Source organism: Oryza sativa, chromosome 11 (genome assembly GCF_034140825.1).
Source record: "Oryza sativa Japonica Group chromosome 11, ASM3414082v1".
Taxonomy (NCBI): Eukaryota; Viridiplantae; Streptophyta; class Magnoliopsida; order Poales; family Poaceae; genus Oryza; species Oryza sativa.
In genome coordinates, this window is record NC_089045.1 from 18,204,695 (window position 1) to 18,265,642 (window position 60,948).

The window sequence follows — 60,948 nt, forward strand, 5'->3', positions numbered from 1 at the left end:
GGCCGGTCAGACCGGCGGTGTGTGGCCGGTCTGACCGGCAGGTCCGAGTCCGACTCTGTTTTATCAGGTCTCGAAGTTTCCTTACTCGGGAAGGCATGTTTCGGATTTCCTTTGGTTTCTACCCCAAGTTGGACGTGGAGGAGGGCCTGTAGAGGGCAAGACCAACCCCTATATAAGGGCCATGGCCGGTTCATTGTAAAAAACCAATCTACAATCAATCAATCGAATCGTTTTTTTTATATGGCTTTTAGTTTTCTCTTAGTTTGTCCATCTTTGTCGGTTTGCACCACAAACCGTCCGCCGCCGCTGCGAGAGTGCGACATCTCTTTGTAGGTTTGTCCTGAAAACCTTCCGTTTTGCCCACGAGACGGGTAGCTATAGAAATCGGCTCCGCTAGCCGGTTTAGTTATCAAAACCCATCTAGGTTTAGCTCTTTGCTAGATCGAGGTGGTTGGCGACTCTAGGATCACCGCAAGGCTTAAGGTGCTGCGATCGTGCTTGTCAACTTGTCAAAAAAGTTGCCAACACGATTTTTGGCGACTCCGCTGGGGAGGAGATCCGTTCATCGTCAACACTTCGACTTCGCCATGACAAAGCCATCATCCAAGACGGAGGTGGAGCCATCTAATGTGATGCCGATCACATTGGATGACTTCAAAGGAGAAGATCGTAAAGCTATGGAGGAGTACATCCACGAGCTCACACGGGAGGCGTTGATGAGAGCCACTACTAGGACTCGTCAAGACGTGATCATCAAGCCCGGGCCACGTCCCAAACTCGCTCCCGACGTGGTAAGTAATGACGAGGTATCACAATCTATCCAACAACAAATTGCATCTATAATAGATTCATCTATGGCTAATTTTAAAGATAGATTAGATGTAATGTTTAAGGATAAGGTTGATGGATTTTTAAGGAGTAGGCTAGGTTCTTTTATGGATGATTATACATTAAAGGATAAAGCCTATACCACTGTTGATCAATCTCCTATAGATCCAATGGGTAGTAAAACCGACGGGACAGCGTTCACGGCCGGTCAGACCGCAACATAGCCGTCGGTCCGACCGGCCAGACGGTCGGTCAGACCGGGTATTACCCTAGCGGTCAGACCGGCTCTCAGGCCGGTCCGACCATGCATCACGACACCGGTCTGACCGGACCGGGCCCTGGGCCGGTCAGACCGGCGCAATTGTCCCAATTCAGGCTATAGATCTAATGACTAATGCTAGTTATTTGTAGCACTTTAAAACATTTGATCCTCCTGTATCTACTGCCACCACTAATCCTCAAGTTCCCCCACATATTCCTAATGCTTATAATGATTTTTCTAGGGTATATCCTCCCGATACTAGACAAGGCCAATATAATCATATTGCGCCACAAACCCAACCTATTAGGCCACCAAACCCACTACCAAATCCACAAGGGCCTAATAACATGGAGGATATGATTAGTGATATTATGAGGAATAGATTCGGGATTGAAACTAGGAATCGTGCTAGAGCTTACAAAAAGCCATATCCTGATTATTATGATAATGTGCCGTTTCCTCGAAATTATAAAGTTCCCAAATTTGCCAATTTTAGTGGTGAGGATGGTAAGACCACATGGGAGCATGTAGATCAATTTTTAGTGCAATGTGGTGAGGCTAATAGTGATACTTTTAAATTGCGCTTGTTTTCTTTATCTTTATCCGGTAATGCTTTTACATGGTTTACTTCTTTACCGGCAAATTCTATTCATACTTGGGCTCAATTAGAAGAACAATTTCATGATTATTTCTATACTGGGGAAACTGAGCTTAGGTTATGTGATTTAACATCGGTTAAGCAAAAGTATAATGAATCTGTCATTGATTATATTAAGAGATTTAGGGATGTTGGAAACCGATGTTATACTTTGAATATAACTGATAGAGATTTGGCCGGTCTTGCTTTTAATGGTTTAGTTGCTCCTCTTAGAGAAAAACTAGATGGCCAACAATTTTTTGATGTTAGTCAACTCATGCAAAGGGCTCTGGCTCAAGAAAGCCGGGTTAAGGATAATAAAAAATTTGCTAGACCATTTGACAAAAAGCCTAATGTACATGTAATTGATTACCCTGAGGCTAGTGATAGTGAGGAGGAGGGTGATCATGATATTTATGTTGCTGAATGGTCATGGACTAACAAAAATAAACCTTTTGTCTGTTCCAACCTAATGTCGACTCCTCGCAAAGATCGGCAAAGTGAGGTTAAATATAGTTTTGATGTGGCCAAGTGTGATAAGATTTTTGATTATCTTTTGCAAGAGAAACAAATTAGATTACCTAAAGGCCATGTCATACCTTCTCAAGAAGAGTTGAAACGTCGAGCATATTGTAAGTGGCATGATTCTCATTCTCACTCTACTAATGATTGCAATGTGTTTCGACGACAAGTTCAATCGGCCATAGATGAAGGACGATTGAAATTCACCGATGGTTCTAAGATGAAGCTTGATCATGATCCTTTTCCGGTGAATACAATTAATTTTAATGATAAGAAGGTGTTGATTCGGCCAGAGCAAGCCAAATCTACTAAGGGAAAGGAAGTGGTCATTGGTGAACCAAGGCCTAAGATGGTGGTGCCAAGGAAGCCGGATGTTGGCGTTTGGAAGGAGAATAGCAGTGAAGCTTCAACTTCTAAAGCCCCTAGGAAGACCAAGGTGACTTTTGATGTGCTTTTGGAGAAGTATGAGAAGCAAGGTGGTGAGAAGATTCACAACAAAGGGAAAAGACCAAGATCTCCCCCTAAGGAGCGATTTGGTCATTCACCAAGACGGTTGCATTCACCTTCATATCATCATCCACAAGACATGTCATGGAGTCCCTATCCGATGCCGCCGCCGGGTTATCTTTATCCTTACTTTATGCCATGGGGGGCAACACCTCCAATGTACAATCATATGCCTCCAATGCCATTCAACCAAGGGTGGGGAGGACCACGGAGGCCAATTCATGAGCATTTGTCTTCACCAAACAATAGCCGATTTTATGGTAAAAATCGAGCTAATGAAGAAAAGAGGTTAAGGAAAGCACACCAAGGTGGAGGAAAGGACTTCGGAGGTGATTACTATCAAAATAGGGTCTCATGATGTGCCTATACCTTCTGGAGATGGAGTTGGAAAGTCCCCAAGCAAAAAATCCGAAGGCGGTACCAGCTCCTCGCAGTCGGCCGGTCTGACCGCGGCCATGTCGCCGGTCCGACCGGGCCATCAGGCCGGTCTGACCGCCGATCTGACGGCGGTCTGACCGACGCCTCAAGACGGTCTGACCGCATGCCTCATGTCGGTCTGACCGGCGTGTCTGGCCGGTCTGACCGACAGTCTATGGCCGGTCTGACCGGGCTCCAGCGCCGGTTTGATGAAAGAGCTGCAAAGGGCGATGTGAAGGCTTCATCGTCTTCAAGCAAGGTTAATAGACGACATTATTTACCTCATGGAACAGAGCCGAATCCTAGGTGGATGCCTAAGGATTTGACGGCTACTCAAAAGAGAAGGTTGCAATGTCTTCAGGCCCAAGAACTAAGGGAGAAAAAGGCCGAAAAACAAAGAGATAAAAGGTTCAATGAGTTACGACCACCACCAGTATGGAGGCCTAAATCCATAGAGAAGGCAAAACCGATTGATGTAGAGGAGAAGGAAGAACAATCGGTTGACAAAGGTAAATCGTCTCCAAAGGAAGACATGGATATCAACATGGTGTGTATGTTGCATATGGAGTTTTGTGCTATAGATGAAGCCGAGGTTACTCAATTCTCATTAGGTCCTAAAGATGCGGTTTTTGAGAAGCCCGATGAATCAAATCGTCACATGAAGCCTCTCTATCTCAATGGCCATGTTGATGGGAAGCCGGTCTCTAGGATGCTAGTGGATGGATGTTCCGCTGTGAACTTGATGCCGTACTCGTTATTCAAAAAGTTGGGGCGCGAGGATGATGAGTTGAAGAAGACTAACATGATTCTCAATGGCTTCAACGGTGAACCAACGGAGGCGAGGGGTATCTTTTCGGCGGAGCTCACCGTGGGAAACAAGACGCTACCAACCGCTTTCTTCATCGTCGATGTGCAAGGTAACTACAATGTTATTTTGGGCCGTTGTTGGATTCATGCCAATTGTTGTGTGCCTTCTACCTTGCATCAATGTTTAATTCAATGGGACGGCGATGATGTTGAAATTGTTCAAGCGGATACATCGGCCGAGGTTGCAATGGCCGATGCTACTTTTGAGTGGCGTCATGGGAATATCCAATGCTTATCGGGGAGGGATCTTTCTAGGTATGATTTTATTAGTATCTGCGATGGCAAATTTGTACCTATCTCTGTAAAGCCGGCTAGTGTAGCACGGCTAAGACATATAAATTTGTATAATGAGTAAAGAGGCTAATTTGGAGTGGTTATAAAAAAGGGTGCAAGAATATCGGTCTACAAAGAACGATATTGGAGAAACCGTTGAAGATTTTGATGAAGTGGAGAAGCTTGGACAAGGGTTTACATCGGCCGATCCATTGGAAGAAGTAGACATAGGTGATGGAATTAAACCAAGGCCGACTTTTGTAAACAAAAACATGAGAGCCGATTATAAGGTTAAGATAATCGAGCTACTTAAAGAGTATGTTGATTGCTTTGCATGGGAGTACCATGAGATGCCGGGTCTTAGCCGTGAGCTCGTTGAGCATCGGCTTCCAATTAAACCGGGTTTTAGGCCTTATAAACAACCACCTCGTCGTTTTAATCCTTTACTATATGACCGAGTCAAAGAAGAGATTGATCGGTTGTTGAAGGCGGGGTTTATTAGGCCATGTTGTTATGTGGAGTGGGTTTTTAGCATAGTCCCGGTGGAGAAGAAAGAGAGTGGTAAGATTAGAGTTTGCATAGATTTTAGAGATTTAAATAAAGCTACTCCCAAAGATGAGTATCCTATGCCTATAGCCGACATGATGATTAATGATGCCTCGGGTCATAAGGTGATTAGCTTTTTAGATGGTAATGCCGGCTACAATCAATTCTTTATGGCGGAAGAGGATATGTACAAGACGGCTTTTAGGTGCCCGGGATTTGTTGGTTTATTTGAGTGGGTTGTCATGACTTTTGGGTTGAAGAATGCTGGTGCGACATATCAAAGGGCGATGAATTTGATCTTTCATGATTTGCTAGGTATTATCTTAGAGATCTATATTGATGATATTGTTGTCAAATCGGATGGTATGGAAGGACACATAGCTGATTTGAGGTTAGCTTTTGAGAGGATGCGCTGGTATGGTTTGAAGATGAACCCACTTAAATGTGCTTTTGGTGTGTCGGCGGGGAAGTTCTTAGGATTCATGGTGCATGAGAGAGGAGTTGAGATTGATCCTAAGAAGATAGAAAAGATTCGTGATTTCAAAGCGCCGACATGCAAGAAAGAGGTTCAAAAGTTGCTAGGTAAGATGAATTATTTGAGGAGGTTTATTTCTAACCTAGCGGGTAAAATCGATGCTTTTGTTCCTATACTTCGTTTGAAGAAAGAAGCCGATTTTACTTGGGGGGCAAAACAACAAGAGGCGTTTGAAGAGTTGAAGAGATATTTGTCTACTCCACCCGTTGTGTGAGCGCCTAAAGCCGGAAAGCCTTTTTGGTTATATATTGCCTCCGAGGACAAAGTCATTGGTACCGTTTTGACGTAAGAGGAAGATGGCAAGGAATATATCATTACATATTTGAGCCGTCGTCTTTTGGATGCCGAGACAAGGTATGTCTTCATAGAAAGGCTTTGTTTATGCTTATACTATGCTTGTACCAAATTGAGGCATTATTTGTTATCTAGTACATGCATAGTTACTTGTCAAGCCGATGTTATTAAACACATGTTGCAAAGGCCAATTCTAAGTGGGAGAATTGGCAAGTGGGCATATGCTTTGATAAAATATGATTTGCTTATGAACCATTGAAATCTATAAAAGGCCAAATTGTATGTGATTTTATAGTAGACCATCATATAGATGTTGCTTATGAGGGAGAGGTTTGCTTAGTTGAAGTTATACCTTAGAAGATTTATTTTGATGGTTCTTCTTGCAAAGAAGGTCAAGGCATAGGGGTAGTTTTGTTTTCACCTAATGGCATGTGTTATGAGGCATCGGTTCGTTTGGAATATTATTGCACAAATAATCAAGACGAATACAATGCTTTATTGTTCGGCTTACAAGTTATGGAGATGGTTGGAGCTAAATATGTGGAGGCCTTTGGTGATTCGGAATTGGTGGTGCAACAAGTCGCCGGAGTCTACAAATGCTTGGACGGATCACTAAATAGGTACCTCGATTCATGTTTAGATATTATTGCCAATTTTGATAATTTTGCTATTAGACATATTTCTAGGCGTGATAATTCTAGAGCAAATGACTTGGCACAACAAGCATCTGGTCATAATGTGAAAAAGGGATTATTTATGATATTAGAAGAGCCGGTGCTTGATTTTAAATCTTTGTGTGAAATTGGCAAAACTGGAGACCAGAGGCGGTCTGACCGGCGTTGCACGGCCGGTCTGACCGGTGACCAAGGGCGGTCTGACCGGCTGTATACTGCCGGTCTGATCGGCGACCCCGAGCGGTCCGACCGGCCCTGCGTGGCCGGTCTGACCGGTTTTGGGCAGAGCGCTGGGGGGCACGCTTCAATCGATTTGGAGGCCGAATTAATTGAGAATTCGGACATCTGTGCCCAGGATACAGAAGAGGATTGGAGAATTCCTTTGATTCAATATCTAAAAGATCCCACGCTTAAGGTTGATCGGAAAATTCGGCGGCAAGCATTCAAATATACATTGCTTAATGGAGATTTGTATCGCCGAAACATAGATGGTGTCTTGTTGAAGTGCTTAGATGAAGATCAATCTAAAGTGGCTATGGGAGAGGTGAATGAAGGAATTTGTGGAACTCATCAATCGGCCCATAAGATAAATTGGTTGCTTAGAAGAGTGGGGTTCTATTGGCCGAAGATGATTGATGATTGCTTCAAATATTATAGAGGATGCGAGGCTTGTCAACGGTTCGGCAATGTTCAATTGGCGCCCGCCGCCGTGTTGAACCCTATAATCAAACCATGGCTGTTCCGAGGATGGGCTTTGGATTTCATTGGTCAAATTTATCCTTCGTCATCAAAGGGGCATAGGTTCGTGCTAGTTGCTACGGATTACTTCACCAAGTGGGCCGAAGCCGTGCCTTTGAAGAATATGACTCATACGGAGGTAATTGACTTTATTTTGAAGCATATTATTCATAGATTTGGTATTCCACAAACATTAACTACGGACCAAGGTGCTTCTTTTATGTCTAAGGAAGTGAAGAGTTTTACCGAATCTTATGGCATTAAATTGTTGAGTTCTTCTCCTTACTACGCTCAGGCTAATGGACAAGCCGAGTCGAGTAATAAGACATTGTTAAAGCTAGTGAAAAAGAAGATTAAGGAACACCCGAAGAGGTGGCATGAGGTGCTTTCTGAAGCATTGTGGGTGCATAGGATACCTAAACATGGTGCCACTAAAGTCACTCCTTTTGAGTTGGTTTATGGTCAAGAAGCTGTTTTACCGGTGGAGGTAAATCTTGGTTCTCTTCGTTATATCAAGCAAGATGATTTGTCAAGTGAAGATTACAGGATATTGATGGGAGACAACTTTGATGAAGTCATCGACAACCGCTTGAAGGCATTGGAAGAGATAGAGAAAGAGAAGAAGAGGGTGGCCAAGGCGTACAACAAGAGGGTGAAAGCGAAATTGTTTCAAGTTGGAGACTTGATTTGGAAGACAATTTTGCCTTTTGGTACTCGATCCAAGGAGTTCAGTAAGTGATCTCCTAGTTGGGAGGGTCCTTATCGAGTGTGCGGCATTGTTCGAGGGAACACATACTTTTTGGAGACACTACAAGGAGAACGTTTTCAGCGAGCAATCAACGGGAAATACTTGAAGAAATACTTCCCGAGCGTTTGGCAAGACGCTTAGGAGGTACTATGGCCGGTAATTGGGTTATCGTCCTAAGACCAAAAACATGTTCTATGCTTTTAGATTCACGTTGTTCATCAAAAAGGCCGGGGGGCATGTGTTTACACCCAAATTTGGCACCTAGGATTAAAATAGGAAATATTGCCAAAATTTGGAAGTCTACCGGTTTCCTCCAAAGTGGGCCGGTCTGATCGCCGTGTGTTGGGCGGTCAGACCGCCGGTTGAGGGCCGGTCAGACCGGCGGTGTGTGGCCGGTCTGACCGGCAGGTCCGATTCCGACTCTGTTTCATCGGGTCTCGAAGTTTCCTGGCTCGGGAAGGCATGTTTCGGGTTTCCTTTGGTTTCTACCCCGAGTTGGACGTGGAGGAGGGCCTGTAGAGGGCAAGACCAACCCCTATATAAGGGACATGGCCAGTTCATTGTAAAAAACCAATCTATAATCAATCAATTGAATCATTTTTTTATATTGCTTTTAGTTTTCTCTTAGTTTGTCCATCTTTGTCGGTTTGCGCCGTAAACCGTCCGCCGCCGCTGTGAGAGTGTGACATCTCTTTGTAGGTTTGTCCTGAAAACCTTCCGTTTTGCCCACGAGACGGGTAGCTATCTAGAAATCGGCTCCGCTAGCCGGTTTAGTTATCAAAACCCATCTAGGTTTAGGTCTTTGCTAGATTGAGGTGGTTGGCGACTCTAGGATCACCGCAAGGCTTAAGGTGCTACGATCGTGCTTGTCAACTTGTCAAAAAAGTTGCCAACACTTATATATCTGCTCGGAGCTATGAACAGATTTACCCCATATAAATATCCTATTATCAACATTATTATGAAGATGTTATCTCTCTTCTGTTACGAAGGTACATAATTGATAATTTTAGTACTTTTCCATCACAGACAGTCCCAGAGACCATGAAGTTACCAGGAGGTTTTGCCAACTCTCGGTAAGATTTTGAACATTCCGTGTGTTTCCAAAGAAAAACTCGGGAACATCGAAAATTACCGTATTCCAAGCCGGTAGTCTCGATAACCATGGGACCCATTGTTTCCAGATTATTTGTCTTTGTACCTCTTGGTAATACTCCGTTCCGTTGCTTCCGTCCTATCTTGTACACGGTTTGTGTTGTTAAACAGATTGTAACTGAGTGTTCTTATTCATCACACGGTAATTTTGTACATCATCCCGACTGTACAAGCGTTGTCGCATGGGGAAAATCTCACCGTTAAGTGTGAGGCCACCGAGAGCGTCTTCCAGAGAGTTTGCTGTCAGCAACTTCTTTTACCAAGAGTTTTCGTGGTGTTGCCAAGTGTTTTTGGCACACGGTAGCTTCACAATCTCTAGTAGTGAGACGTGTGTTGCCACCCGTTATGAATAAGGGGTGTGTGGTAGTGTTATGTTCTGTTATCCCATTATTGTCTCTATTCTTCCTTGTTTGACGGCCTATATAATTTGTGCCATCAACATTTCCATCACATATTTGGACCTCTCTATACGATTCATACCATTGCACAACCAACAAAAATATCATGTCATTACATTTAGTTTTCAAAAAGCTCCCTATGAGAACTTATTGTACATGCATTGCTTTTACATGATAATTTTATGTATTTCCCTTTTTCCATAGTCACTTTATATGTGGTCGTTAATTGAATTTATAAAGTGATAATCTGTATCAATACATGTGAAATGCTTTTTAGGAACACAACACAACTTGCTCGCGGAATATAACATTACATGATTTGGTAAAAAGAATAATATTATGTATTCCCTTCGTCCCAAAATATAAGGGATTTTGGACAGATGGGACACTTATAGAAATCCCTAATATTTTGGAACGGAAGGAGTACATAAGTTAAACAGCTACACACTTCTTTAATTTCCAAATGTCTCGGAATGATATTTATATATTTACACATATGGCATGACATTTTGATAGTTTTAATCCTAATGTAATTGGCCCATCTCCAAGTAGGCACAAGTCCAACAAATTTTGGGTACCAACCCTTCTACATCTATTTCATTATTTGTTTCAGATAAAAAGGTTAACCCAGGGATTAATTAGAATGCATGTGGCTTTACATGTTGTCTTTTGGCTGCAACCTGATGTCTTTGCATGCGTCATCACAGTGGTAGTAGGTAGGCTGAAACATCTGTAATAGAAACTGATCACAACTCAATTAACAATGTTTTTTCCTGTGTATTCATGTCTCTGGGCTGAACACTGGTTAGGTAGTGCTCACATGCATGCTGCTATACATCGGATGCTAGTGAGTAGTGATCGATATGTCCGGCTGTTTCCATTAATGGAATATTGCAGGATTACTTCATCCTATTTCATTAAAAAACACTTGACCACTTATTACGTTGGTGTCCTCTAATCACAGCTCCACTATATATATTGCCCCTATCTCTTCCCTCTAATATAATCATGCTGCTAGCTTATGCTTATATCATTTCGTTCACACTGCGAACCGTTTAGCTGCAAACTTCTCTGCAGTTACTGTGTTATATATCTCTGATGGAAGCATCAAAGATTAGCTGCCTACAGGTAGATGAGCAGCTTGATTCAGTCCAATTTTACCTGACAAATGTTGTCGAGAGATATGTGATAGATGAGCCTCCAGAAGATGCTCAGGCAGTCTTGAAGAGGCAGCACGGTATTGACAACCTCTTAGGACATTTCAGGCAACACCTCCAGGAGAGGTCAGCTCATCATCTTGGTAAGTTACTTCCGTGTCTTCTACCTGTTTAGCTATCTCGATGTATGCAGAATACATAGCTGTGATTTAGTTTGAAAATGCTACATTTTTCATTCTTCTGAGTGCCTGTTGGTTATTTTTGTTTAGCAATTACGTAGATATATTTTGTACGTTTGTCGAGGCGACTGTTAGTTAAAAAATATATAAGTGTGCACATGGGACGAAATTGTGTGTGCATGTTGAGTACACTATGTGCTATGAGCTCCTGTATTTTTAACACGTTGGTTTGTATACTTATTAGATTTTGTGCGTCAAATAGGCGTGCTTGTGCAACCTCATGATTAGTCGCACCAAGCAAATTAAATTGTGCATGCACATCTATCTCAAATGTTCACAGATAACAATGTTTGAGGTGTTACTTAGAGTGATACCTTTTTTATTTTCTAGCTCATTTAGTTAAAAACAACTATAAAAAGTACTTTGATAAGACTGCTAAACCATTATCTTTTTTCCTCTGCGATTTCAGGTCATCCACTTAGCCAAAAATTGGATGTTGGCCCTCTCGCACAATTTCAACACTTCCACATTAACAATATTGGAGATCCTTTTGTTGAGAGCAACTATGGTATCCACTCCAGACAGTTCGAATATGCAGTGTTGGATTGGTTTGCACATTTGTGGGAGATCCCCAAGGACCAGTATTGGGGATATGTCACAAATGGTGGAAGTGAAGGGAACTATGATGGGCTCTTAGTTGGGTAATAAATACTTATATTTTCTTCTCCATGTGTGATGGTTTCATCTTTTATGTACATTTTGTTTTACATTCTTTCATTCTTAAATGGAATGAACGTACACATCTAAAGTAGCATTATAGACCTCTAAAACCCTATGGATCTTTTTCTTACTTCACTACTTGAATTATAATTAATGCTATTTTTAAAAGTTCTTTCGATATATATAAACTAATAAGCATGGCAACTAAAAACCACACATAGAATGTTGCTCGGCAATATCAAACCATCAAAAAATTCTCCTATATACACAAATGTGCACATATCTAACCATAAATCAACAAAATAATGATCTGACCATCAATACCATGGATTTAAATTATTAGAGTTTTTGTGCTCATTAAAATTTCTTGATAAACTTGTACAGGAGAGAGCTGTATCCTGAAGGAATAATCTATGCATCACAGGACTCACATTACTCTATCTTCAAGGCCGCAAAAATGTATAGAGTCCAGTGCATCAAGATTGACACCTCCTTTTCAGGAGAGATGAGATATGATCATTTCAGAACTAAACTACTCGAAAACGCTAGGAGACCTGCAATTGTGAATGTCAATATTGGTTAGCAGTTCAAGGGAACTCATGAATAGTTTATAAACGGTTCACTGTTTTATTATTGTTTTTTCCTGGGCACTTCAAAATTGATGATATCTTCTTTGCTGTACACTGTTGTAGGTACTACCGTCAAAGGGGCAATTGATGACCTTGATGAGATTATAAGCACGCTTGAAAACTGTGGATTTCGAGATAGATTTTATATCCACTGTGACGGTGCTCTAGCTGGTCTCATGCTGCCCTTTATCAAACAGGTAGGTTCAATCTGTAGACAAGTTCAATTATAAGAATGAAATTTGTCTTTAACATATGGTGAACATGTTCAGTACGATAATAAATTTATTTCAAAATTTTACAATATCGTATCATAAAGTATGTATGTGTTACCTATGTTACATGACCTTTTAAGTTCATAGGAGAAAACAATTTATATTTTTGAATCTGAAATGTTATGTTTCATATATAGGCTCCAAAGGTAACATTCATAAAGCCAATAGGAAGCATCAGCGTCTCAGGCCATAAGTTATTGGGCTGCCCAACACCATGTGGTGTGGTAATTAATAGGTTGAAAGACATTGATGTCTTAAAGTCCACAAATATTGAGTACATTGCTTCAAATGATGTCACCATATCTGGAAGCCGAAACGGTCAATCCCCAATCTTCCTATGGTATAAACTGAAAAGTATGGGATACGAGGGTATTCAGAGAGAAATTGAAGCATGCTTAAGAAATGCATGTTACCTTACAGTTCGTCTCAGAAATGTAGGTATTAGTGCATTTATGAACTCAAAAAGTATCATAGTTATATTCGAGAAGCCCAAAGATGAGATGTTCATGCAAAAGTGGCAGCTTGCATGTGCAGGAAATGTAGCTCATGTTGTGGTAATGCCACATGTGAGCTTTGAAATGCTTGGCATATTTGTTGAGGAGCTTGCAGAGAAACGGTATGCGTTGCTTCAGAATAAAGAATTCAGTGTTCCTTGTGTTGCAATGGATATAGGCCAAGAGAATTGTCTATGCAAGCTCCATGAAAACATTAGATCCAGCTTATGATCTTATCATGTTGGTTTGATTTTGTTTGAACCAGATATAAATGTACTAGTGGATTTGTCAATCCTATAATTTGGTCACCCGTACACCATCATTGAATACAATTTATTTCTTTCCAAATGGAAATTTGTGTTGAACACTAATGAAAAAGAACAATTGTCTCATCATATGCCCTAGAGGCAATTGAGAGATTACTGTTTCCAAACCTAGTCAAGTTTTCCTGAAAGAAATATTTTATCGCATGATTACATCAATAGCTGTTATTTATTATGATAAGTGAGTAGGTGAATTCACTATAATGGACATGGTCATTGGAGATACTGGAAGGTACTACGCACGTTGATGCAGGATTTTACAGAAAGTTGTGGTTAGATCAGGGAAGAGAAATTAAGATCAAATCATTGCTGAAATACCTCAAACATCTAATGATACATGTGCTTTATTATACTATATGATGCTGTAATAAACATGGGATGACTTGAGCAAAGTTAGATATGTTGTACTCCATGACAACCTGAGAAGAAAACTCAACTCAATAAATTTTATGCATTTCACTGAGCATGAACGAATAACAACTCTATCAATTAGTCTGTACGCTAAGAACAAAGATACCAAAACATCCTGGCCAAAGTATAATGATGTTCCAATTTTCTGTCAGTTCACATATATATAACTCTCAAGCTGCAAGTTGAATAAGTCTAGATTACATGAATTAGAATCACAATGTATACCGTGCACATAATCAAAGTAACAAATAGTTGATTTGACTCAAATTCCATTCTACATGACTCCGTACTCTTTTAAACAGAGCATAATGCAGAGAGAGAGAGAGATAGATGATACTTACTGTCTTAGTGTTCGCTCCGCCCCCTTCCCCCTTACCTCTTCCCAAGATTTCTCTTCAGAAAGAGCACACGATCAAGTTTGAGCATGAAAAGTTAGCACAAGAACAGACTAGATATAAACATTCAAGAACACGCTTACACACGGAGGAATAGATCAATCTAATATTCTAAAGCTGACAGGTTGTCCTGCCAGTTGATTGGTCCACTTGTTCCATTATTTTTTCAACACGTGTCGCTTCTAGACGCTCAAATCAATCGCACTCAGTTGACGCCAGCTAGGCCGCGCATACTTGTGAGCTGGGCCACGCCGGCCTGACCAGCACCTAGGCTGAAAAAAATATAAACAAGCAAAAGAGCTGCCTGCTCCTCTTGCATGGGGAAAGATCAAACGAGAGAGAAAGTTCAAAAAAAAATCAAGGAGATAAAATAAAATAAAGATGAAAAACATATCAAAGTAGAATGTAATGATAAATTACATCAGTTTACTGCTAATTAATTCTACCATGAACTCCTTTAGTTAGCTTGGACCGAAGGTCATGAGCTCCTTTTCCAATTCGCTTTTATAGTTTACTCCTTCTCAGTTCAATGAAAATTGGCAGCTTGCCAATACTTTCAACAAAAAAAAAAGAACAAGCCTATACTGTGAGGTTGGGAATTTCTTAATCCTCTAAAAACCTTACATTCTATCTCTAATATCGAATTCTATGCGGATTCGCATGCAAATAGCCACTCCACGTGGCTCCGTGCGATTCCAGCTTTCGTCCCTCTCCCAAAGCCGTCGGATCACGGATAAACGGTTAGAGATCGCTGCGGTGGACCTAGTTGTAATATGCAAAGTTTGAGGGTCATCTTAGAAACAAAACGCTCAATCCCCATCCACCGCAACACTGCCGCACATCCTCCTACTCTCTCATCTCCCACTCCTCGTCGCTAGATGGGGCGAGGATCTCAGTGGTGGCGACGAGCTACGCCGCCGCTGCCGTATTTCTCCTCGAGCGGCGGCTGCGCTCCCTTCCACCACCGCAGCCGCCGACTTCCGCTGGGGACCAAACCCTAGTCGCGCGGAGACCCGCGCTTCGTCTCTTCTGGGAGTTCCGGCGAGTCCTTGTCGATGAAGAAGGACGATGACTATGGCTCGGTCACAATCTTCCACGACGCGCGCTCGCCCGAGCACGTCTTCCAGGACTTCTGTCGCCGCTGCGCTGGCATCATCAAGGCCCTCACCACCGGTATCTCTCTCTTTCTATCTCCTCTCTCTATCAATCTATCTATGTGTTTCTGCATTTGTTGGTGTGGAGGTTCAATTCGTCGTTGTTTAGTTGTTGTGCAGACGTGGGAAAGCTCTACAAGCTGAAGTTGTGCGACCATGGTGAGTAAATAATTGTTAGAGTAGTAGCACACATATATAGTAGAACCATTATTTTTTTTTCTCATGAGCGTTAGTTACATGCTATACTTTTTTATTACGTTAAGATGACATAATTATTGTGAGAAATAATTTTAGTATGCAGAAAAAAAAAATTAGAAGTGTATACATAGACAGAAACCATGCGAATGTTGTTATTCTAGCAGCTATGCACTTTTATTATCAGTGCAATGTTTTGTTAGCTATAGGCAACTTGCTTTTGGCTGAGCAGCTTTGAATCTATTTGTCATATATGGGCTAGCAGTAACTGTGCTTATTCACATAGTGAGAACATTGAGCTCATATGCAAAGAATCTGAGATTGTCCTGTTTTTGTGGTTCCCCTAAAAAATATTACAGTAACATGTTTCTTATCCACATGATAAAAGTTAGAGCTCAAGTATATCAAATGATTGTGAAGTGAAACAATTTATATTTGTAAACGGGAAAAAATATGGACAAAATCAAATTCTTCTTCCTCCTCCTCTGCACTGCTTAAAAAGAGTGAAAGCTTAACTTTACACTGCTCTGCGACCAGGTTACACATATAAATATTCTTTTTTTTCTCGAACAGCATATACACACTCGCATGTATGTAACTTTAGTATCACAGATCAGAGGGTTACCACATAAACCAAAAAAGATATATTCATCTTTCAGTTTAACTAAAAACTTATAAAAAAACACTTCAGTATCAGGAAAGTGAGTATCTGACACAATTATCCTGATATCTGACAAACAAAAAACATTAGGTATGCAAAATCAAGTATCATAGGGATTGGGCATCAAGTCTGACTCTTTCATTTCACTATGAGTGTAATGGTATATATAGTCCTACCGTTTTACTCTTTTATTTTTCCTCTTGCTTTCTCTGTGAACATAACAATATATCAAGTTAACTTATAACTACTTTACTTATCTTTTTTTCTAGGGAAATTCGTTCATTCACTGTAAGTATCAAGGGATAAAGATTGTGCATCCGCACAATGAGCTGTATCACGGATGCTGTAATGAAATGGTTCGATGGGAACATAGCATCAACCCTGAAATCTTTATCAATGCATACGATTGCTATGTCAATATGACGTGTTAGATTTATTTTGATCCCAAAATGGACGCCAGGATTGCTGAGATGGATCCAATGGATGATAATGAGGATGGTTTCACCGAGTTGGTATGGCAGGATATGTTGATAGACAACTTCTATGAAAACGATGTGATTCTTCTTTGTGCCTGAATGTTCGTTTATGTATTTATATTTGTTGTCCTTTGTTATCAGCTTTTTAAAATGGAAGTGTACTTACCATTTTGGCAGTGTACTTACCATTTTGGAACATTTTAAAGAACACCTGATATTGGTGAGTATTTTCAAAACGAAATGAATCACCCGTTCAACCGTGTATACATATAATTTTCTGGTTTAAGACTATTTTGCAAAGAACTAATCCATTTAAGGGCGCGGCAACGCCGCGCCAAGTTTTCTAGTAGTAACTTAAGAAATTGCACATGCTTTAAAGTAGCAAGCGTGCCAATTCTGGATTTATAGTAATTTATGTTGAATTACTATGAAAATTTTGTATTACAAATTGATCATTCAATGAAAAAAGTGGTAGCTGAAAGTCATTTCCGCAAAAATCCTCCACCACTACTAAGGCTAGTTTTTCCATAATAATGAATCTAATTCAATTGATTTTTTCTTCAAATACGAAAAAAACAATTAGCTATTACAGAAAAATAGCTAATACTATTTCCCACACATTTTTATTCGTTCAAATAAAACATCTATGAGCTCTCACTGAGATAATGAAAAAACATGGATTGTGGTTCAAGGATCCGAAGAATAAAAAAGAACAACGAAATAACAAAACCAATTTATAGATTTGAATAACTAAAAAAATGACAAGTAAGTTTTCAACCCACCAAGCACCATTAAGATCAGCCTAGCTCAGGAGCTACAGCGTGGCCTCGCCGTAACATGTCAATATCTTGCATATAGCCGGTGGTGTCACACTATGACATCTGAGTTACATACCCAAGTATGGTAGGTGAACGGGTACCCCTATAAAGATGGAAAAGGTTTGTGTTTCACCACAAACAGAGAGGTTCCATACTTCCATGTAACTCATTTAATATATCAACAGTGACTCACATGAATGAAAAAAGAAAGATGCAACACATGATATATAATCCCCTTCACATTCATCACCACCTCCCTTTATCAGTAGCTGCGTGGAAGGAAGACGCTGACTATCCATGATTTAACCCATTACGGCCAATATCTACCACTTCCATTCTAATACCATTTTCATCGATTTATTCAATATTTAACTATCTAGCTAGCACAAGTTCATAAACGCAATAACAATTTTACTCACCAAGAATCCAAAAGAACCAAAACTATAATAAATCAATTCTACAAAACAAGCAGGTTATAAAATAGTGGGCGTGCCAACCGGCACGCCGATTTTCTAGTAGATTAGAAAATTGTTTGTTGATTACTTATATGTGGGGTGCAAGCCATAGACACATTATGGATTCCCTGTGATGTTAATAGATATGCCATCAATATGCCCTTTAATCCTGTTCATTGTTCGCATAACTCAGTCACGGACATGCAAGTCGATCAGATCCAACGGGTCAGGTGACATGGCTCAATAACAATGCAGGAAATTGCTATTAACTACATTAAGCAGAGATGAATTGTATAGATTTATTGTATTCCCGGATCATCATAGACATTTTCCATTCGCGAAGATAACCCTAAACTATGCTGCCTTTGATAATATCTCAAAAAATGCAACGGTTGGATGTTAAAAAAAAGTCACTAAAATTTTGGACTCTGTCTTAATATACCCAGTTCAGAGGAAAATTGGACAAGATCTTTTCGCTCTGTTTCGTCATATGTAAAACTATCAGAAAAGAATATTGGCACTTGATGCGAAGTCACCACATAGTTGGAGTTTGGCTGCCACTCCAAGCAGGAATTCTTCTGCGGCCTCAACATGGCAGCATAATCTATCACAGCCCACGATCCTATGTATTAAATATGTTAACATTTTTTTATTAGCTTAAATAAGTGTTTGTGGCACATACTATGTAGTTAGTGTAGTTACAACATAACAGATTTATCTTGATTCGCAACTAAGATTATAAATATTTCTGAATGTGCCATTTGTAGTAATACTGTAAATATGCTTGCAATATGATATTATGCCTCACTGCTGGGGAACCCATCTTTAACGCCGGTTGGGAATCCCCTGTTGTCCCGGTTATGCAACCGGGACGGTGAATCCGGGACTAAAGATACCCATCTTTAGTCCCGGTTGAAATAACCGGGACAAAAATAAGCATCTTTAGTCCCGGTTGGTAACACCATTATGTTCAAGATGAAGTAGAAGACGAGAACATTCCGGATTGGGCTCAGTACGGTGGATTTGAAGGAAATACAACGTGCGAGGTTGAAGGGGATGTTGAAGATAATGACGTTGAAGATGATCTTGGTGTTACCAACCGAGACTAAAGATCAAATTTTCCCGTTAAACTTATAAACCGGGACTAAAAATTGTTTTTAGTCCCGGTTTTTTGGTGAACCTGGACAATTGTGGTTTTTACTCTACCCGGCAAAGATCACTTCTCCAGTAGTGCCTGCTCTTCTTTCAGCTTAACAAAATGATATAAGTACAGTGGCTACGGTTAAGTTAGTGTAGTTACAACATAACAGCATAATTTTACCAATCTTTATATGCACCATTTTCACTATTTCATGACCCCTATCTTCTTATATATTTCATTTATTCTTCAATTTTAGCAAATTTAATTTAATTTTACACACTTGAATAGGTGTTTAGCGAACATATTTTGCAAGAAGTCAAGATGCAACACAAATAGATTTATTTTTTCTATGATGAATAAATATTCATGGTGATAATAAATTATTTACTCTGGTAATGTTAAACTTGTGAAATTTACTGGAAAGACAAAAAATATAGAATTTCACTATATCTATGTCTTCATAGAAATTTTCTACCTGGTCTTACTGAATTTGTTATATTATATGCATGTTGTCATTAGAAAATAATAACTATGCACATGTTATTGCATTTTTTTTACCTAAGTCATTGCAAATTACGATTATAAGAGTTTTGTTATTTGCTACATAATTCTTTAAGCTATTTATATACAAATTTAACAAAATGATATTTTGTTATAAATAGTTGTACTAATTAAAGGTGTCGGCTGTAAATTTATATGTGATAAAAGTTAAATGAGTTGACTATTTTTACAAAATATTCCTTGTAACTAATGCTTGCTTCGGGCAAGTTTGTAAATTAAAATTTATCATGGGACTAACATGCAAATAGGCAATCACATTTACACCTCTCCGTTATTTCTCATCACGTTACCATCGCCTCTCCATTTTTGGAAAGAGGAGTCCGGAGCGGAAGGAGTCTGAAATCATCAGGAACTCGCTGGTTACATTGTACAGTTTTTTTACTGCTTTCACTCTTTTTTTCGTTAGATGGCTAAGGTTTATTTCATTTTTGTTCTCTTCTAAATCTAACGGTTATTAAACTAGCCTTTATATCATGCATTTTTTATGTCATATTTATAAATATGTTTGTGGGACATGATTTTGTAGTTAGTGTAGTTATAACATAACATATTTGTCTTGATATGCAATTAAGATTATCATCATAACAGTAAATAAGTGTTGGCTGTGGTTTCCTTGTTGGTTTAGCGGCAGCTGGTCTAGTGCTAAGCCTTCTGCTTGGTTGTGTGCTGGTGCGTCGGTGCGTGGTGGTGGGTTTTTTTTCTTCTTTACTGGCTAGTGTCTTCCAGGGCTTTAACCTTGTAATTTTTTCCTACTCTATTCAGTGAATCATCGTACTGTCTGGTGTTGATCGTTCAAGAAAAAAATATATGTATATAAAATTCAATGTTATTTTTGAAATTTAGCTCCACTTGTGTGGGAAATTCAGCTAGATAGTTTGTCCCTGTTTCACAAGCGCCTTTGCATACCTGCGGAATATCCAAATTTCTATCCTTCTAGATTGATCAAGAAATCAGGATTACAAGCATGGTGTGGCAATGATTCTGTGAGTTTTTTCCAAGACGCAAGGTGAAGAAGCTAGAAAGAGAAAAACTTATGGAAATACTTTGGTGGAAGGAATGATGCACATATATCTGTAGTTCTTTTAGAGGGTACGAACAATACGCACGGAAGAACGACACTGAGGTTGAAGGTTTGGGGAAGAATAGATGCACGCATCGGTGTATTTGTGTATAAACACCCTGAATTGGGCAAACAATGAATCAAATATGCAGTTTTGTTTTCTTTAGGGAGAAAACTACCAGGCATTTGCCCAAGATTATGATTTTATAGAATGAAAAAAAGTTATTTACAACACAAAAGAAAAGAAAAAACATATTAAAAATTATAGCAGTTATAACTGAGCAGCAACTATTTGCTTGAGAGGACCATTCATTCTACACATATGTAGAAGAACCTCATTTCGAAAAGCAAACCACCAGAGATAAGATTTTTCCGTTTCTCTGCTTCAAGATATACTAGGAAGCAATGGTAAAAAGTTTCATGAAACTTCTTTGCCTGAACCGAAGCCTTGCCAGGACAACCATTTGAAAAAGGTCCAATGAAGTTTTCCAAGAGATCCCCAAGTTTGTCCAAAAACATCTTTTGCAAAAAGGGCAAAGGAAAAAAAGATGCTAATAGGTTTCTCTATGTTGTGAAGAGCACAGTACACAGGTAAGGTCTGCTTTTAGGGGGGGGGGGGGCACAATTCTTCCTATCACACACTTATTTTTCCAAAGCCAAGTAAAAGGTTTAGGAGGCTACAAGGCTACAAAGTTGAGCATATAAAAACATTTGGAAGCGTAAGCTCTATAGTTCCAAATAAAAGTCCAGGAATCTCTTTTTTATTTGACAGTGTCAATAATGAGCTTATTTTATCCTGAAGTTTCCTGAATCCAACAGACTCAGAGGTAGGTTAGAAGAGTTCTCACGTGGGCTAGAACACATTATTGCAATTGATTATGCCTTGTTAATAGCATGTTGGTACAAATTCGGTAGAGAGGCACTTCTGATATCTCCATTCCATCATATCCCAAAATATTGCTGTAGTTCCAGAATAAACATCACATTTTTCAGCATGTTGATATAGGTCAGATGGATTAATGATACCTCTCAACCAAAAAGAGCCCTTATTAAAAATCATATGCAAAACCTTAGTTTTTGGTAATAGGAATCCCAAATCAAATGGACCCATGGAGGGGGGGGGCACAATTCTTCCTATCGAGTATGTCCCTTGTGTTTAGACTGTTCAAAAAAAGTAGCCAAATAAAGACTTTGATCTTCATCACACACTTATTCTTCCAAAGCCAAGTAAAAGGTTTAGGAGGCTACAAGGCTACAAAGTTGAGCATATAAAAACATATGGAGGTGTAAGCTCTATAGTTCCAAATAAAACTCCAGGAATCTCTTTTTTGTTTGACAGTGTCAATGAGCTTAATTCATCCTGAAGTTTCCTGAGTCAAAGAGACTCAGAGGTAGGTTGGAAGAGTTCTCAAGTAGCCTAGAACACATTATTGCAATTGACTATGACTTGTTAATAGCATGTTGGTACAAGTTCGGTAGAGAGGCACTTCTGATACCTACATTCCATCATATCCCAAAATATTGCTGTAGTTCTAGAATAAACATCACATTTTACAATACCTTGATATAGGTCAGACATATTAATGATATCTCTCAACAAAAAGAGCCCTTATTAAAAATCTTATGGGAAACCTTAGTTTTTGGTAATAGGAATCCCAAATCTAATGGACCCATGGGAGGTCTCTCCCCTGATACTATGCGGTCCTTTTACAGCTAGACACTAATAGCTTAGCTCCGGTGAGGCAGGAGCACAATCAATGACAGCCGCTGCCAGGGTATGCTCCTACAACTGCAGGCTTTCCATGTGTTGGCACCATGGATATTGATTTAGCTGATGCTGGCACCGCAGACTAGGCATGTACCGAACTTGAAAAGGATGGGTAGTGCATAGTCATGATGCCTTCCATATCAAAACCAGTCTTGAATATGCGGCTCTCGTGATGAACACTTAGAACTGATAAGATGTGCCATAATTTGGAGGAATTTGCGGAATGGACTGTTACTATTGAGTTAGCCAAAGGACACACATATGAGGACAAAAGGAATGGGAAATTACCAATATACCACTGAACACAAAATACTCTTAACAAGATGAACATAAGCAAATGAGTTTTTTTTTTCTGTCACTCCACCTAGCAGATTTATAGGTAAAACAAGCCATACATGATCCTCTCACATTGAAGAAGGCAAATCTTAGTTTGTAGTATCTTTGTTGTTAATCATTCCTGGTTTGATGATGCCACCACAATTTCCCATCTTCACTCAATCTCATCTTGTTTATGACTCTCATCTTTCATACCCAATTTATCTTTCAAATATTAAATTTTCGAGATTCACAATTTACTACTCTCCCTACACATTATTTTCAGCACACTCGAATAACATAATCCACAAGTCCACAAACTAATAAGGTTATCAAATGAATCAAAATCAGTGAAACGGGAGATTGAAAATATCAACTATTTACAACAAGATTGCCCTCACTGCCCCTTGAACCAAATAGGTTCTCATCAATATTTTTAGTTTGTTAACAGTTTCATCTGTCAAACCACATGTTCTCTGCACGGATTGTATTTGCACCAGTTAAAAGATATATCTATGTGGCCAGTATCAGAGTGGACGAAGAAAGAGAAAATTGCGATAGATTGAAATCACCCAATACAGCTTGTACTCGTCCATGCATTTTCGTTTGAATTGAATAGCACTACTAGAAAAAAAGGTTTTTGCAGGCGCCAAAAATAGTTTTTCCAGGTGGGGGAAAGGACCGCCTATACGCAAAGGCTTGCAAAAATTATTTTCGCTAGCGACACCTCCATCTTCGCAGGCGGTAGATTCACCCGCCTGCGAAAAACATTACAGCGTATAAAAAAAGGGGTGCCACCGATGGCTCTCCTCCTCCATCCGCCGGTCTCCCCCACAACCGGCGGCATCGTCGTCGTCGCGTCGGCACCGTTCGAGACAGTCGTCGCCGCCTCTCCTCCTCCGTCCACTGGCTTCCCCACAGGCAGCGTTGTCATCGTCATTGCGCGTCGCCAGGAGAAGGGGGAGCCGAGCTGCCGCTTCTCCTCCTCCGTCCCCCCTCCCCCAGAAGCGTCGGTGGCGGCGTCGTCGTCGTCGTTGCGTGTCGCCGGGAGAGGGGAGAGTCGAGCCGCCGCCTCTCCTCCTCCGTCCCCCCACCCCCACACACACAGGCGGTGTTGTCGTCGTCGGCGCGTCGGTGCCGTCGTCGTCATCGCGCGTCGCTGGGAGAGGTAGGAGCCGAGCCGCGCCTTCTCACCCGGAGACCAGCCGGCGGCAGATCCGAGCGCCCGGGGCGAGCCGGCGGGGGATCCATAGGCGGCGTCATCGTCGTCTCGCCTCGCGGCTGTTGGCGGAGGCGGCGAGGAGGGGATGCCCGCGGCGGAGGAGGTTAGGTGGGCACCCGCGGCTTTCTGCTGGTGGAGAGAGACAAAGAGATAGGAGGGGGAGGGAAATGAGTGGTGGAGAGGATAAGAACGATGGAGAAGATAAGGATGAGACTAGATATTTTTTTAGTGGCATGATTTTTTTTTTGTAAGCGGACCACATAAGGTTTCGCTAGCAGAAGTTATTTTTCTTCAGGCGGACCACTTAAGGTATTTTCACAGGCGGACATCTTAAGTGGTCCAACTGAAAAAATGATTTTCGCATGAGGTCCGCCTGCGAAAATACCTTTATTTTTCGCAAGCGGACCTCTTAAGTGGTCCAACTGAAAAAATGATTTTCACATGCAGACGGCGAGCTCTATCCCGGTTTACATTTTCGTAGGCGGCCATTTAGCTCCGAGGGTCATATCCGTCTGAAAAAAAGCACACATTTGCGAAAATGCTTTTTCTAGTAGCGTAGACAGCAAAAGATGTATTGGTTTTTCTTTGTAACAAAACAAATGACATGTAATTAACATAACTGAAGAAACATGGCACTAATTTAACATGGGTAATTTGTTTTGTTTCAAAGAGACGCTGGTGTAAAATGCCAAATATTAACTAGACAACGTTTTGCAATAATGTCTTTGGCTAACTAAGAGCCAATAATGGAGGCCAGCTGGAGTCCCACTCTCCTACTCTTCCAAGCTCTAGCAACAATCGTTTCAAGCTGATCCCGCCTCGAGCTTGCAACAACATGGAACATTTCAATTTCCTGATACCGCTCAATCTTAATGTGCTCAGCTAAGCTAACGTAATTGATCATAAGAGTTGCAGACCACTTCGTACGGAGTATGTTTTAACCACACCTATGATCATACGCGGATGCAGAAGGATATGTAGACAACAATTAAAGCTTGTAGAACTGGGATAGGAGTAGGACGTGGGCGTCAATGTATTTGTTCTATCAACCAAGTGATGTTCTGGTGATCTTTATTGGTTACTACTAAAAGTAGAAATGATTTGAATTATTTGTTATTAAGGGCAGATTAGTAATATACTAATATAGTGAGTAGAGATAACTTTATCATTTATGTTATTTTTCTTGTATAGATCGATATCTGGTAATCCATTATGCTAGTATCACTCATATTTCATTAAAAAAATCCAAAAAAGAGAAAAAAAATATAGTCACTACTAAATGATAATTATACCCTGCCACACCTTTCTTTTGGACAATAATACCTCTTCGTGTTTCTAATACCGCTAACTTGGGTGATAGTAGAAGTAGATTTGAACCCTTCGATCAAATCTACCTATATCATATCAAATCCTTAGTTTTTGTAACCAGTCCGCCGATGAATCTCAGTGCGTCTTGGGTTGCTACAGGGCAACAGTTCTTGTTCGCTTCTGCACCGCTCGATGTGCTCCTCTCGGTTCGATCCGTCCGTCCGTCGTCTCCATGTGGCGGGCGAAGCCACGAAGCTTCCTTCCTCTTTCGTACGCGTTGCTTCGCTGGCCCCCCACCGAACAAATCGATGGATCCCATCCGCACGGCTGCGCAATTCTCCCACGCATCGCTGCATTTGGGCGAGAGGGGAACCGAGCTAGGGTTTTGCCTCCCCCACCCGTCTCCTCCTTACCACGTGAACCGACCCGACTCCCGCTTCGCCGCCACCGTAGCCGCGATGGGGACGGAGCAGAAGCGCAAGGTGAGCCTCTTCGACGTGGTCGACGAGACCTCCATCTCCGCCAACCTCGGCCACGCCGGCACCACCAACGACACCGCCGCCGCCGCGGCCAACCCGTCCATCAATCGGTGGACGGGGAGAGAAAATTGACATTTAGCCATCGTCAGGTTGGGGTTTCGCCAGAATTCCACTCCGGATTGTGGCTTCGTTATAATGCCATTTTCGGACGACGCCACATTGCTACTTTGCCATTTCGACCAAATTAGCTGATTTGCAAATGATTTCCACCGTGGTGTGACAAAATTGCCCTTGTGACCATTTAGTTGACTTGTGTGGAGGAGATGGATCCCCGGCGCCGGCGCAGCTGGGGACGGAGATGATGCCGGTGTGGGTGGAGAAGGCTGTTCGGCTCAGCGGCGTGGCTGGCAGACGGTGGCGCCGGCGACGCCATCCGCGTCAACGTAGGAGAACATCCCCACTTGCCCTAACCATGTCGGCGCCGCCGCCATCCCTGTCCCCATCCCCAGCCGTGTCGCCGCCTTCCCTATCCCCAGCTGCACCGACGCCACCGCCTGTATGTCCACATACTCCACCGTCGCCATCCCTCCCTCACGCAAGAAGCATCCCGATGACACACACGACGGTGGCGCGACAACGACTAGATCTGAGGGCAAGGCGGCTGCTACATTTGAGGCCGGGGTGACGGTGGCGGCTATGGCGGCGGCGGCGTCAGCTAGGTTTGGGGGCAGCCTTCCCCACCCACGCCAGCGTTGTCCCCGTCCCCGTCCACAGCCACGCCGCCGAGCCATGCTGTGCATCTAGAGGAAGAAGAGAGAGAGATGAGATAGGATAAAGGGTATTTTAGTCATCTCAGCAAGAAAAAACACTACAAAAATCATTAAATTGAGAAGAAATGGATGAAATGGCATTACAACATGTTGTCCCTGTTTGAGGATGGCATTTTAACGAAACCACTTTTGGGAGTGGCATTCGAGCGAAACCCCGTTTTGACAATGGCAAAATGTCAATTTTCTCGGACGGGGAGGCCCTACTCGGCGAGGTACCTCGAGATCCTCCAGAAGCGCCGCACGCTCCCCGTGTGGCAGCAGAAGGACGATTTCCTCGCCGTCCTCCGTGACAACCAGACCCTCATCCTCGTCGTAGAAACCGGAAGCAGCAAGACCACTTAGGTATTGAATGTGCACCTTTGCCTGTACATCTCCACGTTGAACTGTAAATGTATTTTAGGTTAGTCGTTATTGGAACCTTCGCGGAGACGGTGAATCCTGGTCCGGTGTCTGGTTTGCCCCGGATTCGGGAGGAGTTTCCGTCGAGGTCGAGGGATTTCTGGGGCACAACCAATATCTCCCGTCTCCAAGGAGCTCAACACCCACGCGCAAGAAGGTTCGTATCCACTGTCCTCCCGTTCCGTTTGTCGATTTGTTCGGATCAGAGGCTGCCCTTCGATTTGGGTTGGAAGCTACGGCAGAATCGATGCGGCGTGCGATTTGGCTTGATGGGATCCAATCCTCTCTCTCCTCCCATCATCCCTCTTCCCTATCACCTGCCCCGATTGGATCTCTCTCTGACGAATTTCACCAGCTCTGTATATAATTAATTTTCTTCAAGCATCTATGTTTGGATATAGTTGATCTGATTATTTGATTCTGATGAAAATTTGCAGCATCAATGACCAGCTCTGGACCTTGATGATTGCACTAGGCTTCAATGCAGTAGTGAGGTAATATAAATCAATCATCCAACAATCTTAGTTACTGTCCGTTAGTGACAGTGAGTCAGTGATTGTACTGAATAATTAAGAGGAATGCTGATAATTGCTGCCAAACAAAAAAAATATTGAATTGTGAATAATGTATGTATGCAGCGTGAGGGTGTCAAACGAGATCAGGTACTAATATGGTCCTTCACATGTTATTGATTCATGGAGAGCTTTCAAGTGAGTCTGTAAGGTAAGTTGGTACTGCCATCCTCTACTACTATGTATGCACTGGTGCTTAGTTAGGTTCATTTTCTTTTCATCATACTGTTGATCTACATACCTGTTCATTTCTGCAGTAGTTGTTTTACTGCTCAGATTTGCTTTGCTTTGCTCTCTATGCAGGTGCGCAGGATAGATGTTGGTCCGGGATATCAATGTTCCTCTTCCATTGCTACAGGTATGATTCCTACTAATTTTCATAAAGATTTCTTTTGATATGTTTGCTACCCGTACAATCAGCCTAAAGTGCAAACAACAATCAGGTTTTCCTTTTTCGTTCATAATACATGATTTCGCATTGTTTCAGGGATGCATGATAGTTTTATATATCTTACTGATATTCCATTCATTTAGCAGCCATATGTGGTTACAACACATATTTTCATTTTTTACACACAGCAAAATTGCTTGTATAGAGGGATATTGGCCTGATTATTTCCCTTATGTAATTGTACCATGTGCCCATATACCTATGGTTAGTGCAGGATGCCACAAAACAATGCACCATGAAAGGTGAACTTATAAAAAAAATCATTGTGCTAATTGTCCGTTACTGCTTCTGTGCACATAAGATGATTGTTTTTTGCTACCTGCTTCAGTGTCCCTAATTGGCTTCATAGCGATACCAATTAGAAGAATGAAGTGCTCATTCAAGCTGGAAGATAATTTACTATTTCATAGATAATCTTGATATTTAGTACAAAAGGCATTGAACCTGATTGTAACCGCTTGCTGTAGTATGATGCCATGATTGCTTACATTACGAGGCCTATGTATGGACTGTCAGGTTCATGGTTTCCAGTGAGTGATATATTTGTTGAACTGCATGCGTAACACCTTGCTTTTGTAGGATCCATGGCTTTGCAGATGCTTTTGTAGCATTTGTGGGATGATGAAGGCCTTCATTTGTACAAATTCACATAAGTTGATGGCATTTCTTCATTTTGCATAGTACAAACACTACTGTTATGTGCAAATGAGGCCATATGAACAGTTCATAACCATGAGCCTTCAATTCATAATAACCAGCAAGGTAATAATTAAATTTGCTCTAACATTTCTGCATTTTCTTTCAGTAACCGATGTTTATCAATGATACTCCCTTCCTGTGACTCTTAGCAATTAGCATGTTACCAACAGGAAGTGTGGCTTTCCTATCTTTTACGCAGGTTGCACTGTTGCACTAAACCATAGGACTGCATTTCTGTTCTCATCTGTTTGTGTTGTTTGTTCATCTCTCTTGAAAAGAGGTCACAAATTTATAATAATGCAGATCTAATCAACAAGGGAGTAAACTACCATGAGTCTTCCAAGTTCTCTCTGAAGAAAATAACACATTTATCTGCAGTAACACCGTTTGTATTTTGAGCACAAATTATATTCAAATTATTTTAGCAATTGTTTAATTTCTTTGGGATATATAAGTTACTAATTTTTAAAAAGGATGAATGGCATGTGTGCATCCCCGCTGTTTATCCATTGAACGGTCATAATACATAGTTGACTTTATGTAAAGATACTTAACATTGTTATTGGCTCATCATTTAGATTCCTGCAATCTTAATAGTTCCCTTTGTCTGCCTCTAGATTATAGTATTATTCTAATTTACATATACTCATTTAGTTGCAAGCTTACAATAATCTTTGTTTAACAACTATTCCATTGGAGTTGTATAGCTGATTTTGAAATAGAGGATTTCTAGAGCTGCATATGCACATTCTCCTATACTCTTGCAGATTGATTTCAACCGTTTCTAGAAACAAATTGCCGCAATCTAACCATATTAGGTCAGTTTGGTTTCCTCAAAGTTAAAAAAAGATGCCAGCTTAGTTAAACAACATGTTAGCCTATGGGCTACTCCATACTCAAACTATACATGTAAATATCACTTACAAGATAGTCAAGATTATGTTAATATTTTATAATTAGTTTTCAATCCATCACAATCCAGTGCACATGGAACTATGGAGGTAACATAAGTTCCATTTCGGTGGTGGCCTTTGATTAAGAAACTTTCAGGCTCCATCTATGGATGGTTTTCAGAAGGCCAATTTGTACGTAAAATAGCTTTGTTTGTTTTATCCGCTGGCCAATTGATAACAAAATAGTTTGGGGTGGATTGACCAGAGCCTTCAAGACAGCAGTATATTGTTGTAAATGGCGCAACGGGCATATGTGTGCTACAGAGTTTGTGGTTGCAAATGATGTAATCGCTTAAAAGTTTGGTAAATTAAATATGGCCAAAAACTTAGTGATGGTGTTAACTGATGTTATTCGGTATAAAGTTTGATGGAAATATTTGAAAGCTTGAAGCTATATGAATCAGAGGAACCTTCTCCTCTTACCTCACAGTTTTGCACATATATATTTGTATGCCCACAGCAACGCGCGGGGTAGTATATCTATATTCCTAGAGATGTACGGCTGCTTATCCCTCATGCATCCACGTTGCAGTTTGTTACTGTTACACTGTTCAAGTACTTTCATTTTTCTCACAGCACAGACCATACGTGGGCCATCCAGTTGTGCGGTAGGGTTGGAAATTTCGGACTGAAATTTTCGAAATTTCGGTCATTTCGGTCCCCTCCGATACGATATTAGTTCGGCCGAAATTTTTTAATTTTTCAAATTTTTCATGAATTTGGATAATATTTATTCAAATTTAACTAAATTTTGCTCAAAATTTCGGAAATTTTAGACCGAAATTTCCAAAATTTCGAGATTTCGGTGACCCCCAATCAAAAGTCCCAAACCGAGAAAGTGAACCCACATTAGCACATCCACCAATCCAACCGACTGTTGCCTGGGTTGGGTTAGCCCCACGTGTTTGCAAAGAAACCCAGTTATTTCTGACAAATTGCAATTAGGATTTTAATTGTATCTTAAGAGCTTCAAATAATTGTATCTCATAACTGAAACATAACAATTTATGATCAACCGGTTTTGCTATATAGATCTGTACGACCAGAGTAACTAAACAAAGCCCAATAAAATCTATCACAATTATGAGACTAACTACGCCCATTCATTGCTATGGAAAAAAAACTTCTAGATGAACCATATATTAATCATGTACAGTAACCTTATGGAAGGAAATTAAGCAGATAAATCGTATCGGTATAAAAAAAAATCTGAGAAAAGATGTGATATTAAGGGAGAACTTGGAAAACCTGATTTTATAGAGTAGGATCCTAAATTTAACACGATCGGTTTGAGCAGAGGTTGGAACACCATATCTCAAGTGAAAAACGTACAATGAAAAACAAAGTATTAATTGTATTATATATTATGTCGATTGTACACAAATAGGAGGAAGTATTAATTTTGTCAATGTTAAACTCCTACAAAATGACAGAGAATTGAATACTTAGTCATATATGAAGTGATGCTCAATAATTAGTTTCTAATAAATAAATCATCGAAGTTAGAAAAAAGTCATTTGTTCAATTTATTCTTTTTTTCTAAAATCCTCAAATCGTCATTCTCATTTTAAAGTGAACGTTTCTCTTTTCTTATAGAGATAGAGATAGTCCAGAAAACAAATGCAATATATATAAGTAAACAATTGATTTTATAATATTTGGATATTTTATATTTATTTATTATCCTTCAATTTCACACATCCCGTGGCAACACGCAGGACGTTTTTCTAGTAAGATCAACGATTATATTGCTTTCAACGATCAATAGAGAGCATCCTAGTAAGAGTACATGGAATGAAATGAGTGCGCAGATGAGCTTCATATATAATAGCGGGAGAAATGGATCGTCAACAGGAAAGTATATATGCAAAATATAAGTATAGTATTCAGAAATTGTTGTAGTCAGTGTCAACTTTTAACTAACCTGGCCTTCAATCGTAGTGTCGGCTGGAAAGTGCCGAATCGGTTGTTGTGCTATGTTTGAACTACATCAGCACACATATAACTAGAGAAGAACCTTTTATAATATGTTACTACTCTATATTAATACAAAGAAGAAAAATAGAATAGGGAGAGATTAGAGCCGAGAAAGGTTGATTTTGAAATGACCCTTCATTCATCAAGTAGTATTTTATATGGGCATGACCCAAAAATTATTGAGTTGTGATCTAAATTCATTTACACTCGTATGAAGGCCAACCTCGGACGGAGAAAAGCGGAGGCCCATCGCCGGAGGCTTGGGCTGGAGCCTCCGAGGTTTAATGCAAGGTTAGTAGCAAAAGGTTTCAGTCAGATTCCTGGTGTTGATTATAATAATGTGTTCTCTCCGTTGTAAGGCATAATTTAATTCGTACATTTTTCGGTATTGTTGCTATGCATGATCTTGAGCTTGAGCAATTAGATGTGAAGACAATATTTTTATATGGAGAGCTTGAGGAGGAGATATACATGGACCAGTCAGAAGGGTTCATAGTACCTGGTAAGAAGGATTATGTTTGCAAGTTGAAAAGATCCTTATATGGTTTGAAACAGTCTCCTTGTTAATGGAATAAAAGGTTTGATTCATTTATATTGTTATATGGCTTTAAGAGGTCTGAATATAATAGCTGTGTATACATTAAATTTGTTAATGGATCACCTATATACTTACTAGTATATGTTGATGATATGCTTACTAGTATTTGTCATATGGCGTTAAGAGATCAGTACATTGAAGAAATTATTGAGTAGTGAGTTTGATATGAAGGATCTTGGTGGTGCTAAGAAAATTCTAAGTATGGAAATTACTAGAGACTGAAATTTTGGTTCGTTATTTCTTAGTCAGCAAAGTTATATTAAGAAGGTTCTTCAGTGTTTCACTATGCATGATGCAAAGCCTGTTAGTACTCCTATTGCACCTCATTTTAAATTATCAGCTTTACAATGAGCTAGTACTGATGAGGAGGTAGAACACATGTCAAGGGTTCCATATTCTAGTGCTGTTGGTTCTTTGATGTATGCCATGGTTTGCTCCCGTCCGGATTTATCTCATGCTATGAGTTTGGTTAGTAGATAAATGGCTAATCTTGGCAAAGAACACTGGAAGGTTGTTCAGTAGATTTTTAGTTAGGTACCTTCGAGGCACATCAGATGCTTGCTTGAAGTTTGGCAGGACTGATAAGGGACTTGTTATCTATGTGGATTCAGATTCATCTGCTGCTGATTTGGATAAGTGAAGATCACTCATAGGTTATGTGTTTACTATTGGTAGTTGTGCTACAAGTTAGAAAGCAACATTGCAGCATGTTGTTGCACAGTCTACCACTGAAGCAAAATATATGGCTATTGCTCAAGCATGTAAGGAATCAGTTTGGCTGAAAGGATTGTTTGCTGAGCTTTGTGGATTTGATTCTTGTATTAACCTGTTTTGTGACAGTCAAAGTGCCATATACTTCACTAAAGATAAGATGTTCCATGAGAGGACAAAGCACATTGATACCCAGTATCATTATGTTTGTGATGTAGTCACACAAGGTAAGCTAAAGATATGCAAGATAAGCACTCATGATAATTCTACTGATATGATGACAAAGCCAGATTCTGTTGCTAAGTTTGAGATTTGCTCAAACTTAGTTGGTATAATGGTTTAGCCCAAGAGGCTATTTGGTGCCGAAAGTGTTTTTCTTTGTTGTGTTCAGGGTGAAGTTTTTGATTTATGCAATAAGAAGGAATTTTGTCTCGTGGAGTTTGTTGAGTTGTGATCCAAATTCATTTACACTTATATAAAGGCCAACTTTGGACGGAGCGAAGCAGAGGCCCATCGCCGGAGGCTTGGGCCGGAGCGAAGCATTATCCTTTTAGGTTTTCACCTTCATATATACTTCTTGTAAGCCGCCGTTCGGCGTTTGTAACCTCATCCGATATATTGAAGATATTTGCTGGCTGGCGCCCATAGTTTTTCTCTCCTGCTTTAGGAGGGTTTTGCATGTTAAATCTCGTGTTTTCTGTGATTGATCTATTTTTTTATCGTCTATTTACCTATCGTTTCATAACAAAAAATCACTAAGAACACAGGCAACAAGGGAACACTATCAAACTCTCCTTCTCTTATGATGCCTGCAACACTGCAATGCCATCCGGCACTTGCTCTGTATTTCTTCCTAGTGCCTCTCGTTCTTAACGACCTGACTATATGCGTACTATCGCTTCTTCTTCTCTTATAATCCCTGCAACACTACAATGCCATCCGGCACTTGTACTGTATTTCTTCCTAGTGCATCTCGTTCTCAACGACCTGACTATATGCATAATATCGCTTCATATTTGACTGATTCAGTCAGGAACAAATGATAATAGTCTGCTAACTAGCTGTACCATAATAAAAGGCAAAGCAAATGTAGGGGGCCTGGTAGAGAAAGAAAGTAGGACGACAATGAAAGAGGCATTTGCAGGTATGTCAGGTACGTTTATGGTCAAATCTGAAATTCACATAAAGACTAGAAAGACTCTTACTCCCTTCGTCTAAAAAAACTCAACCTAACCAAGGATGTGACATCTCCTGATACAATAAATCTGGATAACTCTTTGTCCATATTTATTATACTAGAAAATGTCACATCCCCTCCTAGGTTTATTTTTTTTAGACGGAGGGAGTACGTTTGCAGCAGAGTCTTATAGGAAGGCTAGCTAGATTGGTATATAGGGTGTGTTTAATTTTTTGGGTGTAAAGTTTTTGAAGTATACGGATGTACATTTAAAGTATTAAACGTAGACTAATAACAAAACAATTACAGATTCCGTCTGTAAACTGCGAGACGAATTTATTAAGACTAATTAACCCGTCATTAGCAAAAGTTTACTGTAGCATCACATTGTCAAATCATGACATAATTAGGCTCAAAAGATTCGTCTCGCAATTTACATGCAAACTGTACATTTGATTTTTTTTCCACATTTAATGTCCTATACATATGTATAAATATTTGATGTGATGTTTTTTGCCAAAATTTTTTAAGATCAAAACAAGGTCATAGCTGATGGATTCTACCATTAGTGTGACAGAGTCACCGAGAAGGATGCCTACAACTGATCACGGGTGATTTTTCTTCACAATCAATTTGGCGGTGCCTTTCTTTCCAAGCATCCCTCTGTCCTATAATAATATTAATAATATAAGAGAATTGACATTTTGCTTGTATTGTTTGACCATTTGTCTTACTAAAAAAATTTGTGCAAATATGAAAAATGAAAAGTTATGCTTAAAGTAATTTGGATAATAAAGTAAGTTAAAAAAATAAATCATAATTCTAAAATTTTTTAAATAAGACGAATGGTCAAACAGTACAAGCAAAATATCAAAATCCCTTATATTAGAAGACAGAGGGAGTACATTTTCCATCATTTTTCTGACCCAAAGGAGACGATTCCGTTACCTCCGATGTGAGGATGCTCTGCCTCTTCAGTCTCAGCATGGATCTTGAGCACAAGCAGATCTAGCTTGAGGGCTCTCTCCTTAGAGCATGCTCAGTTCCTGTACCTGCCGATAACGAAGGTGATGAAACAACTCACAAGAGGGGTGAATCTTGAACGAAAATTTCCGGGTGATTTTCCCCTGCTCACTAGGTCCTTGTCGAATGCTGGGGCAATACGGTCCTCAAGAACTTTCATATTCTGCAGAGGGTTTTTAGTAGGGTTTATCATGCTTGGATTAAGATCCCCATATGATAGAAGTGCATAAAGATGTCCAAAAATGTATGAGTTGTTCGGTGAGTAATCTAGGTGGCCAACATTAGGAGTAGACGTCTGGAAGCTGTGCTGAGACTTATTCAGGTAATTTTCATATGTCATGTACGTGTGATCAGCAATATTAATTTGGAGTGATTTGGAGAGGCCTATCACTGTTAGCCACTGAGATACTCCTTGGAAGTGCACTGAATGTTAGGTTAATTTGACGATTGAAACTCGGAAGTAATTAATCAAAATATGCTGGTGTTTTTTTTCCAGTAGATGTAATTTTGAGCAAGTTTCAACCGGGTTGACGCACGGTTCACGGTTGCATGTCTCAAAAATATATTTACGCTGATGTTCAAACAATATCTATCTATCTATCTATCTATTATATACTAAAAGTCCATTAAACTTCCTATAAACACTTCTAGACTACCGCATGTCTTCCTACAAGCGCTCTTAATTCGACACATGGCACTTTTAAATAAGGTGGACCCACCAATTTCTTTTATTTAACAAAGTACCCACTATTTTCCATCATTGCATTTACTTTAATAATAAAAGAAAAGGCCCATGGGGCCTGTACACATGTACGTGTGCTGCAAACTGCACATACGTATGCCCATAACCGGCCGGTGCATCTCCTCTTTTTTATTTTCATGTCCTATTAGATTGAAACATATTTTGGAGTAAAATTTTTTTTGAACAACTATAACATCTTACATCATATATATAGCTAATTTTTTATCCATGTACACTATTAGATCATTTATAACAAAATTTATAATTCACCTCCCAAATTAACTGTATTTAACAAGTAAAAGAAATACATTGCTTTGGACCAGCTATTGGCCACTCAACACACATTTTTAATGGAAAAACACATAGATTTTTAAACCATGTGATTAACAACACTTAGTTTACACTATACAATATAAAACACATAAAACTAATTAATAAGATTAAAATAATAAGAAGTTAATTAGAAAATACATATTCCCCCGTCCCAAAATATAAGAAATTTTTGTTGGATGCATGGACTTGGATTTAGATTCGTAGTACTATGATATCCCATTCAACCAAAATCACTTATATTTTGTGCTACTACAAATATATCATTTTAGAAAAATACCATTACTATTCACGATATTGCGGATGGCGTCAAGGATGGCGGCTGCGGCAGCACCGAAGACCTCCCATCGCAGATGCGATCGAGGACAGAGACGGCGGCGGCGGCTCCCAAGCGCTCCCACGCGGACCCCTGTCTCAAAATATAAGAAATTTTTGTTGGATGTATATACATGGATTTAGATTCGTAGTACTATGATATCCCATTCAACCAAAATTACTTATATTTTGTGCCACTACAAATATGCCATTTTAGAAAAATGACACTACTATTCACGATATTGAGGATGGCGTCAAGGATGGAGGTGGCGGCGGCACCCAAGACCTCCCATCGCGGATGCGATCGAGGACGGAGACAGCGGCAGCGGCTCCCGAGCGCTCCCACGCGGATGGAGTCAAGGATAGCGGCGGCTGCGGCTGCAGGTTCCGAGCCCTCCCATCGCGGATGGGGTCAAGGATAGTGACGGCAGTAGGGGCTCCCGAGCCCTCCCGCGTGGATGGTGTTGAGGACGGCTACTCCCGAACCTCTTGCCCCAGACGGCAGCGGCAGCGACAGCTCCCAAGCCTCCCGCCGCGGATAGGGCCGACAATAGCGGTGACGACAGTGGCTCCCGAGGCCTTCACGGAGGTGGTCGATGACGGTGGCAGCGACGGTGGTGGTCGACGACAGCGGTGGAGAGAGAGGAAAGGGAGAGAGAAGAGAGGGGGGAGGTGAAGATGAAACTGACAGCTAGGTCCCACGTGCAGTTGGGCCTAACAGAGATTTTTGACGGAAAACGTGATGGAGTGGCATAATTCTAATTTTCTCAAATTCCAGTGGCACGTAGCCAATATCGTGAATAGTAATGATATTTTTCTAAAATGGCATATTTGTAGTTGCATAGATCCAATTAACCCTTAAAAAATATCACTTCATACTGCATGCACGCAACCGGCCCTCCTTACCTTCTCTTTCCTTTCCTTTAATTTTTTTTTATAGTAGTTGAGATAATATTTGTTGTTTATCATAATAAATTCTAAACAACTATAAATTCAAAATTACACATACAATTTTTACATACATATAATGTAATAGTTGAGATAGGCTTAAAGTGGCGCTGACATATTTTAAATTATAATAAATAAATAGATGTTTTTGGGTCGTATATTGACCCTTTTCATCGTATATGACAAACAAATGGTGACATATATTATTTTATCATATATCACTTTTACAAACATGCATAACTAAATTCACTCTACAATTGAAAACGAAATTTAGTCCATCATATTATTTACCATTAAATTAATATTTTACTATCTGTTTTGAATATATTTCAACTTATAAAATAAAATTATATGTTAGGTCACATTTTGATTCTTTTCATGTAATCCAAACATACATGAAAATTATATAACAAATGACAATATAAAGTATATTTATCAGTTGACAAATATTTACGACTAAATAGGATGACAAAAACCAAAAATGCTATTGACAAACGCCCAATTTCAACAAATGTCATCAACAATTTTAATTATAAATACTCTACACATACTAATTTTATTTATATAATTGCTCTCTTATTTCAATTTTAAATTCATTTTTTCCAAGAACATAGTAAGCATATGAAAAAAGGAGGTAGCAGAAGTAAATATAAATTTGTCATAATTGGATAAAATTTTCCTCTTACCATATATCTTAATAGAAAGTTTCTTCCATTAAAATAACCTAAATTCCATAAAGATATCTATAGTACTTAGTACACAAGAAAAGCTATTACTTAAAGTTTAGAAACTCCAAAAATAAGATATACTAAATATTAAAAACACACATAGTACAAATGATAGTTCCATGTGAATCAACTCCATTTTCCACGACACGATATTTTCTAATAAACTCAAGATTTTACGAATTCAAATAATTAGAATTTATATGTTGATAGGGTAGTTAGAAGAAAATCATAACCAACATTCAAAGCAATCCTAAACAAACTATGGACAAAAGAATATAGAAAAATCACCAACATGTTAATATTACTCATAAAAATTCAAGCAACAATAAACAAGGTGTCAGCAATGTACCCCTTTCTAATTCTTATTAAAGTTTTGCGCCTCCGATAAATCTTCGATTAAAGATTCCTGTACCGGCAATAGGGAAATGCATACAGCAGATTCCTCAACACAAAGTAGGTACATACATTGTCCATGAAATGGTTGTGCATGGATGCAAGCAGCTCATGAGTGTTTGAGTGCATTGCCATCCTGCACTTGCATTCTGTTACTTCCTAGTGCCTCTCATCCTCAACAACATGCCCATATGATTACAACGAATAGCTATGTGCACTGCTGCTTGCATGTTAATTTGTTTCTTCTGTCAGAATACACTATATATATGTATGTGATCAGTATAGTACGTACTATACTAATGAAAAGGCTGCTGGGTGTTAATTAAATATACATTGTCAATCCAAGCAATTGTCTAAGAGAATAGGGTAGTACGTCAACTACTAGTCCTAAGCAATAATATGGACCATGGTCTACAGATATCAAGGAGTTTTAGAAGGCTCCTCGCCATTAAAAGAAAAAGCAGATGTAGATGACGTTTGTTGATTTCACTCACCGAATTTCTTCCTCTGTGACTCTGTTAGAAGTTTTTTTTTTTCCTCATAAAAAGGGAATGATGACTCGGCCAAGGACACAGGCAACAAGGAAACACTACAAAACTCTTCTCTTATGCTTCCGGCTTGGTAAGGCTCTTTCACTGAAGGGTAGATGAATTTCAACAGGTTTTTCCTCAAGAACTGGTTGGGGATGGACATAAGCGACCAGCCTTAGTAGCACTGCATTGCCATCCGGCACTTGCATTCTAATTCTTCCTAGTGCCTCTCGTTCTCAACGACCTAACTATATGGATACTGCTATCACCTTATATTTAACTAGACTCATGACCAAATGATAATAGTCTGCTAAATAGCTGTACGATAATAAAAAGGCAAGCAAATGTAGGCCTGGATGATCAAGAAAGTAGGATGCGACAATAAAAGGCATTTGCACGCACTATGACAGAAACACATATAGAGGTTGGCACTTTATGTGCCGGAAGTGCTAAAACTAGCACCTATAAACCTTTTCTCACATTCATGGGCTAAAAACACAAAAAAAAACACCCTTTCAGCTACTAATGGGGTTGGTTCCATAAAAAACATCACCTATATTATGGGTACCGTCACCCAAGTCCTGAATCCTGATACATCCTATGTGCTGAGATTATGTTGCTTGAATCCAATGCTAAAACCTTCGGCTTTGATATCACTTGTTACAAAAGTTAGTTGATATAGCGGAACAACCGCTGACCTTCCCTGTCACTTCAATTATTGATCACCGAAGACACGTCATATGAGAACATAGAAACACATGATATTTGTTAACGAAGCTCAGCCGAAGCCTGTATCTACGGGGTTCTGATTATAGTCACTCCTCCCTAATCAACATAGCACCTAGTCGCTACGAGTCCATGGTCTCACTGCCATCATCTCCCTGCATGTTTACGCTATATTATAGTCACCATGGTTACATTGTGGTGCCTCCTCTCTATTTAAAAGAGAGCCTATGAGAGAGTTTGAGTCCAACTATATCATATACCTATTATAACTCCAAGTCCAATTATAATCAAATGGGACTAATATATTCAACACCTATTCTAACAGTTTTTATGGAGCAACTGCAAATCCTCGGCCTTTCTTTGCAACTGACCAAATCATTGACTATTTCTATAAGAGGATGCTGCTCGCCCTAAATGGCTTGAGGGTGTCAACCTCTTTTATCGTAAGTTATTGTAAATTGAAAACAATTCTAAATATTCCATACACGTTCCTACCTGCTAAGTCGAACAAAATTCTAAGTAGTTCTTACCTGCATTGAAATTTGAACCTTGGTCTCAAATAGAATATCACCGTCTCTTTGTAATCTTGATAAATCATAATATTTTCAACATCAGTTTTCATTTCAAGATATGTAATTGTTGACGGTCCTTAGAGGTATTGGTTATTACTTATCATTTCCACAAAAATCTTTGTGAATATTTGTATGCAGGTGAATTATAGAGGAAAACCACTAGCATGCGACAAAATACACCTCCGGACAATCGGACACGATTACACAGATAGTAGCCTCCAGATGTCAATCAAAACCACATAGAATTGAGCATAACCAAGGTAAAACATGTTGGGGCCCATCAGGTAGTCTCCTAACCAATGGAATGGCCAGGAGGTGGGCCAGAAGTTCTGCCAAACTAGGAGGTTGCCCGAACCACCATATTCTGCCCCCTTGTTGTCTGCTTCCACGTGTAGGCTCCTGATCACTCCCCAATGGTGGTTAAGCCTGGTTCCAGGGCTTAACTTACCTCCAAACCATCGTTACAAGACTATATTAAGAGAAGTTCTTACTTTCAAACAGACAACTCAAGTGGAGTACAACTCACTTTCTTGTTTAGGCAACTCTCTAGTAGAGTTGGAACAAAGGTAGAGAGTGAGTGGAAGCTTCAGAAGGAGTGCACTAGGTATCAGAGATGTTGATAGCTCTCCATTGGAGTCCCGGAGGAGTCCTATAGGTGCCCGAAGTGGTAAAACCAGCACCTATGAGGTGCCGCGGCGGAGCCCTTCGCCAGATCCGTTACTGAGCAGCGGCCCAGTAGGAGGGGAGGCGGGGGCGGCGGTGGCGGGAGGGAAGGTTGCAGCGGTGGCGGGAGGGAAGGTGGTGGCGGCATCTCCTCTCCACCAGATCTGGCCGACAGCCCGGCAAGAGGGGCGCGGCGGGGGCGGTGGTGGGAGGGATGGTGGCAGCTTGACAGCAGAGACGGCGGCGACGCCTCCCCACCGCCATATTTGGCCGTTAGATGCGGCCCAGCAGTGGAGGGGGGGAAGGCGGCGGCCCGACAACGGAGGCAGCGGCGACGCCTCCCCTCCGCTAGAACTAGCCAAGAGGGGACTCGGCGACTACCCAGCGGCGACGGACGGGAGCGGAAGCGACAACATTGGCCCGGTAGCGGCATCTTGTGTTCATGTATGCTCATGTGTTCTTGTGTTCATCTTGTGTTCTTGATGTTCATGTCGTGTTCAAGTGTTCTTGAAGTGAAATAGCTCGATGCATCGGCCGATGCATTGAGCTGGCTTTCCTTTTGCGTTCCCGAGGCCTCAAAGGCACCGATTTTACACACTGGCACTGATGACTTCGTGGTGCCGGTTGGGAAAACCGACACCTAAGGGGGGTTCCCAACTGGCACTGATTAGGGTTTCTGTAGATGTGAGTGCCGGAGTGTTGGCACTCTCTTTGATCTTGTACCTTGGCAGATTCTTTCTTCAATAAAGTATGTACTGAGTGCTCTAGTACTAAGATTCTGGATAAAGAAGTAAGTTCTTGGCCGAGGCTAGAGTAGTAATCGATAACCTAGATGTGGTGTCTAGATTAGAGGTTAAATTCGTTTGTTGTGTGCTCAATGAAAAGTGAGATAGGCAATTGGTGGTGACAACCTTGTCCGTCCATTCGGGCAATTTGAGGTAGGCAATTTGTGTTCCTCCACTTTCGGGTATATCGAGCTACGGACCGGACTCAGCCTGGCAGACCAGGGGATAGACGGTGCCCAAAGCAACTGATTGAGTTGTAACTTAACATAATTAAGATAATTAACCTGTAGGAATTCTCTTTCTCCTAACCCTACTATTTAGTTGTTATCCTTGAATCCTAATATTAGATTATAAACACATGTTCGCTGTGATTCGATACCCTTGGAATACTCTGAGGTGAAGTGCTATATCGATATTTGTGTGCTTGCTGATTTATCTATGACCGTAATAAATACCAACAATAATTTTCATTCATACATCAAGTCTATAAATTTAACAAGTATGATATTCAAACTTGAAAGTTTGACCGGAGAAATGTTGAAAATAACTTGTTTTCATGACCAAAGGGAATCACTATTGATCATTTACTTCTGCTTCATTCGTTTGGTTGCACTGCAACGAGGCTTCTCAACTCTCTCACAAACAACGGTGTAGCGGTAACTCGGCTGGTAGGCAGACTCCCACAGCACAACCTCCATCTCTTTCTCTACAGGAAGAACGCTGCCGGCAACTAGTTCTTGAACCATAGTGCCAGGCATCTCTGAAGCCTCGCCGGTCTGAGAAGCACTCTTTAGCCTAAGAGGCATTGGAAGCACCTTCAGAGCCACACGAGCGATGCTGAGCTTGGTGAAATACTTGTCACGTTGCATCACTTCATGGAATCTGTACACGGTGTTAAGCATAGTGTGCGAAAACTGTTCATCAAGGTTTGCCCTTAGAAACCTACCGAGTACCTTGGCTCCAAACAATGAGCCATGAAGTTCTGCTGCAATTTGTCTGCCAACCACAGCGAGCCCTGCATGCTCCTCTAGAATGCTAGAACCTGAACCAAAGGCAAGTGACCTGAAGAAGTACCAGTATTCCTCTTGGAGTAATGGATCGATCCGCATCGCTCCCGTCGTACCAAGATCTTTGATGTTGTCATTCTCGCTGACTATTATGATCTTGCTTCCATTTCCAATTGATCTTAGAGAAGCACAGAGTGTAGCCCATGCTACCTTGTCAATCACTACTTCATATGTGTTTTTTATCACAATGAGATGCTTCCTGTGCAGTGAAGAGGTTGAAACATCGGCCTGGTGAAGAATGTGGCCATGACTTGTTAGTGTTTCCAACACATCATCAGCAGGATTTATCTGAAGAATTGATCCATAGGAGTACAGGATCATGTCGAAGCGATTGCGCACTCTGTCATCGTTGCAAACATGCTTGATGATGGTGCCCTTTCCAACCTCTGGACCACCAACTATAGGGAGTACACCAAGATGGTTCCCAGGCTGCATCAGGAAGCTGATGATCTGCTCCCTCTCTACTAGCCTGCCAAACATGTTTCTCTCATCAGACAGAAAGTCACTGACAGGCTGCCTAATTGGTAATGGAGGGCAGCATGCCAGAAGCAGAATGAGATCCCTCAAGTTTGCAGAATAATCTTCTAAGAACGCCAGGGTGGAACTTAGCTGATGGATGCTACCATTGTTGTTGACTTGGAAATCCATCGCGACCGTACGGGGTCGCTTGGCAGGGCAGCAGAAACGAGACAAGGAAACTGACCGGCCACTGGTCACAACTGAATTTATGTACTGATCATCTTGGGGGTGCCTTGCATTATCAAGCACATAATATGCTTGGTACATCCCTTTAATGAGCTTCTTGAGCCACAGGAGAAGACTCTGGTTACCTGCGATATGACGATGCTCAGCCTCTTGGATGACAGCATGGATCTTGAGCACGAGCAGCTCGAGCTTGATGGCTGTCTCCTCGAAGCATGCTCGGTTGCTGTATCGGCTGATCAGGAAGGCGATGAGCCGGCTCACAAGATCCGCGAAGAATGCCGGGGCAATGAGGTCCTCAAGAACCTTCATGTTCCTTGTCTCAAAGGTATGCTTTGTAAGCATTAGTAAGGATGATCCAAGGCGATGGTTCTGCACACAATATTAGGAATATATATGAATTGTTTGGTCAGTCAACTAGGAAACCGCGTTATGTGTGGACGAGTGGAAACTGCATAATTCTATTCAGGTGACCATAATTGTTACAAGTTCACTGATAGTCAACACAACGTCAGAATCACTGATCGAATCAAAGAAGTTTCCATGATATTCCATTCATGTGTTGACGTGTTTCTTTTGATAGTGCGATTTTCAAGAAAGTCACAACTGTGCTGACGCAGTAGAGTAGCACATCTCAAAATATGCACGCCAACAATATTTCGGTGATTAAGGCCATGTTTAGTCCCCAAAGCAAAAATTTTCACGCCGTCACATCAAATGTTTGAACACATGCATGGAGTATTAAATGTAGGAAAAAAACCAATTACACATATTGCGTGTAAATTATGAGACGAATATTTTAAGCCTAATTGTGCCATGATTTGACAGTGTGGTGGTACAGTAAACATTTACTAATGACGGATTAATTAGGCTTAATAAATTCGTCTCGCAGTTTTCTGGCGGAATCTGTAATTTGTTTTGTTATTGGGCTACGTTTAATACTTCAAATGTGTATCCGTATATCCGATGTGATAATCAAACCCAAAAATTTTCCCCAACTAAACAAGGCCTAAACTGCTGACAGCCTAGCTGATCAACAAATATATAGCAATAATTGTTGGAAGGTCAACGATTGATACTTCCATTGAAGTTCACTGGGAGTCAACACAATTATCTAATTGCTTGAAGTGTCATGAAACTCCATCGATCTGTTTGCCTGTTTTCTTGTTCAATGTACTGAGGAAATTTCAATCAAGTTTCAACCACATGCTGCTCGTCTCAAAATATGTTTTATGTGAGTTTTTTTCGCCAACAATATTTTAGTTGAGTATTATCTGAGTGGAGCTGGTGGCAGTTCAGTGTTGACCATCAACAAGTAAATTATGAGATAGAATGGTTTAAAATTCACTAATTAAATATATGTAAGGAATTGATAGCTTGCATGTATAGGAATGCGTGTACAGGAAGAAAGAGAAAAAGTAATAATGCATGCATGCACGTGAGAAGAAAAAGTGAAGCATGTCATGCATGCATGTTGGATGGAACGACTCCCAATTTTTTCTCTCAAACTTGGGCGCCTGCAGATTTGTAGTCACGTCCCAAGAACCTTCATTTTCCCGGTCTAAATACATTTAGAAAGGTGTTTTTGTATGTTTATAAGTTCTAGATAAAGATAATCCAAGTGATAGAAGTGCAGAACGATAGAACACAAATGTATGAGTGATAAAACTCCAGTCTTGATGTTTTGCCAATCCGACAGAATCAGGATCCATGATTCTCGTACGTGCTGGCAACAAGGAAATGCTCCCAAACTCTTCTACTTCTGGCTTGGAGCTCTCTTTTTCTGCACCATGGATGCATACAAGTACCTCAAATAAATTGCCAGAAACTAGCTACACATCACACAATTCATGCATTCCGTTTCTTCCTGGTACCTCTCATCCTCAATGACCTGACTATGTGAGGACCAAATCATGATCACATCACAATATATACAGGCCTGGCAAGGAAAGAAAGTATAACTGAAATTAAAAGGCATGCATGTGCAGGTAAGTCGGTACTTCCTCTGTCCTATTTTCCTGTTGGCAGGGCTAGGTTTTCACCCACGGATGTTACGTGGCAGGGCCCCGACTTCATGCGGGGGCGGGGAGGTATCTTCACCCACAGGGCCCTGAAATATTAAGCAAGTGGCAGTCCACCAACAATCAAAAGCCCATTAGAGACAATCCACTAGCTACAAAATGCCGATGACAACAGCCCACGTACAGGCTATCAAAACCCAATCAAGTAAGGGAACTTCTTTGGCCCAATTTGGAAGAGATATAAATGAAAATGAAAGCAAATCCTATCCCATCCAAACAGTAGGGATAGTTCCTGGGCTCCATATGGCGGCGGAGAAATAATGCGAGGCTGTGCCACAGTAGCAAGTAGCCAAGTACACGCATCGCCCTGCGTGTCCGCTTCCGCTTGCCCATAGCTAGTGGTGAGCTGCTAACTGCCCGTAGCTCCATCCCATGAAGTAGCGCGCAGATCCGCGCCGTCGCTCTCGGCCAATAGTGTCTCATGCCATCTCCCCTATCTTGTCGGACACCAATACTCGCTTCTTACCTTTCTTCTCTGACTGCTTCCCCATTCTATCTTTCCATTCTCTCTGGCTGTCGTGCCTCATGTTGTTCTTCTTTCCCTCTAGCCATTGGCAGCTATCACTTGCACCGGTTGTGCAGGGACCCTGCAGCAGTGGAGGGCCCCGGAGGGGCTGGTGGCATGGGCTGGTTCCGCCTTGTTCATCCCTCCATGGTCGGAGCCGTGTAAACCCGCAAGCGAGCGGGGACGTGCCCACACCCCGTCCCATTGCCAACCTCCTATCTGTCCCATAAAAGCCAAACATAGTAGGGATATGACATTTTATAGTACACGGCCGGTCTTGCCTACATGGCATGCCACGTGGACGATAACATGGCATAAATTTCTTTTCCCCTATTTTTCTCTCCTTCCTCCACCTCTGGTTGCATGGGTGGCAAGCAAAGGGAAAAAGGGAGGCAACGAGAGAGACGGTGCCAAGCACCGAAGGCAAAGGCGCCGGTGCCAAGGTCAGCTTGATGGCTGAAAGGAGGTTGGGGGGACGACGACAACCCCGGGAAGCGAGCGAGCTAGGATGGCAGTGGTGGGGCTCGGTCTCTGCCTCCATCTCAAGCATTGAGAATGAGTGATATTGGGTGGCAACAAAGATGGCGCAGCGACAGTGACAAAAGGTGGTGTGGTGGCTCCCCAATGAGATTGCACTCCTATGTGCAGAGCTCGTCACCGCCAATCTCATTGCCCTCTGCCATACACAACTCGCCGCCGCGGATCACGTCGACCTACACTGCATGAAGCTCATCGCCCTCCACCGAACGGAGCTCATTACCCTCCACCGGTTGACCTGCTCGCTGAGGTCGCGATCAGATCCAGCAAGATTACAGCTGATATGACGAGCTGGCTGTCGTCGTCGCTGCTGCGGTCTCCCGTCCGTTGTCAGGAGAGGATAGAGAGCCCAAGCTCGCCGGTAGAGAGGGGAGAGAGCTTCGAGCTCATCATCCTCTGCCACACGGAGCTTGACATTACTGATATCTTCGCCCTCCGCTTGGGGAGAGGGGACCTGATCTGCATAGAGAGAGAGAGTGAGGGGAGAGGCCACGCCGCTAAGGATGGGAGAGGCGGCGCTGCTGCCGGCGGTGAGCGGAGTGGGACTGGAGGCGTCGATGGTGTCTGTCCATTTGCTGGCGTCGGTGGAGAAAATGAGGTGGGGAGAGGATGAGAGTGCAAGAAGGGAGAAAAATAAAAAATTCCTTGACATGTCATGTAGGCAAGACCATGGTCGAACAAGGCTTTGGACCGGGATGATACATTAAACAAAGTTTAGAGATCTTGATGTGTGTTTTAGACGTTCGTGGACCTAAATGAAACCTCGTGACAAGTTTAAGTACCACTAGTGTAATTTACTCTCATGATTGATGCTCTCATGGGTAATGTCATCATGCTCCGCTTAGCTAGCACTGGGCAAGTGGGCAGTTTGCATGCCACATGCCCTTGAGCTACATTGCAAATTTACTATTGACCAAATTCATAGCTGAACGACATGCCTTAAGTATGCAAAGGTGAATGAGCATAGCTTAACATACCCAAATGGATCCACATGATGTGCATCAGCATTTCTATGTACTTAGGTCATTCACATGTGCATGGAAAGATAAAAGCAGACTTGCGTACGTGGTTGCACAAGCTGATAGAAGTGGATCCCGGATTTTTGGATGGTTTCATGAGCACTACTTGCGATATAATATTCTTCATTGAGAACTAACTTCATCTTGCTCCCTTTCCTAATGATACTCTTCGAGAGCTAGGTTGGTTTGCATTTGGGCAACTTATGTAACCATCTCAGTACACTAATTTACACTATTCACATGTATAGGCATGAGAGGAATCAGTAATCTTGATGACTCCACAACACATATGGCCTGCTCACAGTCCATTCTAGCGAGTATGGATGTAATGTAGTGGTGTCGCTGTTGTGCAGTGACAGGAGCAAGCCCACGTGTAGATAGGGATCGTGAATCCCATATCTTCTTCCTATTGCTGACTAGGCTGCTAGCCCTGCATCATTCACAGATCACTCACTACAGCTCTGCTCTATTGACCAACAGACCATGGGATCAGAGTGGGACAAAATAGTGCAGATGGCACACAAATATTACAATACCTACTGCAATGTTTTTCAGCTTGATTTCTTCTGACTGACTGATGCAGCAATAAATCCAAAACACATTGAACCATTGGTTGACTTTGAATTCGTACGTCGAGGAATCAGGGTTTCCCAGGATATGACAACATTGGTAATGGATACAATCTCTTAGTTGCAAGTGCCAACCTTGATTTTCAATGGTCTTGAACGTTTTCCCGACGCCACACATTCCAATGTCGGCACGTTCATTGTGAAGTTGGTGTATGGTGTAGAATCTGAACATGCAGATCAGAAGATGGTGAATGCGCATATGTGTACATAGAAAGAGGACGACTTAGCACTCTCGAGTATAATGGGTGGTCGATCAAGTACTTAATTCATCTTGGCTGCTGAAGGATTAATTGGAGGCTTGGATGGCTGTTGTACAGGCCAGCTGGTGGTTGGTAACATTTGTTTCCAAAATTTCTGGTCCTACCATTTTGACAAATTTTGCGATAGAACACAGCGATTTTGTGGTGGAAAACGGCAAAAGAGAAACTTTGGAGAAAGCAGTGGTAAAAAGTGAATATTTCTTTGTGGACACCGTTTATACTATTTTAAGAGATTTGCTCCGGTACATAAAAATTACATCGAGGTACCAGTACCTCACGGTACTAAATCATTTCCAATCGTTTAACTAGATCCAACGATCGAAAACAATTTTACCATGAGGTACCGGTACCTTGAGGTACTTTTTGTTCGACTGGAGCAAATCTCCTATTTTAATGTTTTTATTGCTTAGGAGAGAGAAAACTTTCAAAATAATGGTAAGTACCCCTGGTTTGCAAATTGCTTTCGAGTTCTCCTTCTAGCGCTTCTCTTTCAAATATGCTGAAGATAATTCTGTTCACTGACCAGACTATCGCCCAAATTAAAAGAACCTAAAATGGAATTAGCACATCCGATTAATCTACAAACGAAATTACACATCCATTCCTTTCATTGGCTTATTTTCTAGTTTCTTTCTCTACCAGGGCTATATTCGTCGCACATATGAATATTCAGATCGAATAAACAAACCAGTGCACAAGCAGTGTTGTCAGCTCGATCTCATTGGTCGGACGTTGTTGGGACCGAGAGGAACCAGGAAGAAACATTATGCAATGGTCTGATGGGACGGCTGGGCTGTTAAGATCATCTTGGCTATTTCATTCCACTCCATGTTTGTTCTAACTGGGAGCACTGAGTAGCTCATAATTTATTACTAGAAGCGAAGGATCGGCAAGCTAGAGCAGGAGAGAGTAGCAACTAGCAACTAGCAACTGGAGTTCAGCTCGGCCTCATCACGGATTCCAGGACCAGGAGGAGCACAACAGCCTTGGGAAGTTGACGTACTGCACGCGCTCGATATTCAGGCTAGTAGAGTTCATCTCCGTCAGCAGTTCAGTAATCAATACAGTGTACACTTGCTTGAAATTTCTGGTCTTAATTAGGAATTTCATGAAACTTGCTTGAAACATCAGATGCTGTGTTCAGTTTGTCAGCCGCGCCCAGGAATTGATTTCCCCTCTCTACCTCACTTTCACGCAATCTCGCTCTGAATTGGAAGGACGCACTCCAACAGAGTATTTTTGGTGCCGCGAACCAACTTAAGACGTTTTCTGATTTCCCATTATACAACAAAATACCTGCAGACTCAAACAGGCGAGAGGCCGAGAAACCCTCCACCACGAACGCCATCACCCACAACGAGCCAAAGATGCACCCTCTACTCCTAAGAACTCATTCGGTTATAACAGAACCAGAGCACGATAAGACGCACAATGAAAATAAGAAATCATACCGACACCGACAACACGATTGCATAAATCAAAATTTTTCTACCACGTAAACCAGTAACCATGTAAGTATTAGATCATAGATCGTTACCACTCGACGCGCTGTGTAGCAGAAGTAAGTGCTAAGAAGCCGAAGAAATGTCAGGGATGTAGCGCGCGTCGATGTAGAGGAAGTAGTCGATCGCAACAGCTCAACCTTCTCCTCCTCGTGCGTTATCCTCGTCGTGTTCTTACACTGATCAGCACAGCAAGACAGCGGCGCCTCTACTGATATTCACACATACAGGGATATAACGCCACACGCAGAACGTGATAGCACCCGCGCGCAACTAGAGTTTTGCTCCGGGAGGGGAGTGGCGGCTAGGGTTTCTCACGTGATCCAATGAATACGCTGGTCACACCCCGTCATAAATTTAGAGGATCCATGAATGGGTCTCCAAGACCCGTAGGACTCCTGTTTGGATCCCTATCCGAATTAAGCTTATATTTGATCTCCATCCAATCCCCCTACTATGGCCCATTAAGTGTGCGACCCTGAAAGTTCATGTACACTTGGTTGTAACCCGAAAACTCATTTTCGGTTCACGTGTCAACAGTGGCCCCTAGCAGAACGTATTGACTCATCGGGACACTGATTCTTGCCAAGATTAATGCTATGTGATATCGGCAAGAAACCTTTCTTGGAGTCTTGCATGTTGAATCTCTTCAACACATTGTCAACATATGTACTCTGGCTTAATCTAATTAGTCTATAGATCCTTATGCACAGAGTGTATGCTACTTCCCCTAAGTCCTTCATTGAAAAACTATTTTTTGACAATGTCTTAACGGATTCAAGTATAGGAATGTCATTCCCAATCAACAACATGTCATCTACATATAGTATTAGAAACACCGGTGCATTCCCACTATTCTTCTTGTAAACACAAGGCTCTTCTTCGTTTTTGACAAAGCCCAATGCCTTACTACTTCGTCAAAACGAATATTTCAACTATGAGATGCTTTTTTCAACCCATAAATAGATTTTTGCAACTTGCCTATCCTTTTAGCTGATTCTGGATCGACAAATCCTTTGGGTTGTGTCATGTACACATCCTCATCCAGATTTTCATTGAGAAAATTTGTTTTGAAATCCATTTGGCACATCTCATAATCAAAATAGGTAGCAAACGCTAAAATAATCCGAATAGACTTCAGCATGGCCATTGGTGAAAAGTTTCATCATAATCGACACCTTGAATTTGTCTAAAATCTTTAGCCACCAAATGTGCCTTGTAGATGTGAACATTTCCATCTACCACTACCACCGAATAGGGATTGGGTGCCGGTTGGGAAACCCCCTTCAGTGCCGATTTTCCCAATCGGCACCATGAAGGCGACACAAATCACATGAGATTAAAGGTGCCAGTTTCAAAACTGGCACCTCTGAGGTGCACACGAGCCAAAAAAAATCGGCTTTATGCATCGAGCCGATGCATCAAGCCGTCAAGCCGATCCCAAATAATACCCAAATCCTAAAATTGCATCAAATCCATGAACACATGAACTAAATTGCATCAAATCCTTGAACACATCTAGATCACATTCAACAAATCACAGAGGAAATAATACAAAACACAAAGAAGGAGGGACAAGAAGGGGAGGGGAAGAGATCGATCCGTGGCCTCCAGCCGACTCCCTCCTGCCACCCGCCGCCACCACATCCTCCCTCCCTTCCGCCCACCGCCGCCGCATCCCCCTCCTTTCCAACCTTCGCCGCTGCATCCCATTCCCTTCTGCCCGTAGCCGCCACATCCCCCTCCCTTCTGCCCACTGCCGCCGCATCCCTTCCGCCCGCCGCCACCGCATCCCCCTCCCTTTCGCCCTTCGCCGCCGCATCCCCCTCCCTTCCGCCCACCGCCGCCGTCATATCCCCCTCTCTTCCGCCTGCCACCGCCGCATCTCTTCCGCCGCCTCCCCATCCGCTGGCCGTGGCCGTCGCCTCCTCCGCCGGTCAGATGCCCGCCGGATCTGGCGGAGGGGAGGGCGTGGCCGCCGCTGCCGTCTCCGCCGGCCAGCCGCTGGCCATGGGAGAGAAGCGAGGGAGAGAGAGGGAAGTAATGGAGAGAGAGAGAGAGAGGAAGCGAGTGGATGGATGAAGAGACACGAGTGGATGGATGAGGAGAGACCGAGGGAGTCGAACCTTATCACCTCGTGCTGGTGGGGCCCACCGACTCATCGATTTGCTGGCTCGGCTCAATTCATAGGTGTCGGTTTTTTAAGAAAACCGACACCTATAGAATAGGTGGCGGTTCTTTTTTTGAACCGGGCACCTTAAAGGTGCTTGTTTTTTGCGATTTCAACCCGTGGAAGTAGGAAAAGGCTTATAAGTGCCAATTTTAGCACTTTCGGCACCTATAGTGCTGACACCTATTTTATGTTTTGTCGTAGTGTACGTCTGTGTTTTTCTTAAGGACCCATTTGCACTCAATGGCTTTTACAGCATCAGGTTGATCAACCAAGTTCCATACTTCATTGTCATACATAGATTCTATTTCGGATCTCATAGCTCCAAGCCATTTCTCGGTGTCTAGTCCCACAATTGTTGCTTCCTTATAGGTGGCAGGTTCATCGTTCTCTAACAATAATATATTACGTTATCCTGTAGTTATCAACGCATACCTCGCAGGTGTATGTCGTATCCTTCCGAACCTTCGTGAAGCCCATCAAAGATGTTGTATTAAGGTATACCATTGGGCTGACAATGATTGCCCATCAAAGATGTTTTCCTGATGTCACTCATTTCTATCGAATCAAGATACCATCTCGACTACCCTTGACCCAACCCACACACAAACTAGGCAGAACAGTCAATGTGATAACTTGTATATCTATGTAGTAGGCTAGTAGCAAGGCACAAACTGATCATGGATGTTGATACATATGGGTGTGAGGTGTGAGCAGGTCTTGGACTGTGTGTATATATATGAGTGTGAGTGAGATAATTAAGTTTATTTATTACAATATCAATGTGAATAATAATGAATTGCTGGCTCGGAGAGTTCAGGTGCGAATGAAAATGAACTTATGAAGGCATCATATGAATTATCTAGGTGTATCAATTGAATGAACAACACCGTTCAGTACATTAGCAAAGTTCAGTGAAATTTTAGCACATCGTACCTCTTCTTGTGCTGTTATACGACGGTACAAATGCATCGAGGATGCCTTCTGCTTAGCAATTACTCCCTTTATCCCACTTTGATCATCGTCTAAGCTTTTTCGATGTCTTTCCAAGCTGATCATCATCTAATAAGTGTCTTTTTGTTTATTTGTAGAGTAAATGCGCATCATTGAATATGTTGAATGCAACCAACCAAGATTAATTTTTATTGGTGCAATGACATGTAATATTTAAAACATGAGTAATCCATGGACAGAAAGCAATGAAGGAGCTTAATCGAGGACAAGATAAATTTTTTGGTGTTCTTGATGATCTTGGTGTCATTTGCTTTGGGGATAATTAAACTGGGATAAAGAGAGTAAACCATAACCCACAAAATAATAGTATTTATGATCGTGCAATCTCGCATTCTCCCGGGTAACTAACCTAACATGTACAACATATTAACATAGGCGGAGCTGTCAACTCTGGTGGCCGGGCTTCCTCGAGCCGGCAGGTGGACGTGTTGGTTGATTTTTTCGGTTATTGCCGATACAATTAGACATGAGATAATTTCATCGGTTTTCCTTCAATTCCCTAGGTACACGACCTCCTGTAAGTGGTAAACGACTACAAGCTGCGCACGATTCAGCTCCGGGGGAGCCTCCGCGGTCCGATTGGGCACTGCAGGACTCCGTGTTGGCGAATTTCAATGGCTCGATCGGAGGCACATAGAAAGAAGGAAATGGTGAACTGTAACAAGAGATGGGCTCTTTTTCTATTGACAGAAATATCGGGTGACTGTCTTACCAGATGCTAGCTAGTGGAATCGTCCAGTAAATGTGGCCGGTACCTACATAAGGATAGTAGAAGTTCTCTTTCGAGAGGCTAGTCTGATGGCTGGATTAATTTCATTATCAGAGGAAAGCTACTAGTTTTTTTAGGTTCACTAAAGAACGGATCATAGCCATATACTACTAGGCAAAATTTGTTGCAGGACATCTAAACAACGTGCAAGAACACGTTTATGCTATAGGGCACTATAAAAAAGTGGTAATTAGTTGCTCGATACACACAACATTATTTTATTATATCCGGAGGAATTGGAAAGTGAAACCGCTGCGAAAGTATGTTTTTACCCATCGGACCCAATCAAGTCTCACTCCCATGCTTCAGGGAATATTTCTTTTATTTTTCCTTTCCTCTCTTCTTCTCGACTACTTCATCCTGCCTTCTTCTTCCAGTGAAACAAGAGGAGAGAGAGAGAGAGAGGTGGGTGCAGAGCTCCAGTGGCTGGGGGACGGCGACGTCAGCGACTAAACATGTTCCTTTGTGCTTCACATCCGAGGAAAGCGGTGGCAAGTTGAGGGAGTTTGGGAAGAGGCCAGAACGACAAATGGAAAACCTCAGCTTCGGCTGGCAAGGGAGCTGGTACAGTGGTAGCTTGATAGGTTGGCTTAAAAAAAAAAGAGGAAACTAGCGAAATAGAGTCACCTCGACGAGACAAAGATGGTCGCGCGAGGGTTTTGCGGACAAGGATCTGGTGAGGTAGATCGACCGACATCCGGCATGGCGGAGATGGAGTGAAGACGTCCGGCAGCGATGTCGGCAGTTCCTGATGAGTGATGACCACAGACCTGGAAGCATTGCGACCGACAGCGCGGCCTATCGATCGCCCCGTGGAGGTGGAGGTACCAATGTGCCGTGCCCCGAGAGGATGGAGTTGCCACGTTCGGTGGCGGTGCTGGTGGTTCCCAACGATCACGGACCTGGAGGCACTGCGTCTGGTGGTGGCCCTAGGAATCTACGCCCTGACGACGATTTTTTCTATTTTCCAAAAATCATAAAAAACATGGGATACGTATTGGAGCAAATCTAATAAGTATATGTATCCGAGTACGTATCTGATATTGATACGCGAGGTTCGTGATGTATCTGTGCTTCACAGGCAATGAGTTGGGCCATCGGCAAACTTGTCTTTAATATATGTTTCTCTCTCCACTTTCTCCAGAAATAATAAAATAATGCCGCGAGTTTCCAACGAGACTAATTACTAGTTTTTTTGGTCTCTTACAGAAAATACATGTTCCTACGATGTCCCCTAGCTAATTACACATTTTTCGATGTCCTGTAGAAAATTTTGCCATACTATTACCCAAATACTCACTCCATCTACTGTTGATAGTCATATTTCATCTTGGCACACAGACCAACGATAAGTGATTCTACTTATCATCCATTTAAACATGCTACTAGTTATTCCTCGTAAACAAGCGATTCATTAATATTTACATTTCTCGATACCCATGTAGCCAATTTTGCGTGGAAGAATGGAGAGTCACGCATTAAATCAAAAAAGCAATTAAGATGATAAGTAGATGGAGGGAGTAATATATATGACATATTAATTGTATAGATACACTCGAGAAGTATGTGCATCAGAATCCCCATAAGTAAGGATTATAGAATAATGTATGTCAGCAAGGCTGTTTTGATTTTAGATCATTTGTATGTCCAATGTGTTATAATTTCTCGGATCTATTTGCGTAAGTAAATATGCTAAACAATCTCGGATGGAGACAAAACATAAATATATATATATATATGCTAAATAAATACTCGCATGCTAACTTAAGACGATCGGACTCCTACCTACAGCTCCTGATTTTCTAAATATATACATATATATCCAAGCGACTAAACCATATACAACAATAATAAGATTAAAATAGCCTTCACCTGTTGCAACGCACGAGCATTCTTTCTAGTGTGTCTATATATATATATATATATATATATATGGCGCTACAGGCGCCATGTATTAGATGGCGCCTGACACAGCCGCACCACCACCCTGTCCCACCTTCCCCCCACCCACCATCACGTATTTGAGTTAAAATTTAACTCACGACACCCCACACCTGCGCCCTCCCCCACGCCCATAATCCAAGTTAAATTTTAACTTGATGTTACCCAACTTTTAGTGTATATATATATACCAGTGTTGTACATCCACCCCATAACCAACCACATATCCAGATCCTATTTTTTCAGAGATGAGAGCGGCGAGCGGGTGTGGCGGCGAGCGGTGGCGGCATTGGGCGGATCCGGCACAGCACGGCTGGCGGCGCGACGTCGAGCGCCACGTCCACTGACGAGCGGCGGCGAGCGCGACGTCGGCGGATCTGGTACGGCACGGCTGCAGGCGTGGAGACGACGGTTGACGGTGTGTAGGAGGCGACGAGGCGGCGCACCCGGCCGCCGATCTGCGCCCCACGCGCACAGATCCATCCATGGTAGGGCGTATCCGGCACGATGACGGATCCGGGGATAATCCTGCACGGGAAGGCGCGGCGTCGGCGGATCCAACATGGCATGGCGAGGCGAGGAGGCGGCGCATCCGGCCGCCGCTCCACGCCCCACGTACACGGATCCGGCTGCGGTGGTGCGTGTCAGGCGTGGATGTAGGCGGCTCGACGGCGGATCCCGTGACTGGGCGACTGCGGGCGACAGCCGAGGCGGCGGCGGATCGGGCCGCCGTTCCGCGCCCCACGCACATGGCGGTGACCTCCGCGGTGACGAGTTCGAACACCGAAGGACATGGAGGAGCAGCGGCGAACACCTCCATGACGCTCCGCCGTTGATGTCCGGAGCAAGTGCCGACAAAAAATTAACTTACGCTTATAGATTGTGAGGACGTATATGTTGAGTTAAAATCTTGTTGTACACAAGTTAAAATTTAGCTCATACAATCTGAGTTAACTCTACAACGATGTCCTGCAGTTTTGTATCGCGAGTTAATTTTTAACTTAGCAGCGACCAGACTCAATCAATATCATCCAGAATTGAACAACAAGAAGTAATTTCTTAACTCCAAAACCATGTCATCGCATCCCACCACCCAATTGTACGTACTTTAACTCATATCAACTGAAACCATGTATAATATTAACTCCTCAACGACGTCATCGCACCCACCACCTAACTGTATCTAAGTTAAAATTTAACTCCGCTGATTTTACCCCACCACCCAACTGTATCTAAGTTAAACTTTAACTCAGACCAAGTGAATCATCGCATAATATTAACTCCTCAACGATATCACCGCACCACCACCACCAACTGTATCTAAGTTAAATTTTAACTTCGCGGGTGGGTTGGATGCCTCGTTGGTGGGATTTTGTCGGTGGTGGGCTGACCTCTCCTCGTTTGTGTCTGGCGCCATTTTGTTTCGTGGCGCGCAGCGCCTGTGGGTGGCGCTGTGTAGCGCCACCGTATATATATATATATATAAGTTGGATTTTTTGCACGCGAGTTCACGTGTACCCACAATCTACATCCTATATGCAGCTTGCACGAATCTTAGGGCAAGTATATTAGGTGCTAATAAAATGTACCATGCATGATGTTTACGTTATACTATATTTTTTACAAGTGTAAAATACCTTGTTTATGTAATTTTTGTATTTCTGGTATGCAAAACTTGTTTATGTAGTTTACCTTTTATCTTGTTTATGTAGTTTTTGATGGTAAGATATATATCATTTTGGAAGTATCATTTTTGCAAGATGATAATTTGGTGATATAGTAGATATGTTGTTCTCTCATTTTGACTAAATATCATGTTATAAACAAAATAAGGGTTAGAGAAATACATTGCACTAGATATATAAATGTCGTATATGATTGTTATTGAAAAAAATTTATTTGGTAAAAAATACAACATACATGTTATACATATTGTTAACCAACCTAATCCTAATATTTTCTCCCTATAGTAACCATTCATTTGGTTAAGGTTAGGTACATTTTGCAGCACGAATCTTAGAACATATCAACGGTGTAGATTGTAGGTACAGGTACATGTGAACCCGAGTGCAAATATGCATTTTCCTATATATATATATATATATGTATATATATATATATAAATGTGTATATGTATATATATATATATATGTATATATGTATATATATATATGTATATATATATGTATGTATATATATGTATATATGTATATGTATATATGTATATATATATATGTATATATATATGTATGCATATATGTATATATATATATATATATGTATACATAATATGTATATATATATATATACATATATACACACACACATATATATATATATACATATATATACATATATATATATACATATATATATATATATACATATATATACATATATATATATACATATATATATATATATACATATATATATATATATAAGTTGTAGATTGACAAAGTTTTCATTTGAGCTCATCTATGATGTTAAATATGGATTATAAGTTCCGACAACGATAGTGTCAAAAGAATAGCATTTGTTTCCAAGATAACATATGCTTTGGATGGAAAGAGCGAGGTCTCGAGTTCAAATCTTGCTTGAAGCATATCTATGAATATGAGTTTAAAAAATCATGTGACTTGTGAAATGAGGTATAACTGTATAGGTGCCTATTAAAATACCAAATATTTGTCAGGATTTTTTTAGCACCTGCAAAATTGAAAAAAAGGTCCACCCATGAAGGTGTTGGTTCTAAATTAGAACAGACACCTATAGTACCACAAAGATACCGATTCAAGAACAGGTATTAATGACCCAACTCATTGATATTGACAAAATGGTGAAGGCAATAGCCAACACCTATTGGTCTTTTAGAACCGACACCCATGAGATATTCTATAAGGATATTAGTTAAGCTAGTTAGATAACATTACATAGTTGAACAATTGACCCTTTTTCTTCCATAATCACCATCCAGCATCTACATGTTGCAGAGTTAAATCAATCCGATCTCTAATTGTACGAGAGTCGTCCAATTGAATTCTACGTACATGATAGATACTAGTATATAAATATATCACTTGCAGAGTCGCATTAGAGTAATTATAGTTGTCAGCTATATTGAATACTCTATCCGTCTCATTTTAAGTGCAGTTATAGATTTTCGTGTCTAACGCTTGACCGTGCATCTTATTTAAAATTTTTTTTATCACTATTTTCATTGTTACTAGATGATAAAACATGAATAGTAATTTATGCCTGACTTATTTTTTTAAAATTGTTTATATTTTTTTTCAAATAAAACAGATTATGAAGCGTTGGACACGGACCCCCGTAATCGTAATTAAAATGGGATGGGGGGAGTAGCATACTAGCTATAAAGATAAACAGGTAACATTAGCATATTTTGTCAAGTTTGCTTGTCCACGATTGTTATATATATATATAGAGAGAGAGCCTTTTTCCTGTTCAACAGACCAAATCGGTTGTTGATATCTACTACACCACTGATGTCTACACTCAGTTGGTATGGGTCAGTAGGAGTCCGAGGTATCTGGAATACATTATGCACCAACTTCTTCCATCAGCCATTTTGTTCTGTCTTTCTTCTGGAAACAGCCCATGATCAAGTTACTACTGTGCAAATGTCTGGAGACACCAAAGCTGCGTTGTCTTTGGTGATCTGTTCCCTGTCTGCTAGTCACAGAGAGATCACTCGCAATGCTTGAAATGTCTTGGAGTTCAAGCAGCGCTCTAGCGATGTCCGCATTGTGTAACGCAGACAATTTATTCGGGTCGTTCGTTCTTGGTATTATGGGTCTAAATTAATTGTTTTCTTGTTCAGGTGTACACATGTATTCGATTGTTACCTAAAAAGTTGTGCCCTCGATTTGCATCCACGTGTTACTGAAAAAATAGCAACATTTACGACACAAAATTAGTCTCATTTAATTTAACATTGAATATATTTTGATATAATTTTTGTTTTGTATTGAAAATGTTACTTTATTTGCTAAAAACATGATCAAGTTTAAAGAAGTTTGACTAAGAAAAAAGTCAAACAACTTATAATATAAAACGGAGGGACTTCCACAATAGTCTTTGGTCGGTCGACCAGATTTCACAATTGTCCTGGTTCTATTAAAAACCGGGACTAAAAATATCTTTACTCCCGGTTTAAAAGCTCAGAGGTACTTTTTGACGGGAGTAAAGATCTTTTTTAGTCCTACCAACCGGGAAAAAAGATCGACATATGCTTTACTCTTGGTTGGTGTTACCAACCGGGACTAAAGATCACCAACCGTGAAAAAGATCGACATACGCGGAGTAGCGTGCGTGCGGATCGGATACATATCTCCTCCTCTCTCCCGTTCTGTCTCCTCTTCTCCTTTAACTGATCCTCTCCTACTCTCCTCACAATCACACCCTATCTCTTCCTCTCCTCTCCCTCCTCCCTCCTCCCCACTTGATCTGCAGCGGTAGGGCGCGGAGGGCCGACCAGGCGGCCGGTGCGGCGGCGGCGAGGCGTGGAGGGCCGACCGGCCGGCGCGACGGTGGCGGCGGGGTGCGGAGGGCCGGCCGGCCGGCGCGGTGGCGGCTGGCGGCCTCATGGTGCGCGGAGGGCTGGGCGGGCGGTGCGCCGGCGGCCGACGCGACAGTCTTTTTTTCTTTTTCTTTTTTTGGATAATTTGTGATTCGGATCTGAGATTTGTGTGTGATGTGAATATGTGATGTATTTGTTATGAATTTTGTAGAAGTTGTGATGTAATTTTTTTAAGATTTTGTGATGTATTTGGAGATATCGATTTGAGGATTTGGAGACGATTCGGGGATGATTGATTTAGGATTTTAGGATGGGATGGAGTGAAATCAATATATTAAGAACAGTGAAGAAAAGAATAAATTAGCAACCGGATCTAGCCTCTTTAGTCCCGATTGATAACACCAACCGGGACTAAAAATGCTCTATCTTAAACACCAACTGAAACTAAAAAGGTTCTATCTTTAGCCGGGACTAAAAATGAATTTTTACTCAC

The 60,948-nt window shown here is 41.4% G+C and overlaps 2 protein-coding genes and 1 long non-coding RNA gene across 6 annotated transcripts; 2 read left to right on the top strand and 1 right to left on the bottom strand.

Annotated features, from left to right (window-relative positions):
• Positions 1–10,409: 10,409 nt before the first annotated feature.
• LOC107276219 (serine decarboxylase 2) lies at positions 10,410–13,211 on the top strand. The gene is made up of 5 exons (XM_026021245.2): positions 10,410–10,701; positions 11,207–11,438; positions 11,842–12,035; positions 12,150–12,283; positions 12,496–13,211. Exons 1-5 carry the CDS (start codon positions 10,500–10,502, stop codon positions 13,081–13,083), a joined length of 1,350 nt encoding a protein of 449 aa, XP_025877030.1. The 5' UTR covers positions 10,410–10,499; the 3' UTR covers positions 13,084–13,211.
• A 13,422-nt stretch (positions 13,212–26,633) lies between these two features.
• LOC4350501 (uncharacterized) lies at positions 26,634–32,973 on the top strand. 4 transcript variants are annotated; one of them, XR_010737840.1, is made up of 7 exons: positions 26,634–26,980; positions 27,261–27,317; positions 27,462–27,546; positions 27,699–27,753; positions 28,426–28,608; positions 31,693–31,977; positions 32,685–32,973. It is a non-coding gene; the product is annotated as an uncharacterized lncRNA (long non-coding RNA). The 4 variants fall into 4 exon arrangements; XR_010737841.1 differs by lacking the exons at positions 31,693–31,977; positions 32,685–32,973 and adding an exon at positions 29,528–29,892; XR_001540946.3 differs by lacking the exons at positions 31,693–31,977; positions 32,685–32,973 and adding an exon at positions 28,745–29,128.
• A 9,327-nt stretch (positions 32,974–42,300) lies between these two features.
• On the bottom strand, positions 42,301–43,797 carry LOC9269597 (disease resistance protein RGA2). The gene has a single exon (XM_015760478.3). The coding sequence runs from the start codon at positions 43,795–43,797 to the stop codon at positions 42,301–42,303; it is 1,497 nt and encodes a 498-aa protein (XP_015615964.2).
• Between the last annotated feature and the right edge of the window lie 17,151 nt (positions 43,798–60,948).

What these genes read in the sequence shown, in the direction of transcription:
- LOC107276219 (XM_026021245.2), top strand. Translation starts at nt 10,500, where the DNA reads ATGGAAGCATCAAAGATTAGCTGCCTACAGGTAGATGAGCAGCTTGAT. An exon ending in GAGGTCAGCTCATCATCTTG is followed by an intron (nt 10,702 to 11,206) that starts GTAAGTTACTTC and finishes CTGCGATTTCAG; the next exon opens with GTCATCCACTTAGCCAAAAA. An exon ending in TGCTGCCCTTTATCAAACAG is followed by an intron (nt 12,284 to 12,495) that starts GTAGGTTCAATC and finishes TTTCATATATAG; the next exon opens with GCTCCAAAGGTAACATTCAT.
- LOC9269597 (XM_015760478.3), bottom strand. Translation starts at nt 43,797, where the DNA reads ATGAAGGTTCTTGAGGACCTCATTGCCCCGGCATTCTTCGCGGATCTT.